The sequence below is a fragment of the Chenopodium album genome, chromosome 1, assembly GCF_948465745.1.
Source record: "Chenopodium album chromosome 1, dcCheAlbu1.1, whole genome shotgun sequence".
Lineage (NCBI taxonomy): Eukaryota > Viridiplantae > Streptophyta > Magnoliopsida > Caryophyllales > Amaranthaceae > Chenopodium > Chenopodium album.
The window spans coordinates 67,640,085-67,712,173 of NC_137834.1; the positions used below are offsets into that span (position 1 = coordinate 67,640,085).

The following is a 72,089-nucleotide window of genomic DNA, read 5'->3' on the forward strand; positions in this document are numbered from 1 at the left end:
GGAACCATGAAAATGGACCTTTTCTTTCTTGTTCGAGTGCGGCCGTCGCTCCTTCCCTGGCTCGGCGACCGGCTTGCTTATTAGTTTAGACTTTAGAGGATCGTTGTGTAATACAAGTATCGTATTCATTATCTATAATGTAAGGCAAGTCATTTTGTTTATCCAAGACTGTTTTCGATATAACGAAATTTCGTAGAATTTGACATTTCTGGCTTAATATCTGTTCTGTATCGACTTTTCCTAGCAGTCTTTCTGTTGTTTCGGAGGTATCTATCAGATTGACATCCCCAAATGAATGGGTTTTCCTGGCTTGGTGTGGCAAAGTTAGCTACATTTGTTTTTGCTTATCGTTCATCGTTGTTAAACTAATAGAGGAAAAGGAGGCTGGAAAGGATTAAAAGTATGTCCCGGAGAGTCTCAGGTTCTTTATATTGAGTCAAAGGTGATGCCGGCTACCAGTTAGGAGTTTGCATACCATTTGCATCCTCTTTGTCCAAAATTGCTCAAGGTTCTTGTACTTGTTTGTGTACCATTTGCATCATAACAACCTACTGAAGGGTATTAGTTGCCCTTCACAGGTGGTATCTAGAAGGAGAAAAATAGGATTTGGGAGAAAGTTTTGAATTAGGAATAATTTCACCACTTGACTTGGCTTACCTTTTGCATCTCATTTCTATTGGTGTTTCTGGACATTAGCGAGCTTTCTACCATTACATTCTTGGAAAGTAATTAACACCCAACCAAACACTCCTATTGTGAAGATAAATTAATTATGATCTACACACATAATGTATAAATTAATATTATTGGTTGTTGGTGCAGTGGTGATTAGGACTGGACTTGGTAGGGAGAACCCGTGTTTGATCCCCCGCAACAACAGTTGGGAGGGGATTGAAATTTAACCATTCAGATCCCTGAATCCGGATTAGCCCAAAAGGTGAACCGGCTGGAACACCAAAAAACACTCCCATCGTGCTTAGTCTGTTGCGTTTCTGCAACATTGAGATTTAAATTTAGTGAATGAACAGCTATTTCTCCTCAATAGGTTTGGTTTGTTGAGATGATGTTGGTGCTAAGAGTTGTTGTTAGTTAATTATTTTATTATCCTTCTCTGTAGGAAGTTCTAGAAATACTTTATCTTGAAGAAAGAGTCGCCGCTGAAATAAATATGAAAAGGCTTGCATTTTGAGTGAGCTCTGTGAAATTCACTTCATTTTTGGGTATCTCTGTAGAATTGTTTGAGAGTCCTGGCTTCAGCCTGTGAAGGTCTGTATTGACTGAATTGCACCCTCTCTTAATTGTAAATAAATCATGAAGTGCTTAGGTCAGCTGCAAGAGACAAAGAAAGAGAGATATTTAGTTCATGTGAGTCTAGTGCGAGAAAATTGAGTATAGGATAAGACAATTTCTCACCAATTCTTGTTTTATAAAAAAAATCCCAATATACTTCATATATAAATTTGGGAACAACCCCAACTCTTCGATAATATATCTTCCTCCTGTGAAACACACAATTTCTTTCCATCTCAAACTCTCCCTCACCCCCCCCCCCCCTTTGTTTTCTTCCATTGTGTTAAATATTGTATGCTATAGCAATGAGGCTCATTTAATAAATATGCAAGTTATTGAGCAATTGTTTCTTATACATAATCAGATTAAATCCTGTAGTATATAATTTCAATACTTTAGATTTTAGACTATTTACCTATTGGGTTTGTTAAATATTGAATTTGAGAAATGCAGTCAAATTTAAGAAGGTAGTAGATACCTTAGAAAAGTATTGCTTATTGTTGAGTTGGTTGATAAATATAGAAGACAAGTTTAAATCAAGATGCAAAAGTCACTAAAGGTGTGTTCTGCTTAACCTTATAAGGTGGGTTGATTGAGAATTAGAAATCATGGACACAAGACAAAGAAGGGATGTGGTACTGAAGGTGAAATCTGGAAGGGATAAATAATAAGAAGAATGGATATTCTTGGATTTGAAGACAGGGATGACGAGTTTAGTGGAGGTAAGGTGATCAGAAAGGGGAGTGGGTGTGAGGAAATGGAAGGGAAGCTAAGTTCTTTTTTGAGTTTAGAGAGTATAAAAAAGACAGAAACTACCATATAGCATGCCATGCAAGTCTGGTATACTATAATATATATCTTTAATAATTGGGATTATTATTGGACAAATGCTAAGTTCAGTATCTTTTCAAAAGACAGCTATTAGATGAGATTTTTCCTGTCAAGTTTCTTGGCCAAATTCAGAATATCCTAAATACTCTTAGCAGTCTTAGGTTTCCATACACAATTGATTTCTAGCTCTGCGCACAAGTGTGCATATGAATTATATTATATGCATACATCTCCAGATTCTCCACATGCTGGCATGTATACCTTCTTTTTCAGTTCTCTCGAATGCTTTTAGTAATGTAGTATTCTTAAGATGGCTGTTTCTGATTTCTGTATTTTCTTTGACCTCTTCCAGATTATAGGATCACTAGAATAAGCATATATGTTGAAACTTCTTTGAAAGAGTTGAAATTAGAAAGCTGAAAAAATTTTGGAATCATGGGAAGCTTGTATTTTGTATTTGGATGACTTAAAATCCGAGTACAATATCAATATCATCCAATTATGTCCGAGAAATGCTCTCTGCCTTTCAGGAGGTGTGGTAATTGTTATTTTGGCAATTAGGTTTGCCACCAGCTGGTGCTACATAATTAAAATAGTTTTCATTCTTGCTTGGTATCTTCCTTAGTTGTGTGTGATTTAGTGATCCTTAGTGTGTTCTGAACAGAAGTCCCTTCTGCAATGGTTCTGCTTGCTTATTTTCGTTCCTTGGGAGTGTTATTTGTAAAATGTGAAATTTATGCACGTTATTCCTTAACTTTTTACTGGCACACTAACTTTTATTTTTTCGAAATATTCTGTTTTAGGTAATTTCCCTTTATGGTTTATTTTTCAAACTTCTGCTTTAAGAATGAAATCAAGAGTCAGTAGTGAAGCTAGGACTCAGAGGCCTAAGAATGTTCAAGGAGAGGGACCGAATTGGGTGCTCGTTGTAGGTGGTGCCTTATTAAGTACATTATCTGTACGCCTTGGATTCAAACTGAAACAGGCACTTGATTCTAAACAGCAAGACAATTCTGTCTTGAAAGGTTTGGATTTATGGAAGGTTTTGTGCTTTTTTTTTTTTTTTTTTTTTGACTTCCTATTCTGTAGCTCACTTTGATGCTAAAATTTTAGGTAATGAAAGAACTGCTGGACGGAGGTTGGGAAATTGTCGCTCAAATTCAAGCTTGCATTCTTATGGATTGGATGAGAATAACTGCTATAATTGTGCTTCAGGTAGCGATTACCACAAGATTACTACCTTTGGTAGGTTCAAAAAATTTCTGATATAGGTATTGTTGTTTTCAATGTCTTAGTGGTAGATGGAAATTTTGAAGATGCTGCGGAGTAAATGTTTCCCTTTTTTCTTTTAACTTTCTAATGACAGTCAATTCTAAACATGTCTTGCATTTTTCACATTGATGGTCTGAAATTTTTTCAAAGGTTGCTAAAGTTTTAGAATACATAGTATAGAATATAATAAGTTATGTAACAGTCATTTATAGTTCTTTAACCAAAAGAAATTTTTACTTTGCATAGTGGTCATATACTAATGCTTCAATTACAAATTTGCAATACAAAGGATGGATGCAAGAGCTGGTTTGGTTTGCTAAATGAGGTCAACCTTGGCAATGATCTATTGAACCTCATATAACCAATGACTACATTAATAATCAATATTGACTTTTGTTTCACCTTGATGAGGTCTATGTAACCTTAAAAGAGATATAGGAAATCAACTTTAACTATCAAACTTAAAACATTTGTGTATAGCTCCATTCTGTTGGTTCAGATTAGAGAAGAGAGGCATTATAATTACAGTTATGGGTGTCAATGACAAATGATAAGTCGAGCATATGATGCATTACTTCATTACTTGTTGACCTGTCAATACTTGACTCAAAACTAGAGCCAGATATTAACTGACTTGAAAGTTTGGGAGTAGGGATGATTATTCTCTATTTGAACCCTAAACTGCCCATGTACAAATAGTAATTTTGCTGTTTTTGGATTGCTGTGAGTTGATATTACATGATAGTAAAAGATATAATACTTATAAGGCTATACAGATCTCTAAAAGCACCATATATATCTAACTGATTGTACATGGATATGGTTCAGTTCACTCCATTTTAATTTGCTTCCTTTGTGAACCCATTACCTTTTTTTGATTTTATTTTCTGTACCATCTATTTTCATAGTATTGCTACTTTTAGATCTTATTCATCTCTACGTAGATTATTAATAATTCTGTCCCAATTTAGCTGCCCTATTTTCCATGTCCCTCGCACCATTTCCTCTCTAAGAAATTTTAAGTCCCTGAATTCTTTCTTGAGTTAAGTCCCATGCTTAACCAACCTTTTTATTTCTCTCTATTTTTTCACTTGCATAAAATCTTGTGCTTAAGGATATGGGGCAAGTATGGGAGAAGGGGAGTAGAAGTATTTGATAAGTGGCAAAGCCATAGTCGTAGAGAAAAAGAATATAAAACAAAGGAGCATTATATATCACTGCATGTGATTAGATTAAATAAAGGAGCTGTATTTTATTATAAAAATTTCATTTGGGTTGTTGATGTAGGAGAACGTGTTACAGAGGTCAAGAGCTCTTCAAACGGCCCTATTATGACAGAACCTGAGGTGTCACTACCTTTAGTGACTGTTCCGGCATCTGAATACAGCATGGTTTGGGTATCATCTCCAGAGCGTGGTGACCCACCTCCAAAACCGTTTCAACATTCAAGTAATTCTGACTCACCATGTGTCTCTGAATCTGGCTCTGACATGTTTAGTAAGCGGGATGTAATACAGAAACTCAGGCAGCAGTTGAAGCGTAGAGATGATTTGATAGTGGAGATGCAGGATCAGATTGCCGAACTACAGAATGCCCTTAATGCGCAGATGTCTCATTCTGATAACTTACAGTCCCAACTTGATGCTACAAACAAGGAACTCTTTGATTCCGAGAGAGAGATCCAACGACTGAGGAAAGCTATTGCAGATCATTGCTTGGCACATGGGGACCCTAACGAAAAGCTTTCAACCACAACTTCACTGGCAGAGAAAAGAAATGGTCATGCCAATGGGTACCTTAATGGGGATGCCAATTTTGGGTTCCATGAGAAAAGCGGGGATGATGAAAGAATTCAAATGCTAAAAAAAGAAATCAGAGGGTTGAAAGAAATAATTGAAGGGAAAGACTATCTAATAGAAGGGTTCAAGGAGCAGAAGGATGAGCTCTCTTCCAAAATGAAGGAACTGCAACAGAGATTAGATTCTCAGCTTCCACATATATTGTAGACGAATCCTTTTTCTTAATACTGCCCCTGCATCCCCCTTTCTCATTTCTTTTTATTTAGCGAGGAATTTAGGATTATAGTGTTGGGGGAACTTTTGTTCTTCTTTCCCAAATTCGTTTGTGTGCTAAGGCTTTGAGCTGTATATATATCTTGCACGCGCTAGTGAAAGTTGTCAGGTAATTTTTTTATTTATTTTGAACCATGCTGTAATTTGGCAAGAGTGGTGTTCATAATTTTTCCAAGGAAATTCTATTTGACGAGTTGCCACAACAGAAAGAAACTCTGAATATAATCCTGTGGATTATATGTGGATCGCGATCTGTGTGTGAGTTTGGAAAATTGTGTAACTTTATTTAGTTAGAGAAACCCAAAATTCTGATTTGACATATGGGGTTTTAAGAGCAAATTTGTTAAATACAATAATTAAAAGTACTCACTTTAGTAATTGCAAATGATAACAGAAAATTTGTTGCCTAAAAAGTATATATATATTAACTACTGTAACTTGTTAATTGACATTCAATTCCATTTTCAACCAGCTTGAGAATGACGTCACAATTTATTTTGTCCCTCTTAGATTTTGTTGGGTCATTGGACTTCTTGCAGCTGAGTGATGGAAGGGCGCAAACTTTGACTTGGCACATATGCCCATGCACAATTTTACCAATAATATCTTTAATTATTAGTACTATAATTTAGAGTTAAGCATACAATAATGGATTCAATTTTAGCAAAATGTGGGGAAAGGGGACTATTTATTTTACAGAGGAAAAGGGACTGGGCTAGAATGGGTTCGGGTTTTCGGTGGGTTTTAATAATTAAATAAGGGACAGAATTGAGTCCCCCCCCCCCTTTTTTTGAATAGCAAAAATATTTCATTAAATAAAAGTCATACGACATCTACAATATAGATTCGACGTTAACAAATACATAAGATATTGAATTAAAAAAAAATTCCTTCATAAAAACTACGATCGTCGAGTAGATCTTGCACCGTGGAACATCTCCCGCTTATATCGCTAGAAAATACAGCATTGTTGGAGAGACAATGTAACGATCCTTTGTAGCCATGAGGATGTTTTTTTTTTATTCATCTGTCTGCATTCGAAAACTTGATAACTTTTTCACCAATGAAATAATTTCACGACAATCCATTAGATCTAATATCATGGATTCAAAACTAAGAAGTTTCTCCCCTGAAAAGAGGAGATAAACCTTGTCTTCGAAGGAGGTCGAAAAACCCTTGTCTTTCGAAGAAGGTCGGAAACCTTTTCTTTCGAGGGAGAAAAATTCCTCCCAAAAGGAGGAAGCATTATTAGAAAACCTAAAAAAGCTTTAAAAAAACCTAGGATTGGGGCTTTGCACCGGTTAAAACCGATGGAAGCCCCTTTAAAATTCAAACAATAGAGGCTAGGGTTTTGGAGAGAGGAAGGAAGAGAGACAGAATTGAGTCCCCTTGGTTAAGCAATTGAGTCCCTTTGGTCATTTATTTATTTATTTATTTATTTATATTTGTTTAAATTATTTAAAATTAAGACCAATCAAAAATAGAATCCCTTCCACTTTTTGAAACTAAAATAAGGCATAGAAATACAATACTTTGAATGTTTGTTTTCTTCACATCTTCATTACATCCTCGACCTTCCAACTCCATATTTCTCTTTAAAATCACAACCATCTCATAAGCTAACTCTGACTCACATGTAGGGCTGTGCGCGGTGCGGTTTGGATCTCAAACCGCACCAAACCGCAATTCTATACAAATCGCACCAAACCGCACCGCAAAATACGGTTTGGTGCGGTGCGGTTTGCGATTTTTCCATAATTTTTTTACCTCACAAATAATGATTATTTGCTAATCTTTTGTTATGAAATTTTTACTTGGAAATTGTACAACTATGCAAATAATTCAATAAAGAAGTAGTGCTTTACTTCAATGTTAATAGTGACCCAGTAACATGCCAAGGCAAACATGGAGCAAAATCATTAAGTAAACCACAACCACTCCATTACAACTCCAAAGCACAAGAAACGGAGAGTAATAAGAAAGAAAAACTTTGGTTTTCTTAATAATGACCCACACAATTCATTACATATAAATACAATATAAGAGTCTTCTTTCCATATAAGAGTCTTTGCATTAAATTGCGGTTTGTGGTGCGGTTTGGTTTGAAATTTTTTTGAAACCGCACCAAACCGCAAAACCGCGGTTTGGTCAAATTTGAAAACCGCACCGTAATTTCCAAACCGCAAACCGCACCAAACCGCAAAATTGCGGTTTGGTTTGCGGTTTGGTGCGGTCTAGACCGTACTCTGCACAACCCTACTCACATGGACTGTCAACCCACCTACCACCTTCAACATCAGTCTGGCCCACACCCGGATTGATCCGGCCCAAAAATAAGACACGTTTAGGCAAGCCTTAAAACATATTTTTGGTTACAAACCCGAACCTAGCTTGGAAAAACTCGACAAGCCCACTACTTTTTTTGTGGGTTTGGGCACGAGGAGTTTTGTCTAGACCCGGTCCGATTTGATCACCTCTACTACCAACTAATATAATCACATAATTAAACAAATGCAAGACAAATAAGCTACAATAAACCAGAGAGATGAAGAACATGCTTTGACTTTTTTTTTTTTTTTTTTAATTTTATTATTATTATTATTGTTGAAAGAATAATTTTTTTTTTTTTTTTTTTTGGACAACAAACATTAAAAAATTTTCAAGAACAAAACTTTGTACTGATGATGCACTTTCTTAATAATTTCGAACAGTTATATTTTTGAACTAATCAACAGGAATGATTAATGATTGAATTGAATTTGTCTGGTTTAATCAAGGCAATAATGAGGGGACTCAATTCTTTACAAGGGACTTAATTCTTCTTAGGGTAAAGGTGAGTTAAGTCACCTGAAAATACCCCCTAACACCGGAGATTTAACCTCAATCCCCATTTCCTCTGTAAAACAGTAAAATAAATAGAGTCCCTGTACCCCACATTTTGCAAGAATTAAGTCCCCTGTTTTATACTATAAATTATATAAATAAGAGCGGATTGAAAGAAGACATCCGATTCGATGGCATCTGTCCGCTTTCAACCCTTTGCTAATTCTTCTAATTGATATTTAAAAACTATAGATTGAAATAATTCTAACAAGTACCCATCTTAACTATAATTTTATAAAGGAAAATTTGACAATTACCACTTCTATTATGTCCATTTTAGCAATTACCACCTTCTATTATTTTTTTTTTGAAAATTACCACCTTCTATTTTCAAAAACATCAAAAGTTACCACCTTCTTACCTCCCAACTACCACATGACGTCATTTTGGGCCCAATCTTTCCCTCCCTTCCCTATTTGCCTCCCATTTCTCATTCCTAACCCGATTCTCATATCCCCTTTCACTTTTTCCCCCCCAAAAAATCAGAAACACTTCAATTCACTTCTCCAAATCAAAATTGACGAACAATTATTGGTGGTTTGGGGGTAAAAAAAGTGAAAGGGGAGATGAGAATCGAGATAGGAATGAGAAATAGGAGGGAAATGGGGAGGGAAGGTAAAGGGTGGGCCCAAGATGACGCCATGTAATAGTTGGGAGGTAAGAAGGTGGTAACTTTTGATGTTTTTTAAAATAGAAGGTGGAAATTTTCCAAAAAAAAAAAAATAGAAGGTGGTAATTGCTAAAATGGACATAATAGAAGGTGGTAATTGTCAAATTTTCCTTTTATAAATCACTAACATTGGTCTAGTGGATTATCTGAAAAGCAACGATAGTAAAAGTGTGACTCTTATTTCAAAACTGGTAGAGTAATTAAGGAAATGGAGTGACTTTAGTAATTCACTACTTAATTTGTATATTCTAGACTTTGCTCTGTTGTCCACTCATTATTCTTCTTCAATTAGGCGAACGACGACTCAAATGACAATTATTGCTATTTCAAGAACCATGGCCACTATTTAGGGTAATTTTACCCCGCCACGTGGTCTAATCAGAGGACGACACGGTCAGCCCCAGGATGGCCCAAGGTGGACCTATCCCTGCTTGACACGTGTCACTCCAGAAACCTGGGAGAAAAGACGGCCTTCAGGCCCAAATCCCGAGAAAGCCGCAATGCGGCGCAACCCACCAATGATTAGGGATCAGTGGCACAAATCCCGAAGACCCTATAAATAGGGAAATTCTCCTCTTTTGGAGGACACGTTTTGATCATTTATTACACACTGTCCCTGTGATAGAGACATCTGAGCTTGGAATCCGAGCAGATACCCACCTAAATTTCCGCACCTTTTTCTCCCCCTTCAAGTTACTAACTTGTTCGTCGGAGGCGGAGCACCATCCAACCGGTGTCTCCGTTGGTTTTGCAGGTACAGCTCACGCCGGATCAGTCTTCGTGTTGTAACTCTCCCGAGGGACAAAAACACCCAAAACATTTGGCGCCGTCTGTGGGGAGACTACCTCGAAGATGGTTCAAGAGTCTGTACCACCCCCTAACCGTTTGGGCGATGACCCGGAAGTCTTTACAGACCATGAGGATGAAGATCCTCAGGTCGAAACCTTTACAGCCGATGATGGCTCTCTCAGAATCAAGCGCATCCGGCCCAGAGATACTCTGGAGCGGGGTGCCACCCAGGCGGGAACAAGTCGACCCCCTGGGCAGCCGGAAGGGGAAACCCATACGGCCGCAGGATCAGCACCTGTCACCCGAGACGAACTCATGAGATTCATGACAAGTTTCAAGGGTGAAATTAAAGAGCTGATCACCCAGAGCCGGGCTGGCCCAAGTAGAGGTCAGTCGGCCAAGAAGACTCCTCTGGAAAAAGGGAAGTCAGTCAAAGATCGGCAGCCAACTCCCCATCCAAAGGAGAAGGCAGCCGGGACCATTGATTGGTCCAAGATTCTTCTTCCTAAGAGGAATACCAATAATACCCGCCGGACTCAACAGCCGGTGGGAAGTAAAAAATCATCTCTTGATACCCGGGAAATAATCAACCGGAAGAGAAATCAACAGCTGTCTGAGTCGGCTTTAACGTCGAACTTTCCTGACAGCTTCAACAATACTTCTGCAGGGAATGCTCTCTCCCTGCATGAGAGCCAGACAGGTGGTAATACCGTCCATTCTGGCCCTCAGATGATTGGAACTGTTCCGTATGTACCTACTCAGGTTTATGGTCAGTATCCCCCTCACTTCATGCACCCGGCTTTCTTCGGAGGTCAGGCGGCATATCAAAATGTCCAGCCACTAGACTGGCAGCTCCGTCTGCTACGCCTGGGTGAACAACCTTCTGCGTTCACCCGGGAGATAACCGAGGCGGCACAGCCGACCAAGGTTAAGAATGTATTGGTGGGTACCTATGATGGTACCACCAACCCGGAAGATCACCTTATGGCATACACCAACCTCATGTACTTACAGGGGTTGGATGATGCCACTTGGTGTCGATGCTTCCCGGCTACATTGAAGGGCATTGCCCAACAATGGTTTGGCAACTTGCCGGCTGGGTCCATTGACAGTTTCAGGAAGCTCGCCTTCCTGTTTGCTTCCAACTTCTCAATGAACATCCCTGCTAAGAAAACGAGTCTTGACTTGAGCACTGTTAAGCAAGGGGAGAGAGAAGGGCTGCGCTCATATGTCAGGTGGTTAAATCTGATCAGAATTCAAATTCAAGGACTGTCTGATGAGGTAGCTTTTACAGACTTTTTTAAGGGTCTGAGAGACGGGTCAAACTTTAAGTTTGACCTAGTAAGAAAAGGGGCTTTCACCTTACAGGCGGCCTCGAGGGAGGCGAAAAGCTACATTCAAGCTACCGACCTCTGCTCGCCTGGTAGCCAGTCGGACTCCAAGAAGTCCGACAAGCAGAAAGACAGCCGGCCTGCTCATCCGGCCAAAAATAAAGAAGAAAGCAAGAAAAGAAAAGAAATCTGGGCGGTTAATGACTCTGACCAGCCGTCCCAGAAGAAAAAGAAAGAGTTTAAACCGTACGTTCCTAAGTACGAGTTTAACAAGGACTGCAACTCCATCCTCATGGAAATTAAGGACCGGCTGTCCCTAGAGAAGCCGAATCCAATGAAAAGTTTTATTTAATCAAAGAACAAGAACAAATTCTTCCATTACCATGAGGAAGTTGGCCATGACACCAACGACTGCTTCAGCCTTCAACGGGCGTTGGACCGTCTGGCTTACAAGGGGATGTTGAAGTCCTACATTTCTAAGTCCATAGCCGGGGCAAATAAGAAGAATAAGGGTCAGTCCTCCAAGACTACCCCCCAGTCTGCTAGTAGCTCGGATACCGATAAGGAGCCGATCTACACAATAACAGGCGGGTTCTCATGTGGTGGCCCTACCATCCGGGGCACCAAGAGCCATCTTCGAAAGATGGACAAAGATGATGATGAATAGGCGTTTGCAAGCACCTCCTTCCCAGACGTCTTGATCACTGAGAAGGACAGGGGCAGCGTCCGCCGTCCGCATGATGACCCGGTCGTCATTGAATGTAAGGTTGCCAACCAGCTGGTTGGACGGATCCTTATCGACACCGGCAGCTCATCAGACATCATCAGCCTCCGGTGCCTGCAAAAACTGAAATACAATGTCAGCAACATGCATCTGGTCACCCACCCTTGGTTGGTTTTGGGGGTGGGATGGTCTACCCAGCCGGAAGAATTGACTTACCCATCCGGCTGGGGTAGAAAGGCCAAGGACGACATATTGTTGTCAGATTCTTGGTCGTTGAGGAGTTGACTGCCTACAACATTATCCTTGGCCGGCCAACTCTCAACGAAGCCAAGGCAGTAATCATCCCGTTTCTCATGCTCATCAAGTATGAGAGGGATGACAACTCTGTTGGTTCCCTGAACGGGGATCAGAAGACGGTCCGAGAGTGCTACCTCTCAGCCGTCAAAGATACTGTGGCCCCAGGCGGCCAGGAACCAATAGACCTTGACAATGTCAAGGATGCCGACCCAACACCTGCCCCACCAGCAGTCGGGAAGAAAAGAAAGGCACCTCTGCTGGTGGAGGTGAAGAAAGAGAAAAAATAGCAATCACTGACCGGTGAACGGTCAGACGAGCTTCGTCCCCAACCGGCTGGCGAAAATATTGACCTCGTTCTGGATGACAGCCGTCCAGAGCGTACTGTAAAGGTTAGGACGGTTGCTCATGCTACCTTGGGTGCAAGCTTGCACCTCCTGCTGAAGGAATTCAAAGACATTTTTGCCTTTGAAGTGGAAGAGATGCCAGGCGTCAGCCCGGATCTCGCTGTCCACAAACTCGCCGTGGACCCCAAAAAGAAGCCCATCTGGCAAAAGAAAAGAAACCACGGCGAGGAAAGAAGTCAGGCGGCAACTGCCGAAGTCAAAAAGCTGCTAGACGCCAGGTTCATTCGGCCTTGTAATTTTCCCGACTGGGTGGCCAATGTGGTCCTTGTTAAGAAGCTGAATGGGACCTGGCGCATGTGTATTGATTACACAGACCTCAACAAGGCGTGTCCAAAGGACAGTTACCCGCTTCCAAAGATCGACAGTCTGGTCGACTCTACAGCTGGTCACACCTTGATGAGCTTTATGGATGCCTACTCTGGCTTCCATCAGATACCCCTCTGGAAGAAAGATCAAGAGAATACGGCCTTCGTCACTGATTTGGGGTTATTCTGTTATACTGTGATGCCGTTTGGCTTGAAAAATGCGCCTGCCACTTTCCAACGGATGATTAGTACGGTCTTCATTAATCAAATTGGGAGGAATGTGGAGGCGTACATTGATGACATGATAGTCAAATCCAAGCAACAGACGGATCACCTTGCTGATCTCCGAGAAACATTCACCACCCTCAGGCGGCATAAGGTCATGTTAAACCCAAAGAAATGCGTCTTTGGTGTTGAGTCTGGGAAGTTTCTCGGATTCCTGATTGATCAAAGGGGGATAGAGGCTAACCCCGAAAAGATACAGGCGGTGATTGACATGAAGTCACCCCGTTTTGTCAAGGAAGTTCAGAGACTAACCGGTTTTCTGGCCGCCTTGGGGAGGTTCCTCAGCCGGTCAGGCGACAAATGCCTTTATTTCTTCCAAGCAATCAGGAAGAAGACCAGGTTTGAATGGGGGGACGATGCTGAGATGGCATTCTAGAAGTTAAAAGAACATTTACATTCTCTACCTAGGCTGGTCAGTCCTTTACCTAGGGAGACGTTGTACATGTATTTAGCCGTCTCATATCATGCTCTCAGTGTCGTTCTCCTTGCTGAGCGAGACGGCGTACAGCTCCCGGTTTACTTCATTAGCCTTACTTTTTGGCACATCCGGTGGTGATTTACACCGACCAGCCACTCAAGCGGCCAATGTCTACCTTGGAGTCATCCGGGAGAATGTTGAAATGGGCTATTGAAATGCAAAGTCTTGAAATCACTTACAAACCAAGAAAGGTAGTGAAAGGTCAGGCGTTTACCGATTTCATTGTTGAAATGACTCGTCCAGTGGCTCCGGATAATCTCGATCAGGTTTGGAAAGTGTACGTACACGGAAGCTCTACAAAGAACGGCTGTGGTGCAGGTGTAATCTACGAGTCTCCTGAAGGGGACATATTTGAGTATGCACTACGTTTCAAGTTTCAGGCCTCTAATAACGAGGCGGAATATGAAGCCCTGCTAGCCGGTATCCGTATGTGTAAGGCGGCAGGGGCCATAAAAATTGACGCCTACTCTGATTCATAGTTGGTCGTTAGCCAGTATGAGGGAAAATATGAGGCCACTCATCCGGCTATGATCAAATATCTTCAGGAAGTCAAAGAAGAGGCTGGGGCCCTTGAGGAATTCCATCTGAATCAAGTGCCTAGGTCGGAAAACAACCAGGCGAATGCATTTTCAAAACTGGCATCTTCCGCCTGCCATGATACGCCTCGGTCAGTCTTTTGGGAAGTTCTTGAAAAAAGAAGCATCTATGAAGATCCCATTGGAATTCTGGACCGAAGCTCTACCTGGATGGATGGCATCCGGGCCTATCTTTCAGACGGTACACTTCCTGATTTGCCACAGGAGGCAGCCGTACTGAAGAAGCGAGCTGCAAAATTCGAGTTGAGAAACGGAGAACTCTTCAAGGCGGGGTTTCTTAAGCCCCTGTTGAAGTGTGTCACCCCAGAAAAGGGGAAGGAGGTTCTCGAAGACTTGCACTCAGGATTCTGCGCCTCTCACATAGGCGGCAGGTCCCTAGCCGTCAGAGCCAGACGTCATTATTTTTGGCCCACTCTTGAGGCAGACGCCAAGGAGTTGGTGAAGAAATGTGACAAGTGCCAAAAATTTGGCAAACTTATTCACCGTCTGGCTACTGATCTGACGGCCATCCACAGCCCAATCCCGTTTGCAAAATGGGGCATGGACATTTTAGGTCCTTACACACCTGCTCCAGGCGGAAAGCGCTACATCTTGGTGGCTGTGGATTATTTCACCAAGTGGGTGGAGGCTGAGGCGGTTAAGAACATCAAGACCTCAGACGTAATTTCTTTCATCTGGAAGAATATTACCACCCGGTATGAGGTACCTATGTCTATGGTGTTCGATAATGGTTCTCAGTTTGAGACGCCTCAGCTGAAAACTTGGTTGGGAGATCAAGGGATCTCAAGCTGTTTTGCATCCGTTGGCCGGCCCCAAGCAAACGACCAAGTTGAAGCCTTCAACAAACTCATCTCAGACGGCATTAAGAAGAAAATAGAAAGAGCCGGTGGCTTGTGGGAAGAAGAGTTAATCCATGTCCTATAGGCCATCTGGACAACAGCAAAGGGGGCAACCGGTGAAACCCCATTTCTCATGGTTTACGGTGCTGAAGCCGTCTTGCCCATCGAACATTACGAGCCGACTCTCCGAGTCATGCTATATGATGTGGAGGAAAACTGGGAAGCAATGCGCCTGTCATTGGATTCACTCCCAGAACGCAGGGGCAATGCCGCCTTGCGTCATGAGATATACCGTCTGAGAATGACCAGAGCCTACAACAAGAAAGTACACAAGCGTCCCTTGAAAGTTGACAACTTAGTGTTATGAAAAATGGAGGCAACCGATAGGGCCAATGAGCTGGGAAAGCTAACCCCAAATTGGGAAGGCCCCTACCGGATCTATGAAGAAGTAAGAGACGGCACCTATCGCCTGGAAACTCCAGACGGCAGGCGCCTGCCTAGAACTTGGAATGTAGACAATTTGAAAAAGTACTACTTCTGAGAATGTCAGCTTTTTGTAAACAGTGAATCAATTAATGAGAATTCAGACTTTGTTTGCAAAATTGTTTTATTTATCCGCCTGGGTAATATTCAGACGGATTATTTATTTAACTAACTAAGTTTGACACTTAGTAAAGGTTATAACTGCTTAACCGCCTAGGTAGTACTCAGATGGATTCTTTATTTATTTTACTAAGTTTGATACTTGGTTTGACTTAATAATTGCCTGTTCGCCTGGGTAATGATCCAGACGGACTTTCTTTTTAACTAACTAAGTTCGATACTTATTGTAATTCAATAACGTTCGGCCAATGCTCCGATTAAAAACTAAGCACAAAAACTCTTAGTGGCTATACAACCGGTCTCAAACAAGACCAAAGGCTAAAATGGCCGGATGGTTGCTCATTTTATAAAATCGCCTGTCCCAACATGGACAAAGGCGTCTGGCGACACCCCTCCGGGTGCAATCGTCGCAGAGAAAAGACTATTTGTCGGTTCTACGTACCTATGCAGACGACAAAAATTGAATGACCGAATTGGTCAACTCATAGCCGTCTGACCAGAATGATCTGTGAAGAACGATCAGGTTATCGAATACCGGATGCCCTGGGGCATCAGTCGGTCACCGGCTAAAGTTCTCACTTAGGTTATTTATTCCAAAATTGCACTTTCTATCCCAATTGGGGCAAAAGAGTTGTGCAATGGCTATGCAATCTCAACTAAGACGGACAAACACCGTCTGGTTAGTAACTGGAACGCCTGTTGGTGTACGGCTGTGCACTTGGTTTGGGGCAATCACTACTGTGATTGATTGACTTACAAACGTATCATGCTCTTTGCAGCATCAGACGTTTCCAAGTCAATCAACCAACTCCATTTGAAACCAGCCACACAGCCGTCCAGGGGCAAGGACAGCCAGGCTTTTGATAAGTTAAGCAAAAAATCTCCGCATGCTTTTGATAAGTTAGGCAAAAATGCAAAAATTGAAATTCAAACGCAAACGCAAAATGATCAAAACCGACTCAGTCGATGCATTCATTAAAAGTCCACCCAACCAAACGGTTGTAGTAGATCAAATGTTAACCGGACCCCGTCCGGGAGAAAAGAGAAATTGTTAATTAACCCGGCTCCTCAGCCGGTAAATACAAAGATACTCGGCACGCAGGCCGGAAAAGCAAGTCTTGGCATACTGCCGCAGAATAAAAAAAATAAAAAAATAAAAAAAAATAAAAAGAGTTGGCATACTGCCGCTGAAAAATCACTTCTGGCCTGCAGACGATTCCTCCTGGTCCTCTTCCTCACCATCTGAGGGAATCTCTTGTGCTACACCCGGACCAGGTAGCTCAGGCGCGGGGGGCTCATTGTTGGCATTAACCCAGGTGTCGAAGGACTCAGGCTCAGGCTCACCTTGTTCTCTCAAGTACACCACGTACTCGGCGTAACTGTGAGCTAGTGCCCAGACGCTATAATCCTTGTCAGGGTACAAGGCAGCCCAGGCAATCTTCATGCGAGCGTCATTGTCAGCATCACTCTCAACAACCAGGCGGTTTTGCTCCGCCTCCAGAGTTGCTGCAAAGTTTTTCTGAGCTTGAGCAGCCTCCTTTTCTAGCCTCTCAACCTTGGTTTTCAGGTTGGTGTTTTCTTCAGAAACACCTTGGAGTTTGCCAAGGTCCGCCTGGGCCTTCTTGAGCGCCTTGTTAGCCTTCTTGAAGCTCTCATCCGCCTTTTTCTGGGCCTCCTCCACCTTCTTCTGAGCCGTCTCAGCGTCGCTCACCCGCTGGTTGGCCGTTTTCAGATCCGCCTCCAACTGCTGGATTTTTGACGCCTGTGTCATTATGATTGCTTTAGTTTCAAGATCATTTACGATAGTGGAGTATAAAGCAACATTATCAGCGTCTGTGGCGGACTTCTTGGCCCTTTTTACCTCTTCCCGTTTGCGGGAATAAGGACGCTTGAGCCCGTCTACCCGCAGCATAGCCTGCAAAAAAGAAAGCGGCATTAGTATTGCAGGTGGGGTAAAGCTTTTGGAAAAAATAAAATTGTTAAGTCTCTTACCTCAGCCAGAAGGGATAGAATGCGTTTCAGATTGAACGTCTCTATCCAAGGGATGTTGTCTTTGTCCCTCTTGCGGACGGCGTCAAGCATGGCCTTGGCATGCTTCTGGACGTCTGGCCAGCGGGGAGATTGATCTGTACCATAATCAATAGGTGATGAGTGCGAAATTACGGCAGCACCTACCTGTTGCCGACCGTCTGAGGATGACGTCTGTTGGGAGTGGGATTTCACTCGCAAAGGCCACCCCAGCTCAGGCGAGGATTCAAAAGGGTTCTTACCTTCAGAGCCGGCCAAGCGAGAGCCGCTTGCAGGCGTGGTGAACCCCCCGATTGCTGATAGGGGGTTGACGAGGTCGAGGCCCAGACTGCCGCCTACCCTCTCGTTTCGCCCCCCTATCCACATCTGTTGGTTCCCGGCTGAGGCGCCAGGAGTTGAGGTGGAGGTGGATTTTTTGGTTTTGTTGAGAATGGAGGTGGGTTCCTCCCTAGCCCGTTTGAGATTTTTCTCAAACGTCTTTCCTACCTCTCCCCCCTGTGAAAATAACCAAGTTAAAGTTAGCATCCGGAGAAAGTAAATTTTGAGGCCAAGCTAAGAAAGGGTCAAGCGGTTTTTACCTTGGCCTTGACTGCGGCCGCCTGTTTCTCCGCAAGCTCCTTGCGGATGGTTGCAGAGGATCGCCTGGGTGTTTTCTCCGTCTGCAACATGTTTAGAGCTTCTTCTGTAAAAAAAGAAAAAGATTGGTCAATGTCATAAATCAATTCTGACACAAAAGCACTACAGACGGGTGTAAACTCAAGCGCATACGTTTGGTAAACATGTGTCCTAGCCCGCAGGCGGCTAAGAAACACTCGTCCCTGAACCAGGCGCTCTTGGGGATCCAGTTCTTGGGGACTTTTATTGTTTCCCCGGTTGACAAGGTCGCGTCTGTGAGGCCGAAAAAGCCTGCCTAAATGATTTTGTCAAAATCCTCATCCGGGATCCGGGGAAGAGCGCATTTCCGGCCCATCAGGTCGGGCTTCTTATTGTACTGGCGGAATTCATAGTTTTCCCGCTTGCTGGGGGCTGATATCAGGTAGAACCTGTGCTTCCAGCCGTCGAACTTTGAGACCTTGTCCAAGGTCATCATGTACAAGGGATGCGTGGTTAAAGTGTACCACGCCCTCCAACCGCCTGGGCTTCGGCTAAGATAATGCATCCTAGCAAAAGCTTCCCAGCCGGGTAAGAGCCCCTAGAACTCGCAGGCGGCAACATACCCCAAAATGTTTGCCCAAGAATTGGGGGTAAGTTGCCAGACTCCGAGGCCGTAGCCTCTCAAGATTGCCTTCACCGCCTGGTGAAGGGGAAAGTGAAGACCGGCCTTGAACGCCGCCTCATAACAGCCGAAGTAGCTGTTGGCGTTCTGTTGATCGTCTTCCCAGGCGATGGTGCCGTCCTCAGGCGGCACTCTGATTCTGTACCCGTCTCCTAACGGGTGCATTTGCGTAAAGTTCTTCAAGTTCTCCTCCATTTGAATCCTGTCCTTGGAGGAGACGTGAATTTTGAAGGGGTCGTCCTTCTCATTCCACTTCTTCCTCTCCTCCTCCTCGCTATCCTCAAGCGGGGGCAAGTCGCCGCTGCTCTCAGAGGTGGAGGCGGAGCTGTCGCTCTCCGTCTCCTCCTCATTTTGGGTCAAAGGAGCTGAGACGGCTTCATCGCCGCCTTGGTCGCACTCTTCCAAAAAGGAATCGGCGGGAGTTGAAGGGGCACGCGGAGGGGATCTCTCCAGAGCCGTCTGGTTTCTCTGACCAGGCGTTTCTCCCTCAGGCGTTTGGCCGCCTGATCCCTCGCTTCTGTAGTTCGGATCGGTGACCGTCTACATAGTCCGAGCCATTGTGCGCTGCACAGACACATAAATGGTCGGAATCCAAGGCAAAGGGTGGTCCCAACATCCCGAGACAACACTCCCAGTCCTAGACTCAGCCGTCCTTGGTGACCGGCTGGACTCTAACCTAGGCTGTGCCGTGTGTGTTGGTGATGCATCCATTTATTGCATGAAATATGTACAAGCGGTGAAACAAGAAAAAGAGCTGAGAGAGGCAGAGACGGTACCTTTAGATGTGATATCTGAAGATAGACGGGTCCGGCTGGGTTGACGAAGAACGAGCTTTCTTGCTTGCGCCTGACTCAAACGGATGACTTCTGCTCTCTCAAAGTGTTTCTCTAGAAAATTTTTTGTAAACGTACAAAATTATGAGGGTAAACGGCTATATATAGAGGGTAAATGCGGGGGCATTTCCGTAATTTACTTGGAAGGAGAACGGTTACTCTTTGGTGGTAAAATTACCACCAACCGGAGCGTGACGCGTGTCACAGATGCCACGCGGCGTGCCACGTCACATCTGTGAGGGGCAAATGTTTAGGGTAATTTTACCCCGCCACGTGGTCTAATCAGAGGACGACACATGTCAGCCCCAAGATGGCCCAAGGTGGACCTATCCCTGCTTGACACGTGTCACTCCAAAAACCTGGGAGAAAAGGCGGCCTTCAGGCCCAAATCTCGAGAAAGCCGCAATGCGGCGCAGCCCACCAATGATTAGGGATCAGTGAGCTAATCAGGGGCACAAATCCCGAAGACCCTATAAATAGGGAAATTCCCCTCTTTTGGAGGACACGTTTTGATCATTTATTACACACTGTCCTTGTGATAGAGACATCTGAGCTTGGAATCCGAGCAGATAACCACCTAAATTTCCGCACCTTTTTCTCTCCCTTCAAGTTACTAACTTGTTCGTCGGAGGCGGAGCACCATCCAACCGGTGTCTCCGTTGGTTTTGCAGGTACAGCTCACGCCGGATCAGTCTTCGTATTGTAACTCTCCCGAGGGACAAAAACACCCAAAACGGCCACCATCTCATTCTTTATTTTTTCAAACTTTGGTAACCTTTCTTAATAGGCATCAACCATTGCATTGTTGATGAAGGTGTTTGGATTGTGTTGCTCTGATACCACTTGTAATGACTCAAAAATTCCCTTCAGTTCAAGTTATGACACAAAAGCATACTTCTTCTGTTCTTTTTTACTTGATCTGTTTTTTTATCACGCTTGCCAATATAGAACTTTAATGATCAATAACTTTAATTCTCCGTAAGTAAAAAATATGAAAGTTATATATTATTATAGTACTTATTGAGACGAATCCAAAAACATTCAACATGAATATGTTTTTCCTTCACAAAAGACGGTTAAAGAAAGGGTGGTGAATAGTGTAAAAGTCAAAGCGGGTCAAGTAAAAAAAACGTATGAAGTAATATAGAAAAGGCAAAACATTTTGAAAAAATTGGAAAAGTGGTTCAAATAGAGGTGTCAAAAGCACACCTGACCCAACTTGATCCGAAACCGATCCGAAAAATATCCGATTCAAATTTGGACTCGCGTGGACATAACAATTTAGTATGACTTAACTTTAAAAATTTACCCGAACCGACTATATCAAACTCGATCCGATTATCCGAATTGAAACCCCTAGGTGCAAAGACCATGTTACACTTCTCAATGCCTTTCCCATTCTTCTATTTTCCTCCCTAAATTAGTATACAAATCCCTAATAAGCTAGACATACCCTCGCATTCTTACATCCCCTATCAACTCAACTAGATGAAGCCCGTGCAATGCACGATTTGTTTGAATTTTTTTAAATGATTATATATATATATATATATATATATATATATATATATATATATATATATATATATATATATATATATATATATATATAATGTGTTATATATTTAGATAAAATTCCTAATATCAAAAGATAATATTTTATATTTAATTAATTCAAACTGGGAAATAATCTCATTCGCCAATTTTACTTACTTGTTATTTAAATTATTTAATTCTAAAAGAATTTAATATTCTTGTATTTAGGGCTTGTTCAAATTTACTGAACTAAGCTGAATTGAAATGAACTGAACTGAACTGATTGGAGCTGAATTGAACTTTACTGAACTGAGCTGAAATGAATATTTTATGAGAGAGGGAAATTAAGAGCAAAACTGAATTGAACTGAACTGATTGGAGCTGAATTGAACTTTACTGAACTGAGCTAAAATGAATATTTTATGAGAGAGGGAAATTAAGAGCAAAACTGAATTGAACTGAACTGATTGGAGCTGAACTGAACTGAAATTAAGTAAATGTGAACAGACTCTTAATTGGCTACCACTAAAATTTATTATACTACATGGCGCGTTGAAAAAAAATTAATCCTACCTGACTCTCTAAAAACTCGGGAAAAAGCTCTCCTTATATATATGTGAGAACCCACACCTTATGTGATCCGGTGAGAACCACCCTTTATGTGAGAACCCACACCTTATGTGAGGACAAATCTCCGCCGCTAGATTAGATGAAATCCAACCGCTAAGATTATAAGCCTGCCTAACAAACTAACCTTCAGCCTCTACTTTATCTCTCTCCTCTATTCTGTCTGCAAATCAAAGCTCATCAATGGCGATATACTTATCAATGGCGATTCACTGAGTATGCTCTTCTTTCGGCAAATTTCTTTCTTTCTGCAAATTTCAACGGTCGCAATTTCATCCATCATTGAGGTTTGTTCGTACTTTTAATTTTGAATTGCATGTTAATCTGAATGTTCAAAATATTTTGATTTTACATCTCTGAAAATTTTGGAATTGCATGTTACTTTTCGAATTGAATTACATGTTAATTTTCGAATTACATTAATTGAATTGAATGTTTAATTGCATCAATTATTATTTGATTGAATTGAATCAATTATTTAGGTTTGATTGATTTGATAGAGATTTTAATAATATCAGATTAAACTTGATAGTGATTGCAATGACGTCATATTAAACTTATGATAAAAAATGTTCTGAAATTTCCAATTGAATGCTCATATTATGTTGTTAGTAGGTTTTTATTTTCAATTGAATGTTGTTATTATGTTCTTATTTTCAATCAAATTTAAAATGAGCAAATAAATTAAAATGAGCAAATAAATTAAAATGAGCAAACCTAAATATGTATAATAGAACATTTAAAATGAGGTAACTAAAATTAAAATGAGAAAATATTAATTACATTCATAAGTAATTCAAGGATCTATAAGTACTCAGTGTTTCGGGTAAAAACACTCAGTATACAGAATTGTGTATGTATGTGTGTGTGTCTGTGTGAGTGTGAGTGAGTGCAACAGTGTGTCTGTGTGTGAGTGTGAGTGTGAGTGTGAGTGTGAGTGAGTGTAAGAGTTTATGTATGTGGGCATTGAATTGCATATTCATTTGACAAATGAGCAAACCTATCCCCCTTGCCCCCTCCTCTTTCTGCTTGCAATTCTGATTTCAGAAACTGATTTCAGTTCTAATTATAGACTCTGAAATTATTGTGTGTGTGTGTGTGTGTGTATGTGTGTGTGTGTAAGTGTGTATCTATATCTATGTGTGTGTAAGTTTGTTTAAGAATCTTATTTCAGTTCTAATTATTGAGAGTATGTGTTTAAGTGTGTTTAAGTAGGTGCATATTCACAAATGATGAGCAACAACGAACAAGTTGAGAGTCAATCAAGTACCATCACAAATGTGCCAACTACTCCTACAATAGTAGTTTCTCTTAAAGTAGCACCTTTGATCACTCTTGGAGGAACAAAAGAATGGCATCCAATATGCTCCAATGAGTTGAAACCAGCTATAGGGATGAAGTTTAATAACTTGAAGAGGGCCTTGAATTTTATAAAGGCTATGCATTTGCTTCTGGTTTCAATACAAGGAAGTCTACAACTAAAAGACAAAGAAGAAGCAAAGAATTGAAATATCAGTATATCTTGTGCAATAAGGAAGGATACAAAGAGAAAAGAAAGACTACTGTAGAAAAAGATTTAAATAACAAGGAAGGGGAAAACAATGAAGAAAAAGCTTCAATCAAAATGAAGAGACTCGTTACTCGTGTTGGGTGCAAGGCACATATTGTCCTAAAGCATTGTGATGATAACACATTCATAGTGACACAATTTCCTGAGGGACATACTCATGCACTTTATACACCTAGCTGCAATCTATTCCAAAAAGAAGGAAGGAAAATGAACATTTTACACAAAAAAAATAATTGTGAATAATTCTAAGGTAACACTTTCAAATTCTCTTATGTTTCATGAATTCTATGTATGTTCTAATAAAAGTTGTTTGTTCATTTGACAAATGAGCAAATAATTTTTTGCTCATTTGCCAAATGAGCAAATAATTTTTTGCTCATTTGCCAAATGAGCATTGAATTGTTTCATAAATTCTCTTATGTTTCAAATTCTCTTATATTTCATGAATTCTCTGTATGTTCTAATAAAAGCTGTTTGCTCATTTGACAAATGGGTAAATAATTTTTTTTTTCTCATTTGAGAAATGAGCATTGAATTGTTTGCTCATTTTAAAAATGAGCATTGAATTATTTGCTCATGTGATAAACTGTTTTGTTCTTTAAATAGGTGAATATTGGTCCCGTTACAACTTTTCAAATGATGAAGGAAATTGTTGGAGGATATGAAAACATTGGTGCATCTAAGGAAGATTTCAAAAAATTTCATAGAGATTTAAAAGCATACATTCAAGGAAGCGATGATCAAATGTTCGTGGATAACTTTACCAACAAAAAGCTAATGTGGAGCGCTTTTTTCTTTGATTTTGAGAGGGATGAAGATTATCGCCTTTGTAGAGCATTGTGGGCAGACCCCCTTTGTAAAAAGAGTTATGCTCTATTTGGTGATAAGGTATCCTTTGATACCACATACCAAACCAATAGGTAATTCATTTATGTGTTATTACTAGCTATGGCTTAAACTAATGACTTTGTTTTAAATAAAATTAGTTTAATTGCTCATTACTTCTATGTGTGAAAATTGAATATCCCCATAAGTCTAATATTCTTTGATAAGAGTATGTATGTGGGCATTGAATTGCATGTTCATTTGACAAATGAGCATTGAATTATTTGCTCATTTGACAAATGAGCATTGAATTGTTTGCTCATTTCACAAATGAGCATTGAGTTATTTGCTCATATGACAAATGAGCATTCAATTATTTGCACATTTGACAAAAGAGCAAAGAATTGTTTGCTTATTTCACAAATAAGCATTGAGTTATTTGCTCATTTGACAAATGAGCAATCGATTATTTGATAATTTTTCAAATGAGTATTAAATTATTTGCTCATTTAAACTTTATTTTGTATGTGTAAACAGGTACAACATGGTGTTTACTCCATTTACAAGGATTGTCCATCATAAGAATTGCATTAATTTTGCTGCTAGTTTCATAGCAAAGGAAGATATCGTGTCATTTGAATGGCTGTTCAGATCATTCCTCAAGGCAATGGGTGGGAATGAACCTAATTGTATGATCACAGATCAGGATCCAGCAATGAAAATTGTTGTTAGAAGTGTGTTTAAGAAGACTGAACATCGGTTCTGTATGTGGCACATAATGAAAAGGTTACCAGATAAGGTGGAGAATTCAATCATGCAAGAAGAAACTAGTTTCCTAAAAAAATTATGTGCTTGCGTTTGGCACCTTGAAATTGAACCCGCTGAGTTTGAAGAAAGGTGGAACAAGGTGATGATTGAATACCACTTGGAACAACATGAGTGGTTAGGTTATATGTACAAGATAAGAGACTAGTGCATTCCGGCCTATTTCAGAGTTGTGTTCCTTGGAGGAATAATGCGTACAACATCAAGATCCGAAAGTGAAAACAACTTTTTCTGCTCCTTTATCAATCCTCATGTGTCACTTGTTGAGTTTTACTTGAGATATGAAGCTGCAATTGATACCCAGAGACACACTCAAGGTCAGAATGATAATGATTCAAAGCACAAATATCCTGAGTGCAAAACACCACTAGGGATAGAAAAGCATGCCTCACATTTATATACTAACCCTGTTTTTTATGAATTTCAATACGAGGTTGAAATTGCTTGTTTTTCTTGTGGTGTTGATGAATTGAAGAAAGAAAATGAATTGGAAGTTGCAACAGTAAGTGAAGGAAATCGGACTAGAACATTTGATGTTGTGTTTAATCCAACTAACTATGACACCACATGTTCTTGCAAGCTATTTTATAGGCAAGGAATTCCATGTAGACATATGATTTGGGTTTGGAAAGAAAAAAGGTTTGAAACCATTCCTGACCAGTATATGCTACACAGGTGGACTACTATGGCATTAAAGAAACCAATTTTTGACTTGGGAGGAAACCTGTTGGAGCAATGTGCTAATATAATAGACAAGAAAAAATTGTTAAATGATTTATGGTCAGAGATACACACTTGTGTAAGTTTGGCAGAAGGCAAAGATGAAGATATTCAACACCTTGTGATAAATCTTCAAGGAATAAGAAAGGATTTGGAAGCAAAGAGGATTGCAAGAAATAATGAAACAACAGCTGGAAGTGCAAAAAACAAAGAGCAAGACATTGAGCTATTGATTGGAGCTAGTGTGCCAACTGAAATAATTGTCAAACCTCCAAAAGTTTCAAATAATAAAGGGACTGGAGTTCATGTATCAAATGAAGATACTTCAAAAAAGAAAGCGACTGAGATTGATGTATCAAATGTTGAAACAAGAGGTAGAAGTGCAAAAAGGCTTAAGGGAGAAAAAGAAAAGGCTGTAGAACAAAACCAAAAATAAGAAGAGATTATGTAGAGGTTGTGGTGAATTGAGTCATCATGATATTAGAAATTGTCCAAAAAAAGTGTAATGGTACTTTTATATACATATAAGATTTTGTTGAATTTTTATATTTAATAATATATTATTAATTTTGTACTAATCATAGTTTAATGCTTTACAAATATTGTTGAATTGAAAATAGAACATATTCAAATGAGTGACTAAATATTTGTTCATTTCTCAAATGAGCAATAATTCCTTTCTCATTTATCAAATGAGCAAATAGTAACTACTCATTTTGTCAAATGAGCAAATAATTATTTGCTCATTTTGTCAAATGAGCAAATAATTATTTGCTCATTTGGCAAGTGAGAAAATTAGCTATTATATGAACTTGGAACAATTGCACTCTTGTTTCATCTCCCAGTCCAAAATCAGCTCTCCTCAGGTCAAATGAGCAAACATATCTTTTCTCAATCATCAAATGAGCAAGTAATTCCTTGCTCACTTAGCAAATAATCAAAAAGGTAAATGCTCATTTCTTTAATGAGCAAAAATAGTTGCTCATTTGTGAAATGAGCAAACATTTCTTTACTCATTTATCAAATGAGCAAGAAATTCTTTGAACATTTATCAAATGAGCAAGAATTCATTGATCTATCATTTAATGAGCAAGCATCTTTTTGCTCATTTAACAAATGAACGAATATTTCAAATGAACACTGGCTGTATATAACAAGGTATGTGAAGTAAAAACAAACAAAAGATTGAATTTTAATTCAAATATAATCATCACTATAATAAAAAAGGGTAGGCTTCTGTTGGTAAAATTTGTTTATAAATCAGTTTTACATCATTCAAGACTACTTAAAAGTAGATAAAATCTTAATTTACCCAATTCCCTAAACCAAAAAAGACAAATCATCACTACTAACTATTTAATTCCCTAACATTCAGCTTTCTTCAGTCTTTTGCTCTTTCTTTTCTTGAACTTTTTCTTCTTCAGGCTCTTCTTTTTCAGCATTTTCTTCTTTGTCAGCAACAGAAACTTTACTTTGCTTTTTCTTCTTCTGAGCAATTTCTTTAACATATTGAATAGTGTTCACTTCACTTGTAATTATTCCCAGGGTGTACTTTTCACGAAGTTTAGCCAAGATTATCAGCTACAAAACAAATAACATAATCAAACCCTATACAATTAAGGAGATTTCAATAACATGAGCAAACATTTATTTCAATTAACATTTATAAGACAGTAACTGAAAGGATTAAGGGCTCAAACTAATTTCAATTAACCCACAACAATGAGCAATAGTGTATTTTTTTTGGCTTGCATTTTGAAAGTTCAGCAATGAAAAGGATGATTTCCTGTTTGCTTTGTATCGTTTATCATGCTTTATTGCAGGCCAAGCTAACCATTGGTAATATCCAGGAATTCTCATGTTTTCTCTACACAACAAATGGGCTCAGAGCAATTTGGTTTATGATCTAAGATGGAATAAATGCTCACTGCAAATGCTTTCTCTTGACCTTGCAGGTCCAACAGAAACTTAATGAGTCGGAGTACAAAGATTTTGTCGGTTATTTGAAGGCACTGAAGTAAAAAACTATGAAAATAGGTTCTGTTTTGCATGTTTTTTTGGGCAAGAAAAACTTCTCCAGAAACTACAGTGCAAAGGAGGTCAAGTTTTTCTACAAAAGTGCATGCCCAAACCATTAATGTCACTAACAAACAACACCCTCGAGCAATAAAGCATCAAGTTTTCCATAATTCAGATGTAAATCATCATTCTCTGATGAGCCAAACCATATACAGTATCAGAAATATGAACCCGTTAAGTATTTAAAATCAATCAAGTTGCGTAACTGCGTAAGGTCCAACAACCTAATCACAAGTTTCCTCAGTGACCAGTAAAAGTAACACCACAAGTTGCAGTTGTAACTTGTAAGGCAATGGCCTAAGGTATTGCTAGATTAATGAACCGTAGACCTCAAAATTAAAGTAAACATTTGATAGGAATCCTTGCTCATTTATGAAATGAACAAGTAAATCCTTGCTAATTTGTCAAATGAGCAAACATTTCTTTGCTCATTTGTCAAATGAGCAAACATTTCTTTGCTCATTTGTCAAATGAGCAAACATTTCTTTGCTCATTTGATAAATGAGCAAGTAATTTCTTGCTCATTTAGCAAATAATCAAAAAGTTAATTGCTCATTTCTTAAATGAGCAAAGAATTAGATGCTTATTTGTGAAATGAGCAAACATTTCTTTGTTCATTTATGAAATGAACAAGTAAGCAAATAGACCAAAACATCTTATTATTAATGAGACAAATCTGAAAGACTTACATTATTTTTCTTCAAACCAGGATCCCACTTTGCACAACCCATGTATGTTTCCATGAGTCTCATCACTGCAACTCCACAATGCAAATGATTTTTATCCAAAGACTTCCATGAACCATTAATCACAAAAATATAACTCATCAACTAATCTACAAGAACTCCCATACAAGTAATACAATTCATCAACTAATCTACAACAACAACAAAAATAATAATAACTCAAATAATAAAAATAAAATGAGCAGAAACACATACATTGTATTTTCTTGAGGAACATTTGCATTTGCAGAATCCATAGCAATTACTTCTAGGTTTCCAAAAAAAACAAAGAAAATGTAAGATAATTACTCAAATGAAGCAAAATTAAAACTAAAATCAACTAATAATTACTCAAATAAAGCTATAATCAAACAAAAAAAAAAGATAAAACCAGAAAATAAAACATAATTGAGAACTAAAGTAAACCGAAAATCAAATTAAAATACACAAAATAAATAAAATACCTAAAATCAAACTAATAGCACAAATTATCAGTGATTTCTAGGTATCCAAAAAAACGAAAAAACTGGACAATAACGAAAATAAGGAAAAATCAACTTAATAACTACTCAAAAAACGAAAATAAAACTAAAATCAATGAAAAAAACAAAGTAAAACATTATCGACACAAATTGATAAACAATGTGAGCTGAAATCAGCGAAAATCAAAACGAAAATCAACGATGAATGTAACTGAATGTGATCTAAAATTAATTGAAAAACACGAAAATATAAACACTAAATTCACCTTGACAAAGAATTGATGAAGATTGAAGAAGTAGTGATGAAAAATCAGAGAGAATAGCAGAGAGAAAGAGAGTAGAAAACAAAGAAATTGAGTGAGGAGAGAGAAAATAGCGTGTGAAAGAGGAAGGAGGAGAGAGAAAAAACGCAGGAGTTTTGTTTGACCGGGATTTAATTGTGGCCGTAGGATGTAATTGATCCAACGGTTATAATGAGTCCTCACATATAATAGGGTTCTCACATAAGGGATGTGGTCTCATATGATCCCATCTCTCTCTCTCTCTCTCTCTCTCTCTCTCTCTCTCTCTCTCTCTCTCTCTCTCTCTCTCTCTCTCTCTCTCTCTCTCTCTCTCTATATATATATATATATATATATATATATATATATATATATATATATATATATATATACACACACACACACACACACACACACGAAGTATTAGATTGTCTTTCTTATTCACAATTTCCTTCCCATCAACTTGTATGTTTTGATACCGAGAGCTAATACACATACAATCATTGTATGTTGTCCCTACATACAACATCATTAGGAATTAGACACATCAACAGAAAATGGGAGATAATTAGGAGTCAAATATAAATTGAATTTAATGGAACTTGTGTATTATTTTAGCCAATAGAAACATGACAAATGAGAGTTATATGTAGGGACCACATACAACAATTGTATGTGTAGCCTTTACCATTGATACCTCGTATACTCCAACATTTTTGGCACTTGGCAGCAATATATTGTCTCTAGACCTGGCAAACGAGTTGTTCGGGTCGGGTCACTTTCAAGTCAGCAAATATTCGGGTCGGGTCGGCAAATATTCGAATCGGCAAATATTTGGATCGGGTTGGGTCACCAAAATAAATTCTTTACAAGATAGTAGGAAAAATAAAGTAAAATCGTGAGTACCTATTGCTTAGGAAAGAAGAGAATCCCTAATATAAGTATTTCACCCTATTCACTTCAGGAATTGGGTCATTTTGGGTCATGTGAATTCGGGTAGGTCGATTCGGGTCAATCAATACGAGGTTAAATCGGGTCAGGTCACTTCGGGTTTCAAGTCACTTTAGATCAGGTCAAGTTCGGGTTTCGGTTCATTTTCAGGTCAACTCCATTATGAGTATTTCATCGAACAATTACACGTTTATGGTTGATGTGAAAGTTTCTGGACATTTTATTTGGAACTGCTAACAGCTACCTTTGGTCTCTACACATTATGCTCAAATCGTAAGAGTTTCTTACAACTTTACATTGTACCAGGGATGAGAAAAACACGACAACCACAGGCCGGCAGTACCGCAGTACCCTTGTAAGTTGTAACTTTCCCTAACAAGGGACTTAACATGCATAAATGTATCTATTGGTTATAGCAGTTCAATTGTTTGCTTCATCCAAATATCAAATAATGCAACAGTAATTCTGCAATGAACAAACGCTTCACGCATACTGCTCATAATGTATACAAGCATATTGCTAGAACCAAATTGTCAGGTAAATCAAATAATGAAGATTTTATACTTACAACAAAAAATTCACTCATTTTAAAAATATCTACAACAGACCATAAAATATCAATCTCTTCCTTGATAAATAACAAACACATACAAAATACATTTTAAAAAGAACTCGACTTATCGAACAAATATCCTTCTACCTTTTTGTATGTTCCCCTCTCCGTTCTTCTAGGGCTGAAAGCATAGGTGAAATAATCAGATTATCGGAATCATTGGGGGGCAAAAATTAAGCTATGGATACAAGGTGATCACTGAAAGGGAAGTACAAGCAATTGCCTAAATCCCATCAGAAAATCAAAAGTGAATTGGTTTATGCATCTCCGCTCAAAGCAATCACCCAAGCTTCTTATCAGACCCCTTGAGATTGAGATTGAACCACCTCTTCCGAGATGATTTGTCTTTTCCATCAGAGCCTCCATCTTCCACTGGGCTTTCACCCCTGGCTTCATCAGCAGAAGTCTTACTTGTACTTCCATTTGACAAATTGCTAGCATTTCCAGTACTGAGTGTTCTGACCACAGTGAAGGCAGAGTGAATACTGTCTCGTTGCTTTAGTAGCTCATCAACCTATAGCAAGGACATAAGAATAAAATAATGATATGGTTAGTTTTGACATAGTGTAATGCAGGCATCATGGTGTTAACCAGGAATCAATTCAGTTTTTTTGCACTTAAGATGCCATGATAGGCCTCATTTTTGCAGACCAGGGCCTAACTCACAAGAAATAAATAGTTCAATGGGTGATTTTAATCTTTTTGTATACAAATGAATCTTGAGAGAAGACGGGCCTAAATGTATTTGTTTATTTTCTATTAGTAAAAATAAATACGGAAATAAATAAAAAAATGGGAATAATAAAGAGGTACGGAGGCACTCAAGTAATGCTATACAGTCTGCACCAGTCAATAGGCAGCCTTCCAAGACAAAGGGTTCCAATGATACATCTAAGATGAATGAGATTCTGGTACAAAAAATGAGTAATTTGACACTTCTCAAAACAAGATATATCAACCACAATAACATCGGGTCTATAACAATTATGTACCCCAACAGTCAAATTTAGGGTGCTAGGTTTTTGTTTTTTTTTTTTTTTTTGGACAAAATCCCATGTTCTACCCCAACTGAATTTTTACTAAGTGTTAATCTAAGACCACACTGATAAATCTACATTTGATAACTATATCACTGTTTTGGGTTACATTTGGAAATTAAAATTCAACAGACTCATTTGGATAACCAAAACTTATGCACAAGTTTAGATATCGGTCATTTTATGGTTTATATTTGGACCTGGTTGATGGTTGAAGGGCTCATCTTGGTGTAAGTGTGAATAAGGGTTAGTTATATATATGGACCTTACACAAATTGATTTTAGACTCACAGCTCAAATACCCATTATACGGATTAAAATCCAACTCAGGGAGCCAACTAAATACCCAAGTCAAAATAAACTGATATTCCGTACCTCTTAACTAAAACTATGAAACAAAATGATCATACTTACAGATTGTTTTTCTTGGTTGTATCTGTTTGTCACTTCTTGAAAACGAGCTAACGCCTGCCATTAACACAAGTCACAAAAAAATATTGCACAATAAAGCACCAAATACACAGATTTTACAGAAACGAAGGGCATAAAATTATTATCTCCTCCGTTCCCCTAATATTGCAACAAGGGGGATGACATGTTTAAGATGAGGAAAGAGATAGAGAGAAACAAATATAGGGACCCATGTGATGGGGAGAGAGGGAGAGAAAACATGTGCATATATGGTAATATTGCTGTGAAACTTCCTAAAATGGTAATTGTTGCAATTTAGGGGGAATGGAGGAAGTATTTGTTAAGAATACAAGCAGTTGTACCTTCCTGTACTCTGATTCAAATTGACGGAGTTCATTTCTTTTTCTCAAAATCTGTGCCTCAATGTCCATCAATTTTTCTGTCGTTTCTTCATAAGATTTTACACAAAGTGCCTCTATTGTGTAAGATGCAGGTTTGAAAAAGTTATCACCTACAATATAAATATTGGTTAACTACATCATAAATCAATGCAACCATATAAAAGTTGAACATCAGTGAAACGTGACAGCTTGATGGAGTTATTCTGACCGTAGACAGCAAATATGTGAGTGCCTGGCTTCAATTCTGAGACTTCACAAGGTTGTAGACCCTCCAACCTTTTAAAGAAAGCAGCTTCAGGATCCTTGGCCATTGCTAACTGAAGAACCACAGATTAAATAATTAGGATCACGTACAGCCATGAACAACAATAGCTCGATTTCAGAAATGACATTGCATTCCCAATTCTTACCGCATTTACAGTTGAATCCAACCTATAAACTTGAAAATGCAGGAAGTACATGCCAGCAGATGTCACCTTGCCTGTCTTTTCACTATCTTCCTGCAAAAAAATGTATTTATTGGAGTCTGTGTTAATTAATTAGAAGAAACAATTCCATTCAGCTAAGTGATTTTTCTCAGAGCATAGCATGGATACTGGAAACTATATGCAACAAAGCAACCTAATAAGAAACCATAGAGCTGCATCCCTAAAGAGAAACATCAAACCCATAGTCTAAACTAGATGCAGCATTCTCTTCTGAAAGAACGAAAAAGAACTTCAATCACTTGGACCACATGGTCAATAGCCCGTACTATTCAGACACCTCATTTTATATCGTGTTAGACCGTTAGGTACTTGACACTTAAATAAGGGTATGGACAATTTATTATCACATTTTGGACAAAAATCATCCAAAATCTTTCATAAAGCAGCTAAGTCTGACACTTAGACAAGATCTCCTATCCAATACTAATAGCCAAGTCTGCGTAACATAGCTTCTTATCATCCATCTGTTTCCCTCTATTCTTCTCAGAGACAGTGTATCAGGACTGCCAGTTCATAAATCTAAAGGTGTGGCCAAAGCCAATTAAGGTCAGAGCCCATACGCTACAAGTAACAGTTAAAAGTGGTACGAAAATCCAAGATAGAAAAACAGATAAGGTCAAAGTGAGGGTTGAATATATTTCAAAGGAAAAGGAATACTTGGATGAGAGAGAATATGTGGTCCAAAAAATCTAAATTACATACGATTTACCGAGAAAGAAAAGATGCCAAGTGAGTAAGAAATTCATGAAATGTATCAAAACAGAAAGTGGATAGCAATTCATGGAACGAAGGTAGTAGTTAATAATAAAATGGCACTCTGTATCATGATAGCAATAGAAAATGAAATGTTTGTGAAATAAGACAAAGGAAAATATCCATATAATAGAAGAAAAGACTGCTTCATCATCAAAAACACCACATACAATCCTAATAAGACAAAGGAAGATATCCATATAATAGAAGAAAAGACTGCTTTATTATGAAAAACATCAAATACAATCCCCGAAAATAAAATTGTATGATATTTCATGAGTCGGAAAGGAATTTGTTCGACAAAAATTTGTTTGCTAGTTAGCAAGACATACACTGAATCAACTCATTGCATGTTTATTAAAAGAAATAACCCAAGCTACCGAACTGAAGGAAATGCTTAGAAGTCTTAGACCTCAACTCGCTTGGGAAACCCCCCTTCCCCCCCCCCCCCCCCCCCCCCCACTCCCCAACACACACACACACAGTAGGATTTAAAAAGATTTATTTTGATGCTTCAAGATATGTAAATGGGAAAGCTGCAATTAAATTCAATAAGGTTTCTACTAAGATATTGGAGTGCTTAATTGATTGGGGAGACTAGTATTATATTTGCGGAAGCAATGACGTTTGATAATTTGCTATTGTCAAGAATTAAGTGATATGTTGTTGAAGGAGACAATAAATGTGTGACTAAAGCAGTTCAAAAATAAATGGAAAGATTATTAATAAATAAATACATGGAAAGCATGTTGGGTTGTTGGGCATTTCACGCTTGTCAATGCATATCTTATATCATCAATATCTTTAAATATAATTTAGTTAACATTAATGAAAGCTACTCCCTCTATTGTTTATTATTAGTTACATTTCGAATCTCTTTGTGAGAGAAAAACAGCCAAATCGTAACATATTATAACAAAGGAAGTAATATTTTGACATTATAAATCAAGAAAAATCTAACAAGATCCCTCATACTATATTTTTCCTAATGTGTAAATCACTAAAAATGGTAAAAGGAGTGTGTGTGAGTCAAATGTTGCGATCAAAAGAGAACGGAGGAAATATCATTTACGATTGTCTACAAGACCTTTCTAAAGGTAAATAACTTTTCAATAACTCATTGTTTTAGAGAAACTGATAACTAATTATTTTAAGGCCATATATGGGCACAAATGTCTGTCCTTTTGTGAGATTTGACCGTTTGAGTTTAATTATACAATATTTTGTATGGTTAAACGTAAGGATACATTACGTGGTCCTCTACAACAAAGATCTAGGAATCCTCCTTTAAAAAAAAAAAAAATAAATAAAATAATTGTACATGATATAAAGTTTTAAAAGAACGGTGCAATAGTCATTAGACTATGGGGAGGGTTGCAATAAAATTCTGTTATGAGTTAGTTTGGAAAAGGTCGAGAAGCAATTAGTGTACACACTACATGTAAGAGAGCTACGTGAGTAAATAACCATTGATTTAAGACATTTGATTTGCTTTGTTTTTAGCTTGTAGTTTGGCAGTGTCTGGCCATTCAAAGGTAGGATTGTATTTTCCTTGGTGTATGATTATTTGCATCACTAATGAAAGCAGTTTTTTCACCAAAATCTCCTCTTCATAATCTTCATCTTCCTAATGTTACATTTAATTTCCAGTTAATTACCAATAATAACCATCTTCTAGCCTTAGCATCAGATTCACAAACCTTGTGTCAACCTCATAATTTTCATTTAATTGAATCTTGCTACACCTAGCCCTAATTTCTCCAAGAGGTATTTTAGTGATGTGCTACATAGGGACTGATCAATTTTATTTGATTAAATACATAACAATGATCTCCTGTGTCCTTTACGATACACCAAATTTTTATTCATAATTATTTTTTGTAACACTTTCACTAGTTACTTTCATCAAAATACTACCTACACAAAAGATGCCTAATAAAAAAACCTTCTCTTTTCCCCTTCAGTCTACGCCTGTGCTCTTTAATTTCCAATTTCTTTTTTTTTTTTAATAATCATTTTTGTCAGATTTGTGTTCAGATGAAAAGACAATAGTGATAATGAAAAATAAAGGTCACATCCCTATACAGATTTTTTTTTGTTGAAACTCCATTGATATGTGTCAAGGCTCCAAACAGTTGACAGCTTTTTTTGCTATTTTTTAATATTGTCAATACTGCCAAATTCAAATTAATAGTAGCAGTTGTTCTTGTTATTAAATCTTGCAATCATAAACAACGTAATAGAAAGAAAAACAAAATACCTGTAATGCTAGTCCATATCCTCCATTTGCATCTTGTTCAAAGTAAAGAAGCTGAAAAATACACCAGAGTGGAGATACAAGATATGAAACCAAATTTGATTCTCTGCAACTGCAATCATACACCATATGATAGATATCAACTATACCTTAAATTTGCTTTGTGCAGCGGAAGTAACACGGACTACAATACCCGCCTGCGCTTGCTCCTCACTTATTGTCACGCCAAAAAAGTGGGCACACTGCTTCTCTACCTGCAAGAAAATGTAACCAAATCAGGAATTTACACCTACACAAGTATATTTTTACCAAATTGGATTAGTTTGTATTGAATCTATTATGGATAAATCAAATGAGATCAAAGATCTAAGTTGACTTCTACATCTAATTTATAGGAGTTAGTAGCATGCTAGTCTATGACTTTTCAATCAATAATCCAACAGCAATAACCATATATGATCACAAGGATAAGCTGTGTAAGTTTGGACTACTTGAAACCTCTAGCATAGCTTAAAATACAGCATAGAGTATTTCAAGTTGGAATAAACAGATTTAAGCATTCATCAAGCAATCACCTTTCCATGAACTGATGATCCAACAGGAAGGGGTCGGACAGTCACAGTTCCATTTAATGCTTCTTCAAGAACATTAGCGGAGATGGTTGTCTTGATAGGAACTCCCAGCTTACTGAGAAAAACAAAGTATGAAAATTGCTAGGTGACATAGGAAAAATTAACTAGACCAGAAAACCAAAACTCAAAGTATATTTTACCTGAATAAGGCAGCAAACACTGTGTTGACAGTCCCAAGGTTTGATAAGTCAATTTCCATATCCATGCCTTCAGCATCCAGAGCCTGATAAATAATTACAGCAAATATCTATAACCCCGCCAATGTAGAATTTAAAAGCATAATATAAATTAAAAGTAGAATCTTCAGGAACATGCTATACCTGGTTTTATGCACAGATATTTACAATTAAAATAGAAATTTTGTAGCTAATTATTAATAGCTCTTTATAGATGCTGTAACAATAATTATCAGCCTTTGATTGTAAAAGAAGGGCAATATCCCCAAGCCTCTATAATCAATCCACCAGTCAACATTATACACAAAATTAGCACTCATCAAACCTTGACTCACCAGTCGCCACTTAACATACTAACCATAAGCTACCTCCTTTGATATAAACTTCCTTTGTGGGAAGAGTGTATTATATATATTAACCAAACCTTTGGCAATAACAGATAATCCATGGTGCACACAATATGATATGGAGAGTACAAAAATTGAGACCTTAACTAAGAACAGTGTATTTCAGGAGTTTATATTTAGGAGAGTAATCCCCAAGAGGAGTCATACGGGTCTATTATTTGCCCGATATGTTGGGAACTTGTTTTTCTTTACTCTGTTGAAACAAAAGTGAATGGGATGTATCAAGACTTTCCATTTTTCCAACATCCTGAGATTATCGCTTCTGTGTGGGCAGTTGGTTGGCGTTGGTTGATATATATATATATATATATATATATATATATATATATATATATATATATATATATATATATATATATATATATATATATATATATATATATATATCTATTACAATCGGATTGCATCAAGGGTCTGCATTAAGCCCTTTTCTTTTTGCAACGGTTCTAGATGAATTAACTAGACCAATTCAAGATGAGGTTCCATGGTGTATGCTGTTCGCAGATGATATCGTTTTGGTGGATGAGACTAAGGATGGGGTTAATGTCAAGTTGGAGCAATGGAGGCAAAGGTTGGAATCTAGAGGGTTTAAGCTAAGTCGGAGTAAGACTGAATATTTGGTATGTCGTTTTGGCACTCAGAGGGGGACAAGCAATGAAGTGGTGAGTTTGGATGGAAAGGATTTGACCATGAGTGAATGTTTTAAGTACCTAGGGTCGATCATCCAGAAGAATGGTGACATTGATCAAGACGTGACCCACAGGATTAAGTCAGGGTGGCTTAAATGGAGAGCGGCCACGGGAGTGTTATGCGACCGCAGCATTCCCTTAAAGTTGAAGGGAAAATTCTACAGGACTGCCATAAGACCAGTGTTGCTCTATGGTACAGAATGTTGGGCTTCTAAGAAAGAGCATATTAAAAAGATGGAGGTTACGGAAATGCGCATGTTAAGGTGGATGTGTGGAAACACTTTAAGAGATAGAATCAGAAATGAGGTTATTCGCAAGAAAGTAGGTGTGGCGGGCATTGTAGATAAATTAAGGGAAAATCGTCTGCGTTGGTTTGGACATGTAAGACGGAGACCCGAGGGTGCACCGGTGCGAAGAGTGGAAGAGTGGGACCATGGAGGGATTAAACGAGGAAGAGGGAGACCAAAGATGACTTGGTTGGAAGGAGTGAGGAAGGATATGAAGTGCATGGATTTACGTGAGGATGAAGTTTTGGATCGTAAGGGATGGAGGAGAAAGATTTATGTTGATGACTACACGGAATAATCAAATTTGGTTCATGTTAGCCGACCCCACTTTTGGGATTAAGGCTTTGATTGATTGATTGATTGATTGATATATATATATATATATATATATATATATATATATATATATATATATATATATATATATATATACACTGGTAACATATAATTTCCATCTTGCTTGTGTTTCAGTTATTTTGATTATTTTGCTTGATTACACCCTGAAATCTTTTCCTCAAAATGTGTGCCAAAAGTGGTATGAAGCAAGTAAAATGGAACGGAGGAAGTACTATTTTAGACATACCCTTTTAACCATTTTTCCCTTATCCCACAATAATTACACATTTCCTCACAACATGAGGCTGCGACATATCATATCAGCCGAGTTGTATTGGTTTTCAAATCTACGATATCGATATTTCCCACATTGTAACGATCTTTTAAATAGACAAAGTTTAAGGCCGAGTCAACCGATAATCTATGGTCTCAGTTGAGCTGGCACTCCAGTACCTACTTTTTAAGACTATTATTCAACTTTTCTCTACTCATTACTCGAACAATGGCTATATATCTATAACATATTCAAAATTATACTAGATTTTTGTCACTATTCTACTACTATTGGTTCTTGAATGATGATTATTATGCAAAATAAATTCCAAAAACTACTTTTAAACCACATTCATGTTGCAACAATCAAGATCCGGTTCGCAATAACCGCATAATCTTCAATGCTGAGATACCGCGATCACGTCCATTACCTTAATTTGAACCACACTATTACTTTATTCAACTTTTCTTAAACTCAACCACCTTTTCACATTCTTTGTTTTTTCTTACTTTATCCTAATTTCTCCAACAAATGTAAGCAATGCATTTAGACAATCCAAAATTGTAAGTATAAATTAAAGTTTTGGTTAAATGAACCATACATAAATTCCATCGATAAAAATATTCTGAAGCGTGTGCTGTCTTATAGATAATGTGGGTATCTGGGTACTAAATTATAGGAGTACGTGACAAAAAATATTAATGAAGTTCTTGAGAGAGAAAGAGAGAGATCGTGACTGAAACTAACATTTATTGGATAACAAACTACATTTTACGAAGTAGATAAACAAATGATTATAAAGTCCTTATAAAGGAGAGCTACAAACCTCAAATCCTGCGGCATCATATTGCCTTCTCTTTTCAGGGTCAGACAATATTGTATAAGAGTACGCAACCTCCTTAAAAAGCTCCGCAGCTTCAGGATTATTAGCATTTTTGTCAGGGTGATACCTATATTTAACCAAATTAAGTACATTACTCTCAAGGTAGGAACTTGAATTAATCACTATACAATAAAGGAATGGTATCTCCCAAAGCACTATACAATAAATTTCTCCAACAACATTAACAAGAACAACTCAGCCCATTCAAGAGAAGCCGAAAGATTTACTTTTCTTATGCTTTATTATCAACTAAATGGGAATGCCACGTCAACTAAACAATATTAGCCAATGACCATTTGTTTTAATTCATGAGTACATTGAAAGCAATCTCTCCACTTAACCAGAACACAAAGGTCCTCCCACAACTGCATTAGACATAGGGGAGGGCAGCACAGATCGAAAACCCACATATCTTGCCTTAGCAGGGAGCATTCTTCAAAGCACCAAGGTAATGTATATAGATTTATTGCCAAAAAATTTTGGATCATGAAATGAAATATTACCTGGTGTAAATATAATTAGAATAAATTAGTGATTATTCAATGCTTCTACTTTGGACAGCGTATGTGCTATAAAGAAAGAAATTTGCGGTTCCTATGCCCCTTCTTGCTTTTGCATTGAATCAAATGCTCATGCATGATGAAAGTAGCAAAAAGTCGCCAATTTTCAACGGAAGCATTAGTACATACATGACAGTAGCTTCCATCTCATAAAATAAGGTAGACCTACAATGGCCTTTCATTGAGTTCAAAATTCGACAAACATCAAAAATCTCGAACCAGCTAATAATTTTAAATTTGATCCAAAACAAGCTAAACAGTAACCACCATCAGCATTGTTTCTTGTTAATAACTACTGACTATTTAAATTCTTCTTGATCAAATGGCAACAAAAAGCCGGAATCATTTCCAACATTAAATAAATTCATATCACAAACAGCTCCGAAATCACAATTTACAGCTCAAATTACACCAATTAAAGCAAAGATACACAACAATAAGCTCAATAACCAAAACTTACTTGAGGGCAAGTTTCCGGTACGCCGTCTTAATTTCCTGATCAGTAGAATCCTTAGTAACACTCAAAACCTCATACGGATCTCTCCGAAGGAGAACCGGGGCCGACGGTCCACCGTTCTTGGAACTCATTCTACCCTAATACACTCCTCAACACCAACACCACTCTTTCTCTCTCCTCCTCACTTTCCCCTCTTTCTTCAGATGTATCTTCACTTAGTACCTCAAATTCCCTTCATTAGCCCCCCAAAAAGGCCACAAATCTTGCACCAAGAAAATGTCTGTCGGCAAAATACACAGCTAAATCATTGAACAAAACATACGAATTCGAGAAAATTCAAAGCATAATTGCAATTAACAAAAAAACACACAAATTTCTGCAATTGTGAAGCGAAATTCGAAACATTGGATCGCACCCAATTCACATAAATAATTGCAACAATCAATTAAATACATAAAATTAAAAAAAAAAATTAAAAAATTATATGAAATTAATCAACGCGAGAAGCTGGAAAGTCAAATTCTAATTATGGGAAGTATAGAAAAAAGTTGAGATCTAAAATGAGAAGAAGAATACCTGCGAAAAAGACGTGAGAATTGAAATTTTGTTTGGTAGAAAAAATTGTTGGCTGTGAAAAATAATTTGTTTGTTTGATTGTTTTTCTCTCTCTTTGTTTCTCTGTTGTTGAGCTTTGGGGCGTTTGGCTGGCAGAGAGAGAAAGAAGAGAAAACTTGTAGAATTGAAAATTTTCAAATGACTGGGCCTTGGGCTGTACTAGGAATTTGGGAAATGGGAATTGAAGAGGTTTTTGTTCAAACTAGTATTTGACTTGGGTTGTGGGTCCTTCATGCATATCTTAATTATAAGATGTATTGAGTCTGGTTTGAGTTGAGTCATATTTGGATTTGATTTTAGTTGAGGTTTCGTTCGAGTTTGATCATATTATTTTAGATCATCACTATAGTGAGTGAAACTATTTTTCACTTTAATTGGGATGGGTCAAATTTGATGTTCGTGGTATTTTGGATTAGAATGGGTCATATACTCGTGTCTTTTGGGTTAAATTCTGTTTCAGCTTGATATGTTTTTTATATTTTTTAGTATGGTTTTGGTTGTTGAATTAGGTTGGATTTGAAATGGTTTTGCGGTGAATTGATTCAAGACATAATCAAGTTTGCTAGGATCAATTTGGCTTGTTAATTATTAGGTTCCAGTGAAGCTCTAATCAAATAATCTTCAAGCCAAATTAGCAAAAATCAGTTAAATCAAGTTTGGGTGTAATAAATTTTATTTTTAGTTAAGTTTCTATTCAAAACATGTCATCAAAAGATTTGTTCTACTTATTTATAATTCTAGTTTTACACAAAACAAACCAACTCTAGCCTCATCATGTTATGCTTAATTTGGGTTAGATTTGTTCTAGTTCAAGTTAATATTAATTTAATAAGGTACAAATGTGATTACTTAAGATTAATAAATAAAAAAAAATAAAAAAGGTTACTTTTAGGATAAATGTGATTATTTAAAATAATCAAAAGCATACCTGAAATGAATGTGAATTCAAACATAAGTGATTATCCTTTTAAGATACATCTTTTCTTAGATTTTAAGCAACATTTCTCTTCGAATTTATCAGGCTAGAATTTGGTTAGATTTTAAATACTCCCAATCATGGGACTCTAGCTTAATGAATAATAAGATGTTATAACTATACTATGTACTTCTTATTAGTGGTTTGGATAGCGATAAGTAAAATTTACGATTATAGTCCTAGACCGAATCTCGAGTCTCTGGTTTTTAAAATATGATCCTGAATTCTGGTCAAATCAATTACATAATACTAAAAGCGAATCTGTAGGAACACTTGGCAACATATTATTAAAAAAATTCCCGCCAAAATTACTTTCTAAATAAAATCGTTATTATATAAAAATAAAGATTGCATTTAGATTATGACCTTTTTTTATTTTTTATATATATAAAAACTAAAATAAACTTCCTAAAATATCAACTTGCACATTATAACTATAAATATTTTCTCTCACATGTTTTAATTGTTTTAATATATTTCATGCACTTTAATACCCGATGAATCGATTCATTAATTTTTATATAATTATATTATTATCATAATTATTCAACAACCGTGCATTTACATGAGGGTTTAACCTAGTATAGGTAAAAAAGTGGAATTTTTTAGTCCGAACATTTTTTTCATTTTCAGAACAGTCTGGACATTTTCAGAACAACCTGGACATTTTCAAATTCACCATATACCCTTCATTTTCCATATATATATGTTCCTAAGTTATCACTTAATTCACCATATTCCCCCCAACGTTTTTAAATTAACCATACACCCTTCAGTTTCCGTACAATACATTAAAATATCCGTCTTTTTTTTTTATAACAAACGTCTACCTGTCATTAGTGTGAAACTTAATTCTAAAATATCATCCTCTTCCTATGAATCTGCCTACATGAGAGTCCAAAATAAACCATGTTCATATGGTAGGAAATTTGTGATAAAGAGCACTGATATGGCTAAAAAAACCTCAAAGGTTGTACTAAAAGTGTGATGCCCGTAAATATTAAATATCTCAATGGTGTAATGCCTGTGAAAATTATGAAGCTTGATTATAACTTTTCTTGTCTTTTCTCTTTTGAGGGGCATGCTCAAAAATACTTGAATTATTAGTTGATGCATTTCTTTTCCTTCCCCTATCTTGAGTTTATTCAGTTGATTTGGTGCTAGCTTGCCGTTTCTTTTTTGCAACATCCTTTCTTGCTTTGCATCCCAACTCCTTGCATATATTGCACTTGTTATTTTGTCATCTTTCATTTATAGCTTCATTAGGGCCTCTTCGTTATTATATGTTTCGCAGGTCTACCTGCACTTCTTTTAAAAGTTAGGGATTAATGTCAGACATATTTAATCTATTGTGTAGGGTTAGCCATGGGGTTAATATGGTCAACATATATATGTTTTTAATCAGACCTTTTAAAGTATGGAGACACAATATCAACACGCTCCAAGCTGTAAATCACTCATAGGCCATGCTTACAAGGTATCCCACACCAACCATTTTTTCCCATCCAGAAGTCACATTCCCAAGTGTGATGAAAAACTTCACATAGTCATCCTTAACTTCAAACTCCTCACCTCCACAAGAAGTGACATGACAAAAACTAGACTCATCACTCCTACTCTCCAAAATATTCTTTACAAATTGAGTGACTTGAGTAGGGTCCATGCCAATTGCTTTATCAAATCTTGCTCTTACCCTCTTCATACACTTGTGTGTAACAGCTAATAACATGAAAGAAAGTTGTTGTTACCTCATATGTCAATTATAGTGCAAATAAGAATTGAATAATAATACATGGTAATTACACATTACCTTGTAATAGTGTTAGTACAGGCATATCTTTATGTGACTTTGTGGATATATTGAATGATTTAGCAAAGTTGGTTGTGTTATGATCACAACAAACTTTGTATCAAATTCATGTCATAACCATTATTCATCCACAACCCTCATATACTGTTGTGCTGCTGCATCATGTATACACTTTTATTTTAAACATTGTTTTCCCAAAGACATAATATTGTATATATATGTGCAATAGCAGCAATCCAAAACAACTTGTGAAAGATTGTTCCACTCCAACTTACAATCTTGCAATTGGCTGGGGTACAGATGTTGGCAGTATACTCTTCTTATTGCTTTGGGGAAACACTACTATAAAAAAAATGGCAAAGAGAGCCATTAAAATATGCCTGAGAGACAGCCTCACAACGGGTCTTTATCTCAGGGGTCTGTTTGATAAAGAGACTCGTTCCTTAGAAGGGGTCTGTTTGTGAGGACAAAGAGACCCGTCGTTAGTTATATTGGGTCTATTACATAAGTTAGGAAATTCATAATTTAGAAGGAAAAAAGACAAGTTATTTGAGATAAGGGGTATGTTTGGTGGTATCAAATAGACATGTCATGTCAATTAACGGGTCTCTTTGTTCTTTGTTTTTGTGTGTGTGTGTATATATATATATATATATATATATATATTTTCTTAATTCAAACAAAATAAAAAAAAATATATTTAAAGTCACTAAAATTTACAACTATAATTACATCAATAAGGCTTGAGTACTACTCCATCTTTTATAATATTGATGAGATATAGTACTCTTGGTCTCTCTGAATTTTCTGGGTTAGGAATTTCTGCAAGGGTAATCTCATTGCTTATTAGACAATGAAGCGAAACGAAATAAATCATAAGACTTAAAAACTAAATTGATTTGAGAAATAATTACATTATCAAACAATCATATCAGAAAAATAAGAATTCTTCAAATGAACACTTACCAAATCAATTGAAACTCTATGTTAAAATTGGGTATTTCGAAATTCCCACTAAATATTGTCAATTTAGTCAATTTTAATATTTCCTAGATGTGAAATTCAAATTTAAGGGTAACTAAAGTAAATAAAAAAAAAAAAAAGGGATTAGTAAAGAAAATTATTAGGCAATTCAAAAGAAGGTTAGAGGATGAAATTAAGAATAGGGTATTAAATAGAAATTCAAAAACTTGAAACATGAAAACGTGGAGAAAAATAGGCCAAAACATTTTGAGAATTTACCTTGAATGCTTAAATCTAGATCTTATTACACTGAAGCACTTCACAACTGTCGTCGGTGGCTAAGCAAAGAGGGATCTCGAAGGCAGAGACTTCTTAAAATACAAGGAGCATGCATATATATGTTCGAAAAAGTCGTTGATGAAGGTGGAAAAAGAAGGAGAAGAAGCCATTGATGAGAGAGAAAAAACTAGAGGTGAATGAGGAATGAGTTTTTGAGGAAAAAGTTTGCAAAGGAATGTCGGTGAGAAACAAAGAGATGCAAAGGAGAGAGTGTAACACCCCCAATTTACTAACAAATTATAAACAAGAATTAAAGGAAAAATAAACAACCTTTGAATAAAATTGCGGAAGCATACACCTAAATCGGAGGTATCACCGCCACACTTGACAACTTGTCAAGTGCCAAGGCTTACAAAATCCCAATAATTACAACCAAATAAATCTAGGTGAGCTATTTATACAACTTTACAAACTCGTCATAGCAATCTAATCGAAACACTTGAGCTCCTTTAGTTACGATCATCACTTGATTAACCTGTCACAACCTTGACTGCTCACCATTAAGGACAAATTCCAAAATAGATCGTCGCAGGGCCACCATAAGAAAAAGACATGGACGCAAACACAAAAGGCACAACAAAACAACACACACACACGTTAGCAAAAAGCTGAGTAATCATCACATATTAGAGTACAGAGTATAATAGGATAATTAACATTACTAGCTCAATTAAATAATGTAGTTTAAAACTGCAAGACACATTTTACTCTAGAAGTAACCTTTGTCAACTCAACCTCGAATGATAATACAATCCTTTACTCAATTAACTCATAACCAATAAGTGTGCCATGGTCTTTGTTTTATACCTAGCCTTGGACATGGGTAATTCGAATAAATAAACCAACATGTATAAAAACTTGAATAACCTCAATAACCAGAAAAACACCTTGAACTAGACCACATATGGGTCAATTCCCACTGTAGGGGACCATAGAAAAATAAATAATAAAGATTGTACCTTATTCTTAACTCATGATTATCATCCTCTTACCAACATGCCAAGGACTGAGGTATATAATGCCGAGCCTCAAACCAAGAACAAAATAATAATTCTCAACCTTTTGATCTCATACATCGATCAAATAATCATTCATAAACAATCTCAACAATGGCACATGTTCCCAAATAATACTTCCTCCATTCTGTTAATATTGCAACAAGGAGGAAATTACGCATCCCAAAACACATTTTATATGCTAAATATCTATTATTGTGTAAGAGTAAAAATTATAAAAACTTGATATTGTGAAAGTATTTTATAAGACGAATCCAACAATATTCCACTTGACTATATTTTGCTTAAGTATAACTCATATTTTATGGTCAAACAAGAGTGATGAATAGTGCAAAAAGTCCATTGCTGCAATATTAATAAAACGGAGGAAGTATAACACAACATACTCAATTCATAAAATGTATGTCTCAACTCTTACAAGCAATAAAACTAATACCCAAAAATAATCAATTCTCAACCTAAAAATAACACTCTGCATTAACAACCCTAAAACCTCGATAAAACAATACTCCCTATAGAAACAACATTAGAAACCCTAAAAAAACACAATCAATCAATACAACAATAACAACAAGACAATTAAATCAGATCATATCATAAAAATATATACATCAATCACATATATAAACTCAAACATACAAATATCAAATCATACAATAATAATATAAAGCAATAATTGTACAAACAATCCCAAAGTAAATCCGTGTGATTACACATAATAAATAATACAATCAAACATCTCCAAATTGATAAAGTGTGATTACCGTCGGCTAAAAAAAATAAAACAAAGGGCTTCTGATCTTCTTGTGTATAGTGACCCAAGACTTCACGCATAGTGCTCCAAATTAATCAGCAAAGATCCAAAATTGTGATATCATATATATAGTGATAATTACCCATAATTAAAGGGGTGGAGGTATTTGGTGAATTGATTATCATGCACCAACAAAATAAACAATATCAGTAAAAACCCAATAGGCAAAGTCACGGGCAAAATAAACAATATCATATATATATATAGGGTTTAAGATAATTTATATAGGATAACAAAAAAAAGAGTATAAAATATAATTCATAAAATAATTTAAAATATCTTATTTTAGCCATAAAATATTTCTGATAAAATCTTAAAATATTCGGGTATTAAAATCTACCCTCTTTAAAACAAGTTGCGTCCCCGAAACTTAAAATAGAAAAATTTAGGGTATTACAGAGAGATTGAGCCAAAAGGATGGCACTACACGCGTAAAAAATGGGCAGTGAAAAAGAAGATAAGAGACCCGTTGCTCTTACAATGGGTTTCTTATCTCACTCTTCTCAATAAAGTTGTGGGCGCAAGGGTTTATAACTATTATAAGAGACTCGTTATCTCAATTAAAGGATCTCTTTCATCAAGCATACCCGCTGATTAAGATAATGGGTCTCTAATTAGGGGTCCTTTTTCCAATTTTTGTAGTAGTGAAAATCTCATATAATGTTGATTCAACATCGTACCTTGCAAATAAAGTAGAAAAACATTTAGTTATTTTTAAGTAAAGGAGATGATAAAATATTAAGCAATAAATTCATTCCCTTAATCAACTATACACTACCCAAGCAATTAATTCGAAGCTAATTTATTAAAGTAACAAATCGCAATTCATCACATTAAACTACCACATTCAAATGATCATTTCTAAAAACCCTAAACCTAGATCACTTTCGCAAATAAAAAAAATAATTAAAAAAAAAATCCTAACTCAGATTTAAGATCAATTGAGATTATATTACCTTATGTAATTGTATAATAGCCCAAGTCCAACGTTTGTTCTAATTTCGCTCACCTACAACAACTCCTTGCGCCAAATATATAGCTGCTTATGTTTTTATCAATTCAAAATGCTTAAGTACTTCACTACTTCAAAGCTTAAATTGTGCACTAGATCATCAAAAAGACTGAAGATTCAAGATGGATCTGTTGGGTTAAACTTTCATGGTGGAACCACAAAGAGCAGAGGAGATGAATGAGAGAGATGGTTGAATTTTGGGCAATCTATTGTTCTTCCGAGGGAGTCTAAAAGGGGTAAATGGTACCATTTAATGTACCAAAGGCAAAATGGTAAATATATAAAATGGTAAGAATCTGGTGACTCTGATGATGTTCAAGAAGATGAATCCCGCAACATTGCCATCCAACCTTGTGTAGCACCAAGTGACTCAAAAAAGTGTAAATGCATTGACAGCCAGCCCTCTAGGATATCTAGTAAAAGGTCTAGAGAAGAGGATATTGATGCGTGTCTTGATGTATTGAGGCGATCCTCTGTGAGTTAATCTTTTAATTTGATTTGGAATATAAAAAGGGAATTTTATTATGGTTCATATAATTCTTATTAATGTCATAAGCATGAGAAATGAGCTAGGTAAGTGTCTATGTACACGAGGAATAAATTGTATGTTGGTGCCTTAGTGCACTTAAGGTGTTTTTAACACCGTGAGATAGGATTTTTGGCGCATTAAGCGTTTAAGGTATCTTTGACACCGGGGTAGATTTAAAAAGGATTCAATATTAAATATTATGTGGTCACTAATTATTCAAGAAATAAATCAAAGTGTTTAATTGTTTGAATAATCATGATGTTTGATGTTGTTATAATCTGAGAGTCATCACCAAGTTTAATAAATTGTAAAGAACGTTAAGTGAAAGAGATTACTTACCAAAACTATTGGAACGTATATACCTTGAGTATGAACATATGGGGGGAGTTATGCGACTTCATATTTAGGACGCTGTATTTTCCTTTTATTATTATGCGCAGGAATTCCGCCACTTACGAGTGGTTCTTTTATACTGGCACGGTTAGCTCCCGTGTTAGTACCCCTTTATTGGGGCAGGTTAGGGGAAAACCCGTTCGATGCGTAATCAAAACTAAATAAATTATTTAGTCACTTAGTTGAGAAGTTTTGTTGTATGTTGTGTGCTTGAAAATAGGTGCAACAAGGTAAAATCTATGTTGATAGGTACAAGCATGTTTGTGTGTTCAAATACGCTTATGTACTCAGCTTGCCGATTGTGTGTTTTTGTGTTTGTTGGCCTTGTCTTTACCTTGGCCCAATGATGACCCATTTTTTATAGAGAGTAGTGGAAATAAGTAGAGAGAAGCTTTTCAGGTGATGAAGCATATTCATGATGGGCATGAGTGAAGAGCGAATCATGCTAGTTTCCATAAGTTTATGATGTGTTATTGCTTTATTTATGTTATGATATTTCTATTGCGAGACTGATATAAAAGTTTTTAAATTGAATTGGTTTTGGTTAAGGGCCTATAATGGTTCCAAGTTGTAGGTTTGACTTTATTTTTACTTTGGTTTGACTTTACTTTTGTGAGTTGACTTTTTAAGTTGAGTCGTTTTAAAATATTTTAAAGAGAGTCTTCCGCTATGTTTCTTTGATAGTCTCCATAGCCGTTTCCACGGTGGCGGTAATATCTTGGATTTTCCTATTTAACGTTTTAAACAGGGCAAAACAGGTATTATAAAAGAAAGGAATTTCTAGGGTGTTACACACACCTTATGGAAGTCGGTGTAATCCATTCACATTGTCCGTGTTCCATTCGTCTTTTTCACCAAGACTACATTTGTTACTCAATCAGGGTTATAACATTGCCGAATGAAATCGGCGTCCAACAACTTCTTCACTTTTGCTGCGGCTGCCAGATTCCTTTCTTCACCGTGATTCCTTTTTTCTGTCGGAAATGCTTCATTGTCGGGTTCACTGCCAACTTGTGGACAACCAGATTTGGATCTATGCTCGGTATCTCGTGTACCTCAAACGCAAAAACATCCTTGAATTCTCTCAGCAGCTTTACCAAGTCATCCCCAAGCAAGCCCATAGCCATAGTACCCACCTTGATTGTCCGATCAGGCTAGTCCCAGTCAAGCACTATGTCCGTATGATCGCCAGCCGACTACGACCTTAACTCTTCTAGCCGGCCAATGACCATTAGCTGCTATGCCTGCTCTTTTTTTATCGACCTGCGCTTCTGGCCGACCTGGTATGTTTGGAGCGATCCTTCATCTGATTTTGGCTCGAACGATCGTGTAGGACTTTAGATACTATAAGCGGAATTGCATGAACCATATTCATAAGCATCTAAACACCAAGATCAATGCATAACACATAAAGAACAATTAATAATACCTTTGAAGCGTGAATCCACTAGCAATCGAGCAAGAATAAATGGGAGACAAAGTACCCAAAACGTGATTCCTCTACTTGGTCCACGGGCACAGATTAAATCTCCACTAATGCTAGTTAGTTGTAATTGAACCCTTTCAATTAATCTTATACGGAGAGAAGAGGAATAAACTAAATAGATTAACCACTACGAAACACCACACACCACCTTAGGGTGGTCGGCCGTACGGAGGGGTGAGAGAGAGGGGAGGGCTGTGAGAGAGTGAGAGTGAGAGAGAGAGAGAGAGAGCTTAGGGTTTTGGGATTAGGTTACTTGGTTCACAATTTACTGACTTGTAAATTATGACTTAATCAACTTGTTGTCATGGACTTTATTTATAGATCATATCTAAAATTAGAGTCCTTATCAAGCCCAAAATCCTAACTCTAGCCCAACTCCAACCATGATCTGTTATATCCTCATAAAACCCATTAATGGGCCTCTAACTTGTTTAACCCAATACCCTTGTTGCGTGACCTCATAGGATCCATTGTATTGGGCTTTGGATTATTTGACTTGCCCAAAGATAATTTATCATATCTAGCAACAGACAATGACGACCAAAAAAGAATGAACTTATTATCTCCATAATAGTGATCCTTAATTGTAGACACCCATTTGTGTCTCCCCAAAAAAAACCCGGTGATGAGTACCTTTCACGTCGAATCGTAATCGAATGAAGTGAAAGTGTGGAAAGTCTAGTGTTGCGGATAGTTTTAATTTCTTTTCTCTTTGTTTTTGAAAACCTATTTTAAGAAAACAGCCAATCCAGTTTGGTTGGTCCATGATATGGGTCCAATAATAGTGTAATTGGATAGGGCTTTAAAAGAGATTTCCAATGATATATTATAAGCCCAATTCAAATGAATATTGAGGAAGTTATGGCCAAATTACTAAACTGGGCTTGGTTTGAGCCTTATATGCGGCCCAATGATCTAGGGGAGGGCCTAATATAGATTTATCATTCCTAATGCAATTAGGAATGGTTTTAGTCTTCTAGATTCTTCTAGAAGGTTCTTTTCATTCCTAATTCAATTAGCATGGATAAATTGTCTTTTGTTGACTTTTTAGAGTTTTAATCAGAATAAAAGAATGTTTTAAAGGAAAATACGATTTTATTTTCCTGTACGGTTAATTTATATCTGATTTTAGAAAACGCGTCAATAATTTAATTAGCGCCAAACGCCAGCATTAGCGCCTGACGCTAAGCTTGACGCCTGACGCTAATGTCAGCGTCTGGCGCTAACCTCGTTTTTGCGCGTCAGAACTCTGTTTCGATTTTTTATCTTTTTTGCTGATTTTCTCTATAAATAACCTTCTAAAAACTCTGTTTTCATTCACCAACTCTCATCAAGAAATTCTTGATATTCTCTATCTCTTTTCTAAACTAGCCTTTTCTCAAATACAAAATTCCGCACTCACAAGACTTAGATACTCCTAGCCAAGTTCGAAGTTGCCTTCGCCCTAGACGTGAAAGGTTTAATATTTCTGAGGGTTTGGTCCCAAATCTCTATTTCAATTATTTAATTTAATTGTTTGATTATTATTTTCCTTGAAGTTACTAACGTGAGTATTTTGTTATTAGAAAGAGATACGAGGCATCCAAGTAAGTGCTTTAATTTATTCATTGATATTTTGATATAGAAATCATGTCTAGATTGTTATTTTGATTCCTAGCGTCATGTTAGGGTGTTTTGATCTTCCTAGTATCATGTTTAGGGTAATTTATAATATCAAATATGACAATTTTGTTTCCTGCGATGCTTCCTATTATTTTCCTAATATTCATGTTAGTATCATGTTAGGGCTAAAACTTTGATTTTTATTGTTTAGTGACATGCTAGGGTTTGTTATTAATCTTGTTAGTATCATGCCTAGGATCTTGCTATTATTATGCTTTAGCGTTGATATGATTATGATTATTTTCATAATTATTATGATGATTATAATTTTGACTATTATTTATGATGATTATGTTGCTTGATGTATTTTTATTGTTATTGCTTGATCACACCTTTTATGCATGTTTAAAGGGAATTTTTGTACTTGTAATCACGCTTAATAAGATAATTAATAATCTTGTTTAAGGTTAATTTGATTATAATTCAAGTGATCGCCAATAATAGCTTTATTTGTGCATTAATATTCAACCAAAATAGATTAAACAGGTTTAGGGTTAAACCTATTGATTGCATGTTAGTCAGAAAGCGCACATGAATACGATCAGAATAAAGTAGAGGCCTATTATTAGGGCAGGTTCAATCTCTTTTAGGTTGGATTTGTACCTTCAACCCCGAACTACCAGTCATGGTTCCAAACCTATTGGAGTTAACGATCTCCTGGATCATTAAGGGGTGTAACCTTCACCTCGTGAACGGTTACAAGTTCCTAAAACTTGTTGGCGACTCTTTTGCTCTATCTTATTTCCCTTTGGACGCCACCGTACTTTAGTGTATGATCACAGCGGGGTTCAAGTCTGGGGTAATGCATGCTTGAAATATTCCCTACATTAATATATCTAGTAATTGCACTTATCAAAGAAATAATTCCTTCAGATCATGGTCGTCCTTGAGCTGTTGGCTTTACAGCCAGCTGGTTACATTCCTTACATTTTTTGGTTACCTGAATGGTACCAATCTTTCCGTCCGTCCGCTCAAACTTCATCAGCATCAAAGGAGGGACGATACTGCCTTTGGCTGCTATTAAAGTCGGGCAGCCGAGTATAACGCTGTAGCCTGTAAGCTCCTTGACTACTAGGAAGCGGACGACCATGTCCCTTCCCTCTTCCTTCTTCCCGAATCGGATAGGCAAGTCAATTCATTCGACCGGGTGAGTGATACTCCCACCAAATCCAACAAGCTTATGGGAAATATCCTGGAGGGCATCTTTTGGAAACTTCAAGTTTTTCAAACATCCTAGACTAATTATGTCGGACGAGTTGCCAATATCTACTAACACTCGGCTGACCTTTAGGTTGGAAACCTTCATGATGAATACCATAGGGTCATTTTGAGGGGCTTTAATCTCGCCTCGGTCCGATTTACAAATTGTCACTTCAAGGAAAGGTTCGTCTTTCATCCCTTCAGCGTGCATCACTTTTCCTAACTTCCAAGCATCTTTATTAATTCCGTTCATGGTCGGGCCGTGACAGGGTAAAGTCGTATCCCCTAATCAAAAGTAATTCCTAAATCCTCTAACTAATGTAGATAGGGAAGTAGGGTCGAATCCACAGAGAAACGAGTCTTTCTATTCCTAATTAACTAATATAATCTAGATTATGAAGTAACCAATGTATTATAATCAAAATGAACTAAACTACGAAGATTAAGAATAAGGAGAAAACAATGAATAAAAGGATCTAGGGCATAGGTTCACCAATAAATAATATTCCAGGGTAAAATATAATAATCATTCATCAATGCATACATTAATCAGATCATAAAGAGCTTTCGCTACGTATTACAACCACACAATTAATTTACCGGTATTAAATCTCATCTTTCGAATCTCGACTTAACCATTTATAAATTAACCTGCCTATTGAAACTAGACCTAAACATCAATTCTCATCTGTCGAATCTCGAATCAATATTGTTAAACTCATGCATAAAAGATCTGCGCAAATCTAGTCACAGAGTATTAAATCAATCAATAGGAAATTAATCTTAGCATTGACAATCAACAACAATAAATTACCCCTTCATATTATTTATGGATCCCCACAAACCCTAGAAATAGAACTACTCACACATAATAGAAACTAAACTAATCAAAGCAATAAAACAAGACATGATCAAAGGAACAAAATAACAACTAAGATTAAGAGAAGAGAAATAGTTACCAAAGGAAATCTGTATTAATGAAAATAATTAAGAACAAAAGTTGAGAGAGCAATTAAGAGAGAGAAAAAATCCTAAGTAGAGAGAGAAAATCTAAGAAAGAAGGTCCACCAAAATTACGTACATAATTCGTACTTAAACATTCCTCAAAACAAAATTTAAACTAAACTAATCAGGTCTGGTAAAAACACGCGCCCGATCAAGCTAGAGGCCGCCCGATCGGGCGCCTTTTTCCTTGCGCTCCTTCTCAGCAGCGTCGCCCGATCGAGCTAGATGCTTGCACGATCGGGCGCGCTATAGGCCACGCACCAGCACCATACATGCCGCGCCCGATCGTGCTAGCTTGCCCGATCGGGCCCTTGCTTCTCTCCGAGGCTTGGACTTCGATTGGGCTTGATTTCTCAGCCTAACCCAGATTTCCTCTTCGGGTCTTGAATACTCGGTCCAAGTACCTCGGTATCCCGATTACCGAGCCCTTAATCACCGTCTCGATGACTCTAACAGGCCTTGGGCTTCAAAGATGGTCGTGCACTTCTAATTCCCATAGTCGCTCCATGAAAAAACCCGAGAAAATGCTCCAAAGGTGCAATTCCCTACAAAACTCAACAAAGACTACGAAAACACTAGAAAACACCAATTAGTAATAAAAGTGGCTCGAAAGAGCCAAAAACACTACTAATTATGACCAAGGGACGGGGGTAAATTACTATATAAAATGGACATAGCAAACTCCCCCAAGCCAAACCTTTGCTTGTCCCTAAGAAAAGAGCTCATCAATGAAATATAAAGCATGCCTCACACCAATAATCAAATCAAGCATAAACGATTCAAGGCAAATCTAATGAACATGCTTTAACATCAATCAATCTTATTCATCCAATCACCCTTCCTCCCCAACAATTGTCAAATAGAGCAAACCACAAGAGCATATAGAATTCAAGACTAGTGCTCACACACTCAACTCTCATTTAATGTGGCGAGTAAAAAATGTACTCGATCGCTCTCCAACCAACCCCTTTACTTGTGAACAATGCCCACCCATCTCACACTCTCGTGTGTTTAAAACAATGAACGCTCAACCTACTAGTCGACTCGAAATATGTCAAGTCATAACTTGCATTGATAAACAACACTTTCACATTTACACAACTCTATGCACAAGGTCGGAAGGTCTTTAAAGCTTGTAATGTAAGGCTAGGGTAAAGGGTAGGATAAATTTGGGAGTATGTGAGAGAAAAGCTATGCATTAAGGGAGCCAAATCCTAACAAACCCATGATCAAAAATAAATGATGATCATACATCTCCAACAACATAACTAACTCCAACAAAAACCACCAAATACAACTCCAATCAACATAAACAAACCCATTACTTACAAAATTCACTCATAAGAATATGATAATGTAGAACTTGAGTGAAATACAAACTTTGAACTCATTCCTCTTTTTTTTTAAAACTTGAATTTTTTTTTTTTTTTTTCTTCTTGAACAACCTTCAAATAGAACATTTGAGCATTAAAAATTTTTCTTTTTCCCTTTGTTTTTTAACTCATATTGGAAATTTCAACTTTGAAACACAAAACATCAATATTTTCCAATCATAATATCAAAGAACAATCACTCTTCTTTTATTCCCACATTGTGCAAATAATGTGCATACCACAACTCCCTCACCTCACCAACTAATAGCTCCCCCAATCCAAGCTTGGTACTAGTAACCAATGGGGCTCATATAGGTTTGTAATGTGGCTAAATAAACAATAAAAGGGCACAAGCAACAACATGGGTAACAAGAAGGGAACAAATGTATCTAAATACTCTGAAGGCTACCTAAAAGAATGAACGCCTTCGTCCTCCTCATGTGCATAATAATAAGTCATGAAACACTACTCATAGTTGCAAACCAATACTCAAATTCATTGACATACCAGGAAATATGGAACTATCACACATTCCTAACCAAATCAACTAGTCAAGCACTATATTCACAAATAGTTGGCAAGATTGACGCATGTTTAGGAATCCAAACAATTAAACTTCAAATCATGACCAACAAATCCACAATGCTCATTATCAATAACCAAGAATCAAAACAAATTTTCTCAAGTAAGGGGCACAGGGAAGCATGATTTACAATTCATTGGAACGTATTTTTGGATTTTTTATTTTTCAATTTTTTTGTATTTTTCATATATAAGAAAGCAATAAAAACTACACTAGGAAAGCAATAAATAGAGAAGAGAGAAAAAAAGTTACCATATATACAAGAAATCTCCCCCCAAGCCAAATCAAGCAATGCCCTCATTGACTTGGGAGGGTAGCTAGGAGGAGCTACTCCTCATCGTCATCCATCCTCTCAAATCCTCCTCCATGGCTCGAGCCGGCACCACCCTGGCTCGGTCCAGCACCACCATAACCCGAACCACCTGCAAAGTAGTTAGGGTTCACATTCCCCCCATACCCCCAAAAGGAGCGTCACCCCCATATCCATGGACTAAAGAGTAGTCCACATATGCACCATACGCACCGGGGTGAGAATACCCTCCTTGGGGGTATTGGAACCAATCGGGAACTAATGCCTCGGGGGGAATAGCCCCTCGGCGTGCATAATCATCGTAAATGGGGTATAGACCCCTCCCGAGGTTCCTCTTTATGTGTCCTACCCGCCCATCCAAGGTGCTTAACCTAGAATCTAGGTTTTGCATCATACCCTCAACTCTCTCTTGCCCCATCTCGATACGGTCTAGTTGGCTCCTAAAAGCCGAAAAGTCATAAGGGGCATTGGGGTCGACGTTATAGTCGACCGAGGAAGTGGGTATGCCATAGGTGAAGGGTGTAGGTGGTGGGTAGTGTGATGAATGGTGAGTGGGGGAGTTGTCTAGGGGAGATTGGTGGGGTTGTGGTGAAGGGTAAGGTGGTTGAACCTCACCTTGACCGTTAATCTCGAAAGTATAAGAAGGCTTCCCCTTCTCAAATTTGGTCAAGGCGGGGTTGGGTAAGGTGAAGGCTTGGTCCCTCCTACCCGATTGTCGGTGGACTATCCACCAAGTGTCACCCCCCACAGGTTGCACCCAGTTCAGACTCCCTAAATAGGCTAGGTCCATGAGGTTTGATCCTACAACTTTCCTATGTCCATCCGGGTTCCAACCTAGGTGTTTTTTGGCAATGTGGGTCACTAACCCCCCAAAATAAATAGGTGACCTAGACCTACTAGCCTCGGCCGCATTGGCCGCCCTTTGGAAGTGATTGGCTATCCTATGAGGTATGTTCAATTTTTCAGCGTTAGGAATTACATAGGATGCCAAAAGTTCCAATTCATCTCTCCTCACATTTGCCAGTTCATGCCTCCCAAAAATAGTGAGGCCGGCAAATCTTTGCCAAAATTTTGGGACGGGATGTTGAATCCACGTCCCTTTGGCATGTTGGAGGTTAACCAAATCCTCCCCAGTTAGCCTCTTGTAGACCACGGTGGTGTGGTCTTGAGAGGGTTCAATCGGTTTATCCGATTTCAAATCAAACAACTTTCCGAATTCTTTAAGATTTAGTCTCACATCGTTGTTTAATAATCGGAATTGTACATGAGTGATTAGTGCATTCATTTTAATAACATTAAAACTTGAAATAAATTCTAATGTTAAATAGTCATACGTATCATAGCACATTTGAAAGAAACCACTCATGCCTATACCTTTGAACAATTTTTCCACATATCTATCTAAACCTAATCTAGCTAGTGTGGGATGATGAATAAAACGGGTTGAGATTACCTGTCGATCAATGAGGTTTAACATCCTAGCCCGTTGCTCCTCCGAGGTGATGACAACCTCCTCCCATCCCGGTATTTGAAGGTTCGGGTTGACCATTGGTTGTGGTGCCCTCGAACTTTCACCCCTTTGTGTCCTTGAACGTTTTGAAGCCATTATATGTGGAAAATTTGGTGTTTGGAGCTTTCTCTCTCTAAGGGTTTGAAGGAAGTATGAGAGAAAGTGGGAGAAAATAAGTGGAAAATGTAGAGGAAGGTGTGAGCATTAAGAATATGTAAGAAATTTGAGGTTTTGATGGGTGAATTTGAGGAGATCTTGGATTGAAGGTGTAGTTGAAGGTGTGAAAATGGAGGTTTTAGAGGGAGAAAGTGTGAAGGAGAAGGAAGAAGTAAGAAAGAAAAAGAAAAGAGAAAGGGAGAAAGGGGTTTAAAACCCCGGATTAAAAAGGCGCGCCCGATCGGGCGAAGGTGGTTTATGCCAATTTGCAAAGTGCGCGCCCGATCGGACGCGAACTCGAACCTGGAAATCGCCCTTTGCTCGCCCGATATTTCTTTCTGTGGCACTCGATTTCTCCAAAATTCCGCCCGATCGGGCAAAATTTCCCTCGATTTCTTCCCTGACTTGCGCGCCCGATCGGGCAAAATTAAGCTCCGATAAAATCAATATTGCGCGCCCGATCGGGCGTCTTTGCCCGATCGGGCGAAATGAACTTGATCTTTGAACCTTAGGTGCGCGCCCAATCGGGCGAGCCTTGCCCGATCGGGCCCGTACCCAGACCTGGAGCTTCTCTTTCTTCGCCTAATTTTTTTCTCTTGAAAACTCTCCTCACCTCTCTAAGAAAAAGTAAAAATAAAAATAAAATAAAGTATTAGTCTAGAAAGCAAGAAATACGGGTTGCCTCCCGCAAAGCACTGGTTTATCTAGGTCCCGCACTACCCTCTTACCACAGTATAATAACTAGGACCCTTGGCCTAACGTTTGATCGGGTGGTTTCTCACCCGGTCTAGCGGTGTTTAGGCTACGACGCGGCTTCCTGACATACCCTGTGGGACGCCAATTCACCTTATCGGGTGGATCCTCCTTGACTTGGGTAAGGGGTTCTTCAATGCTACGCACCAAAGATCCTTCTTTGATCGAGGGTTGCTTCAAATTGTCATTGCATTCAACACTTGCAACTCGATCTGGCGGAACACTTACCGTAGGCTCAAATCGCACAACTTGCTTGATCGGTTCCACCTTTTCATCCTCGAAACCAAGACCAACAGTGTAAAGTGTTCTTTCTATTGCATCGACTTCCCTCTGCCATTTGTCTATCTCATCTAAAAGGGATGTAACACAAGATACCGCCTCCAAGGGATCAAGAGCTTGGGGCTTGTTAGAATAATTCTCAACCACATTAACACTGAAACATTTCTCCTTAGTCATGGAGCTTTTAGGGGCATTATTAAGATTAAAAATAACTTTATCATCCCTTACTAATAGTGTTAACTTACCACTTCTCACATCTATGATTGCTCCTGCAGTGTTAAGGAACGGTCTACCCAAAATAATTGGGGTTTGCACATCCTCAGCCATATCAAGAACAACAAAATCAACAGGTATATAAAATTTACCTACTCTAACGGGGACATCCTCTAAAACACCTAAGGGGTATTTGAAAGAACAATCAGCCATTTGTAGAGTTATATTGGTAGCTTTTAATTTACCCATATTTAACTTGGAACACACAGATAATGGCATGATGCTAACACTAACACCCAGATCACACAATGCATTATCAATCATTAGATTGCCTATATGACAAGGGATAGAAAAACTGCCCGGATCTTTTAATTTAGGTGGAGACTTATTTTGAAGTATGACACTACACTCTGCAGTGAAAGTTACTGTCTCTACCTCACTAATAGACCTTTTCGGTGTCGCCCTTTGATTGGGCCACGTGTCACTATTGGATTTGTCCACGTTTTGTGGTAATTTTTACCTTAAACAACCATAATCTTATTTACTCAATTTTCTGTTGTCAGTTTATAAAATTATCATGATTTTAATAAGTTTTAACAATTTTTCATTCATAATATGTCATATATTATATGATTTTTAAAAAACAAAAAACAGAAAAATACAACGATGCCGAACGGATCCTAAAGTTACAAAAATAAGAATAATTATGTGTACAATATGCACTTATTCTAGCAAGAAAAAATGTTTCATTGACGTCACTCGCTAACTTATATATTAATATGTCGTCACTTGCTAACTTTTATATCAATATGTCACCACTTGCTAACTTAAATACTAACTTGTCATCACTTACTTTTACACCAATTTATTGTCAAGGATAACTTTAATACCAATGTCACATGGATGCTATGAAGTAACTTTTATACTAATATGGTTGTTGTTCGAGATTTCACGTTAGCAATTTTATCTTTGTTCAACTATAGTTTGCAAATATGAATATATAATGGTCTCGAATCACCAGTATGAATTAGTTGTAAATCTTTAAGGTTGATGTAACTTAGCTAATGCTGGGAAAGTAAATAGACAAATTTAACAAGGAATGTTATTTATTTACGGAAAATTTGACTTTTGCTAACACTAAAATACACCACTTTGACTTTTCCTACTTATCTAAAATTTTAATTTATTTTACTACCACCTAAAAGCCAAAAACACAAAACTTTTGCTACCACTTATCATAATTGGTTATTATTTCTGTTAGTGGGGCCTAGCCACCCTCACTGCCACCTTCCAGCCACCCTCACTGTCAGCCACTCCTCCCCGTGCTGGGTGCCGAGAACGATCTCGGGCACCGGTGACCCACCCCTTTCCCTTTCTCCCACCCACCCCCTTCCCCCTTTCCCCCCAACCGGAAACGGCCCCCCTCCCTTTCCCCCACCCAAGAACCAACACCCCTAACCCTAAACCTAATCCTTAAAACCACCTTAAAAGCCATGAATGAACAACAACCCCAGCATCATCACCCTCTTCTCCATAACTTTAGCTTCCCTCAAAACCCCATTAAACCCTTTATCCTCAATTCCTCAGACAAAATCCTCTAGTTTTTACAACCCAATTCACCCTTGACCTCAAAATCCACCCCTTCTCAATCCAATTCTCTCTCTTCTGCCGTGAAGATTGTTAGGGGCGGCATCACTTGTTTTGATTGAGGCCAATGAGAGGATTGCTAGGGATGTAGGGATTGTAAAGAGTTTGGTGGGCAGTGTGGGTTGGAGAAAGGGAGGAGGTGGGGTCGGCAGCCGGGGGATCGTTTGGGCATCAGTAGCTGGCACGAGGAGAGGGGAAGGATGGCTAACGGGGATAGGGGTGGCTGACGGGCTAGTAGGGTTATGCGAATCAAGCATCAAAAATTTACGAGTCTAAATTTATTTCGAAAAGTTAGTACTCATATTTTATAATTTGTTACTATTCCTATGATTACTTGAGGAAAATTTATCTTTTTATAAGATATTATTATAGCTTATTAGGATTTTATTTTTATATTTTAGGTTTTTTTTTGTTGGATTATATGCCTATATATATTTGTTTTGTATATTAGAATAGAGAGATTGATTGAGTTTATGAAAACATGAAAATTGCAAGTTATTTCAAGTGAACCGGATTAATTTCAAAATGTTTGCCTTTTCTTTTGAAAAGATCAAAATTAATGTTGTTTTTCTTCTTGTTTGAGTCGAAAAGATCAAAACTTATTGAATTAGTGAGATAAGCCACATTTAATAGAACCTAGCAGATTCTGTTAAGCGGTAGCAAAAGCTATATTTTGCAACTTTAGGTAGCAAAACAAAATAAAATTTTAAATAGGTAGTAAAAAAATCAAACAGGGTATTTTGATGATAGTAAAACTCAAAATTTCTTTTATTTAATGTGCGTTTGATCAAGAAAATGGAACGGCGAAGCTGCGAATGGAAGGCATATTAATGTAGCTTAGTACTCCGTATTTGTTATAAGATTTTTTTTTAAAAAAATCTCAATACATACCAAACAAATAAGGAAAATGCTACAATCATCCATTTTAATTGCGCATACCATTTTCGTACAGCAAGGTTACGAGAATCCACAAAAAAGGAATATACATATGTATGTGCAAAATGCCAATTGCCATGGGCTAATAAGCTCGTGGATGTTGGGTTTTGTTCTTCTGAACATTGTATTTGAGGCAGTTGTTTAAATTCCTCAAGATATGCTGTCAAAACAAGTTCTTCCTAATCTCAAAAAAATAGGGGTTGAATGAAGCTGTTCTGTACCTGAAGAATATTCATCCCGCCCAATAACCCTAGCACATTAATCCACATTCCAAACACCCTTGTTTTAAAAGAACATCCCAAACGCTCTCTTAATGTTACTCTTATGCATTTGTGAGTTGCAACTGCCCCAAACCCCATCAAAGTAAAACAATCAGTTAACACACGGTATCAAAGTAATATTTTCCTCATTGGACGTGTGTACTATGTACTCGTTTCTGCAAATTTCCTGAAAAGCAATCATCGTGGAACTGCAAGACGGTCTGAATCTTGCCTACTTTGGCCAAAAATTTTGAAATCATAGAATTTAGCCTTCCCGCACCACCCCTTTTTAAACTACAACATTATAGAGTAGAGGGAGGAAAAAGAATAAAGTTTTATATGTACCGCCGCCAAGATATATACAGTATAGCAACCCACAAGGACACCTATATTGCTGTTATTTCAATGTTGAACTGCCGGCGTCAACCAGACCAGTTTTGATGACACGAGTATTGTATGATCCACATGATCCGCACTTGTGATAAAGCCAATGAAACCGTGCAGTTCCCTTTCTACCACAATCGTTGCAAAGTATGTCCTGAATCACCAATTTTTTTATGAACCCAACTGGCAAAGTACCTTCAATTATTATAATATTAAAAATTATTGCGTGCCCTCACCTGGTGACGATCCCTATATTCTTCAGGCAACTGTTCAGAAGCCAGCAGAGCATCAAGCATTCCAAAATAGACCTACATGAGAGGAACCCCGTAAGAGCAAGAAAACATAATTTTTCTAGTTAGTGCCAAAAACAATAGAGCAAGAAAAAAAACCGCCAGTTTCCTATAATGAAGTGATCTTAATGACACAGCACATTCTAATCTATCAACGTCATTTTACTACTGAAAGAAAAAGGACTAAGAATTTAAAAACAAAGTAGCTGCCAAATCTCAATTCCTTTAACATGCACGTTTCGGAAATAGAAAAAACTGCTGTACCTTAAGCAGATTGTTGCTAGCATCTGTGAGTGATTCTCCAAGAGTAAGAGGAGGCGGAGTGGGGGAAGGTGGGAGAAAAAGCCTTCAATATTTAAACATATACGAATAGAAGAGCCCACTGTATGTAAATTAGATTAGGTGGGGAGAACAGGCAGCAAAGTGGTTATTCAACCAGACTAGGGCTTTGTTCTCCAATATGAACTTACTAGGGTTGTCTAGTCTAAAAATTTCTGGTTTGGTGAATCGGTGGTCTGGTCTAGTTGGGTCTCTCTAACTTTTGACTGCATATATAATCTAAATATATATGGAAAAATATTATCATGTGGGATCTTGTTTTAACGGTTTGCCAATATCGAATTTTCATAGTTTTATCAATGCACGATTATAGATTTTTGGTGATAAAAACCAAAATAAGAAAATAATGGTCCAATACTGAAATTTTAAAATTTATGAACAAAGTGAATAGATGTTGATTTCAGTCCTGATTCCAAGCCATACCAATTTGTGAACCAAGCGCCCCATCTAAGAGAATATAGCCTAGCTCTACTTGTGCAATCCACCCTTCTACTTTGAATTGTAGCAAATTAACCTAGAGTTTGTTACAATAAATAACTCTAACTCCAACTTTACTTTCCTCTAGAAACCCTCCAAATGTTGATTTGAAGAATATACATAGGTTTTTCCAAATTGAATTCAATAGATTGTGCTTGTATAAATTTAAACATCTCAAACTGACTTCATTTTCTACTTAATCTTGGCACAAATGTCTGCCATCAGAATTGCAGCAAGTCGCATATGCTTCTTTCTTTTTATCACAGTAAACAAACTAAAAGTAGTCATGGAGTGAGAAAAGAAATGACCAATAACGAAAATGCTAAAACTCAGAATGAAGAGAGAATAACATTTTTGCACACCTTTAGGAACGAAATAAAATCTAAAAAGGGGAGGAAGAGAGAAACAGAGTATGAAATCCCCATCCAAGATTGTTTAAAATTCAATTTTAAAGAATAAGTAATAGCATTATAAATTTAAAGCCAGTTCAAAAGTAGAATATTTGATTTGCATTTCAGCTATTGCATAAAGCAGGTATCTATAAAGTTTTACCAAGATTGTTTAATATGGAGTGCTCAATTTTAAAATCTCTTTAAAATGTACACATAAAACACCAACAATAGTGAGCTTTGAAAGACAGCTTGTTTAAAGTAATCGTATTTCTGATGAGAACTTGCTTTTGAAAATACGAGGAATTAGTCAATTACTGTAAGCGAAGGTGTCTATGTTAGTCTTTTTTAAAAATAAAAAAATATAAACCCTCAGAATTCTGATGTAGCTGAAAGGCTTTATCTGATTTTCAATATTCCATAAGTTCAATAATTATCTCTCATCAGCTTTCAAAAAAAAAAAAAAAAAATAATTATCTCTCATCATTCTCTTCAGGCCTTATAGCTGTATAACAGAGACTGTTGTTTATGTTGATTTTTCAACACTATAACAGCTTATGTAAAAAGTTACTCCCTCCGTCCAATAATACTCTTTACAATTTCCTTTTTTCTGTTCCTGAATACTCTTTATACTTGTATTTTAAGAATGACCCTCAGAGCACCCACAACGGTATAAAATAAGTCCTAGCTTGCAAATATTCAATAGTTGTAGCTACTAGCTTGCCAATGTGGAGCTATATTAGAAGTTGCTGGGTGAAACTACATAGCTCCACAAAGTTATGTAGTTTCACAATGCCCAAAAGCATGTGTTGTCCAATATAAAAGAATAAATTATATGTGATTATTTTTTTGGCATTGATTTTTAAATTTTTTTTTTTTTAACATGTAAATACTAAAATTTACAAAATGTTAGCTTGCCATTGTGGAGGTTGTAGCTTGAATTGATGTAGTTTGGGAATAATGATGTAGCAAGCCAAAGGTACAAGGGATGTAGCTGTTAAAATATTAATGAGAGAATCCACAATGGATAGCTACAAGGGATGTAGCTTTGGCTTGCTACAACATTATTCCCAAACTACATCAAATTAAGTTACAACCTCCACAATTGCAAGCTACTACATTAATTTTTTTAAAAAAGGAGAAATTACTCACATACAATTTATTTGTTTTATTTGACAGCACATGCTTTGGGCTTTGTGAAACTACATAGTTTTGTAGACCTATGTAGTTTGACCCAACCAACATCTAATGTAGCTCTACATTGGTAAGCTTCTAGATACAACTATTAATAAGTTGCAAGCAAGGACCTCTTTTACACCATTGATTTATTTGCAACGAAGGACCTAGAGTTCTTACAACTAAGAAGTTTGGTCCCCACTAGAGATGGTAAAAGGGTTATTCCATTTGGGTTAACTACAATGGGTGTGAGTCATTTGAGAGGAATTTTTGGCACCGGTTGAGTCCATTTGAGTTGGGTCAATTTTAAGTTAATAAAAAATTAGCTTATAGAGAAAGCAAATAAAGTTTGATTTCGGTGGGTTAACTTTGTACTGGATAGCTGTGACAAGTCACTTTGGGTTTGAATAGGAGAAATAGGTCATCATTTTTGCTAGATATAGTCTCCATACTCACCAATTCAAGTTGTTCACACATAGAAAAGGTAAAACCACATCCTACCGCATCTATTATTTCAATAAATAACAATGGATAACCAAACCATGTAACACCTAAAACTTCGTGCAAAGGTGAGTGTATCCTTTTTGGGACAAAGGTAGTAATAAAAAAAATGCCACAATTGTAATCAACTGGTCAAAGCTAAAAAGGCACATAAATTTCAAAAAAATAGTCGACCACGAGGAAAAATCATTAACATAGGACACCGCATTTTCATACTATAGTCTTAGGAGTTGTTATAAAAGGCTTTCCAACAATATATTAGTAATGTGCTAATAGACATGTTATGCCCTGATCACCTTCATGTTCATTCCTCTACATAGCATTTGTATTATAATTATTATGTTTCAGAACTATTTTACATGATTATTATGGTTAAGCAATAAAATATTATCCATCTAATACAGCTTTAAACATAGTTAATATTTTATACTGCATAAATAAACTAATAGACTCCGTTTCCATTATTATATTCACTTGGAAGAGAGTTTTGGTAGTAATGCAGTACAGGAAATAATTTCGGGAAATATAAGTGGCAGATACTTCTATAGCAATTCATGAAGCATGTTTCATGATTCAACAAACGAATAAATAAAGATTGCATATTATAAAATGCACGACAGCATAAATAACATTCTCACCGCCATATCTCCCAATGACTTGCTACAAATCGGACAAACATAACTGCTGCAAGTATAAGCCTGACATCACAGCAAAGAGGAGAGAACTCAAGCACTATTCATCAAATTTTATTACATAAGTTGAACATGAAACCAAGTAACAAAAAAATTCTGCCATCTACCAACCTGAAAGCAAGCTGAATGCATATAATGGCCACAAGGAAGAGCTCTGACAGATGCACTTGATGTGAAGAGGAAGTCACAGCAGATAGGACAATTTGTTTCTAAACTTTTCTCAAGGCATTTATGATCGACTAGCTTCACACTCAGGCAGCAATTGCATGTCATACAATGGAAGAAGTCAGAGCCAAGCCCTTTCCCCACTCGACACAAGTTGCAGAAGGGGCAATGATAGACGCTCCTGAAGAAAAGATTGTAGAAAAAAGAAGACTATCAGTAAAAATAGCTGCAATACTCCAAGCCACTGAAACACATTCTGCCATTCAAACAATGCCAATCCTGCACAACCAGCTTTGAAGTAGAATAGAGCTACTGAAACAAATAAAACTCTATAACCCCATAATCTACAAATTTACATCATCTTAGGCATAGGTTGCTCTGTATCGACTGTATGGCTAAAGTCTAGTCTCTAGAGAAGGAATGCACCGCTGGAACATAACATAAAGGGAAAAAAAATCTCCAACGCAGAAAAGTAAACTCAAGTCAGTCAATGAAATATATGCTCCTGCTGATTTATTATCTAATTGCATACTTTTCCGGCAAAGCATCATATTCATACCTCATAAGTTAGCAGTACTTAAAAACTACAAAGACAGACCAATAAAGTAATACACAGACAGGATCACAAGAAGCACAATACACCTCTAGTTGAAAAAAAGTATGGCAATAATGTTATATAGATGGGTACAAAATTAGAAAATTTACTACTTAATCTTGTCCACAAGTATACTATTGTTGCTGAGAGAACTAGAGAATAGGTAGCACTGGCCCCTTCTATGAAACCATAATCCACCAATCATCTCTTAAAATATAGAATAGGATACAAGTGCAAAACCAAGGTCCTCTTCACTAAAAAATACTAGTCACTATACATATATATTATACATTTTAAGCAACAAACTTTTAAATCCTGGTTCACAAACAACTTAAAAAGACCTCCCAAATCCAGCACAAAATTTTGTTTTCATCACCTTTTTAGGCATTCTGAATTTTCCTCTATGGGCAGAATACTCATATAGTCACATGAATTGGTCATCTGCCTTAGACTCACTTGCACACATTGCAGTTTCACATCTCTCATACTCCTTGGTGGTTTTACACCTCTTATACACCTGGGTAGTCTCCCAAATTGGATTTTACAATCATCCAACAATAAGTCAAGCATTTCACTTACAAGTGAGTCTCATCACCTAGCATTGCCTGCTCATTCATTGTATTGTCACAAATTACATTACCCACAAAAGATGCATTCACTTTTCTGCGATTAGTTGCTTTCTTAATTGTCCAAACATTATAAGCCTAAAACATTATAAGCCTAATAATATCATGATGAAGCATTGTCCTTTACACTTTCAAGACAACTCAATTTCCCATTCAATCACTTTTGAAGACACTAAGGATACGACTTCACAGACATTTAAGACAATATGATTAGTTAAATTGCTAGCTCTCTAGAAATTGCCTCTTTTCTGCAAATACCAGCTGACTTAAGCTGTTGATCACAGACATTCATGAGAATATACTATACTGCATTAGGAAGCACTAATATTGACTACGCCTAAGTCACCCAAGGTACAGTAATTTAAAAACCTATCAAAGTATTTGACTTGCTTACAATACATTCTGGCCAGTGAATTATGATCCTGGATAACTTCCATCCAGAATGATAGTAATAGCTTAATAAATCCGACATGCCCAGAGGCCAGAGGTGAATCCGATACGAAAATATAATAAAATAAAATAAAAAATAGCAGCTTGAATTCAAACTTCACAAATATGCCAAAAAGTAGGCAAAGGTAAGTCCAGTACATGCATTTTTACCTCTCATCATCAAAAAATTTGCAGATGTTACAATAATATTGGGCCATTGAAAGTCCATTGCAAGAAGGCGTTGAGCAAACGGGTCCAACAGGCTGGATCTTACAGCACCGCATACACATCATTTCAGAGGTAGCTTTCCTGATCGGGAGTAAAGTAGCATATTGGTAAGCACCCAAAAAAATTAAAAAAATATATTGGTGGAGCAAGAGCTAGGATAATAAGATAAAATACCTATCCATGGAGTGGTCACTAACTTTGTCATGACAGAACCTACATGCAAACAATTTTCCACAGCAGGCAGCTCGAAGCTTGCAATTTCTTCGGTAGTGTTCACATCCAAAGATTTTTTTTTCAGGATCCCGATATGATGGAGAGCATCCTAGCTGGTCATCGCCATTAGAAGATTCACCTATACCTCCATGAGAAAACTTCTGCTGAGCGGCGATCCAGCGACTAATAATACAAACCAAAAAACCAAAAATAAATTAGCATCAGAAAAAGCTCCACAATAGAAATTGATACAGCAATGAAAACGAAATGAACCTGGTCATCAAATTTTGAATCAAGTAGTCTTTTCTTCTTGGATCAAGGCTTGAATCACGAGAGACCTTTCTTATCTCCGATTCCAATTCATTCTGATTCATTCTGAAAATATCTTTCCATCCAGGCTTGAAAGTTTGATCACTGGAGTCTAAAGCATCGCACACATCATGGCCTGATGAAATTATAGAAATTTTTTTTAAAACCAAAATTTTTCAAGACACAGGTTTATCAAATTATATACATAAAAGGATCTGGTCAGCAGCTTTATACATGCATTGTAGGTAAGACACAAACCTTGCGCAGAACTTATCTCTGATGCTGAGCATTGTTGAGAGGGATTAGCTCTTTCCCACCACTCATTAAGCCATTCACTAAACATAGTGTTCTTGGTTGCGTTCTTCCACGTGTCCATCATCTTATTCTGTTCCTCTTGAGTTAGTGCAGAAGTTACCCATGGTAGCATAGATTGAAGCACCTCTGCTCCAGTGGTACCAATTATGCGGCCAACAATTATATCCTGGTCCTCCACGGAAAAATGTTTATCAAACAGAGGCCATAGCTCAAGCTCTTCACGGAAAACATGCTGATCAAGAGTTACTCTTATAGACTTGCACATTCCTTGAAGCTTGGTGGCAAGGTCATGGTACTTCTTCAAATCATCATTCGAGACACCAGTGTCGGAATCATATCCAAGATGAGCTTCAGCAGCACTAGATCTACTCAATGCTCCGCAAAGTTGTGAAAGCTCAGATAATGCAGATGATATGTCCTCAAAAAGCATCTCTTCTTGCTTGTGATCTAAAGTGTAAGAGTGGCTGACATTGTGAAGAGCTTCTTTGGACTCAAGCGCTGGAAACACTATGTCATCTTCCGCATTACTATGTGCTTTATATAGTCCCCACAACAGTCGAAATCGCCCACTGAACTGCCTAAGAAATGCCTCGTCACATTCACTTAATTTTCCAGATTCAGCATCTAAGTACTCCAAGTCTTTACGAATTGCTTTATGAAATTTGAATATATTATCAATAGGCCTTGTAGTAGACCCACTATTTGAAATGCTTATCTCAGTCTCCCAATTGAAAAGACTTGAGTTCAAAGAGGGTGCAGTGGGACTGAGAGACAAGGAACGGAGAGATTTTGCAGCAGCTAGTGAACCCACTACCAGGTGACCATTATCAACTCCCAAACCAGGAACACAACAGGATAGAGTACCACAGGATAACCTCTGGAAGCCACCTGCTTTTCTGTCTTCAAGATAATCAATCTCTTCTTTTGATGCCATGTTACTCCGCTTGGATGGCCGATTTTCATCATCATGTTGCGTCATAGCAGCTCTATCCCCATTAGATAAGCACGGGGTACATTTGCTAACAATAGGGTGTTCATCATCTTCCCCACTCAACAGGCTAGCTGGACAACAACCAATTGCAGTTGAGGACAAGCAGACATTCATCTTACTACCTTTGCACGCCCAACCAGAAAAAAGTGTAACTAGTGCAGCGTCTGCAGCTGGGGCTGCATTAGACAGAAGAGGTATAAGAAATGGGAAGTGAGCATATTGCACACAACTTCTACAGGAATATGAATATGAAGTAGCCACAATATTATGATATACTGTAAACACAGAATGTCAAAAATGTAATATCACCTGCCATATGCATATTTTTAAGAAAGCACTTTGCTTCTTCTTCACTAAGAGATCTGACTAGCCATGGCAATACACGTTCAATTAATTTCAATGGCATCACACACAAGCTCTGGTACATAAGTTCTCTTTGTCTCTGCAGGCTAAATAGCTTTCGGGCTAGTGGAAGTACCTGGCGTTTCAAAATGTAACCCATGAAAAATCAAGAAGAGTGCGTGTAGTGACTAGAATGAAAATATAAACAACTAAAATTTTGACCAACACCTTGCTAACAAACCATTCAATCTGCAATGCAATAATATTTTCCACAAAACAATAATTACAGTATTGAGCTACTTTATTAGCTTTTGGACATTATCTTTATTCTTTATCACCTATCTGATTAGTCTAGTCTCTTCCATAAATCTTCTTTTACACTTGAAAACCCAACATCTACACACTGTAAGCTTACACTTTATTTACAACAAACAAACCTGAATTTCCTCATTATGAAAATGCTTAAGTATGGTGCCGGTTATTTGATCAGCATAAGTACATAGTCTTGTGTAGAAATCGCCTAAAGACGAGTCTGCATTCGCAAGCTGTATGTTCTCAATTAAGCATCTGATTTTCTCAAATTTACTTTCTTCTTCAGCATGCTCTTGCACAAATGACAGTTCTGCATCTACCGCAGGGAATATAACTTTATCCTCAGCAATACTGTAAGAAAACAATTAAAGCACATGTCACACCTTAG

The 72,089-nt window shown here is 37.4% G+C and overlaps 3 protein-coding genes and 1 long non-coding RNA gene across 9 annotated transcripts in view; 1 reads left to right on the top strand and 3 right to left on the bottom strand.

The window, feature by feature from the left end:
- The window catches only part of LOC145557413 (uncharacterized), a 6,182-nt gene extending 469 nt beyond the window's left edge, over positions 1–5,713 (top strand). Inside the window, exons 2-6 of one of the 6 annotated variants that reach the window (XM_081618604.1) lie at positions 1–144; positions 2,474–2,654; positions 2,925–3,146; positions 3,235–3,366; positions 4,681–5,713. The exon at positions 1–144 is cut by the window's left edge and continues 30 nt beyond it. In XM_081618604.1, coding sequence (XP_081474730.1) covers positions 2,969–3,146; positions 3,235–3,366; positions 4,681–5,399 — 1,029 coding nt within the window. In that variant the 5' untranslated portion in view covers positions 1–144; positions 2,474–2,654; positions 2,925–2,968 and the 3' untranslated portion in view covers positions 5,400–5,713. The remainder of the gene's footprint in view (positions 145–2,473; positions 2,655–2,924; positions 3,147–3,234; positions 3,367–4,680) is intronic. The other 5 variants (XM_081618608.1, XM_081618613.1, XM_081618599.1 and 2 more) reach the window with 5 other exon arrangements.
- Positions 5,714–30,920: 25,207 nt separating this feature from the next.
- LOC145557442 (chaperone protein dnaJ 15-like) lies at positions 30,921–41,869 on the bottom strand. The gene is made up of 12 exons (XM_081618628.1): positions 41,665–41,869; positions 41,092–41,368; positions 40,015–40,138; positions 37,160–37,242; positions 36,963–37,074; positions 36,537–36,641; positions 36,391–36,441; positions 33,300–33,389; positions 33,098–33,206; positions 32,851–32,999; positions 32,492–32,545; positions 30,921–31,554 (listed from the first exon to the last, which is right to left on the bottom strand). The coding sequence occupies exons 2-12, from the start codon at positions 41,217–41,219 to the stop codon at positions 31,321–31,323; spliced, it is 1,239 nt and encodes a 412-aa protein (XP_081474754.1). The 5' UTR covers positions 41,220–41,368; positions 41,665–41,869; the 3' UTR covers positions 30,921–31,320.
- Positions 41,870–43,475: 1,606 nt separating this feature from the next.
- On the bottom strand, positions 43,476–45,979 carry LOC145598889 (uncharacterized). Its single transcript, XR_014103655.1, has 4 exons — positions 45,732–45,979; positions 44,490–44,943; positions 44,087–44,398; positions 43,476–43,979 (listed from the first exon to the last, which is right to left on the bottom strand). It is a non-coding gene; the product is annotated as an uncharacterized LOC145598889 (long non-coding RNA).
- Positions 45,980–62,631: 16,652 nt separating this feature from the next.
- The window catches only part of LOC145557451 (zinc finger protein BRUTUS-like), a 14,049-nt gene continuing 4,591 nt past the window's right edge, over positions 62,632–72,089 (bottom strand). Inside the window, exons 5-14 of the mRNA XM_081618637.1 lie at positions 71,827–72,052; positions 71,357–71,525; positions 70,000–71,223; positions 69,706–69,877; positions 69,394–69,615; positions 69,163–69,300; positions 67,288–67,522; positions 67,123–67,182; positions 63,549–63,620; positions 62,632–63,466 (exon numbers count right to left, since the gene is read on the bottom strand). Coding sequence (XP_081474763.1) covers positions 63,326–63,466; positions 63,549–63,620; positions 67,123–67,182; positions 67,288–67,522; positions 69,163–69,300; positions 69,394–69,615; positions 69,706–69,877; positions 70,000–71,223; positions 71,357–71,525; positions 71,827–72,052 — 2,659 coding nt within the window. The 3' untranslated portion in view covers positions 62,632–63,325. The remainder of the gene's footprint in view (positions 63,467–63,548; positions 63,621–67,122; positions 67,183–67,287; positions 67,523–69,162; positions 69,301–69,393; positions 69,616–69,705; positions 69,878–69,999; positions 71,224–71,356; positions 71,526–71,826; positions 72,053–72,089) is intronic.

What these genes read in the sequence shown, in the direction of transcription:
- LOC145557442 (XM_081618628.1), bottom strand. Translation starts at nt 41,219, where the DNA reads ATGAGTTCCAAGAACGGTGGACCGTCGGCCCCGGTTCTCCTTCGGAGA. An exon ending in GTGTTTGCTGCCTTATTCAG is followed by an intron (nt 37,075 to 37,159) that starts GTAAAATATACT and finishes TGTTTTTCTCAG; the next exon opens with TAAGCTGGGAGTTCCTATCA. An exon ending in TCACATATTTGCTGTCTACG is followed by an intron (nt 33,000 to 33,097) that starts GTCAGAATAACT and finishes TTTATATTGTAG; the next exon opens with GTGATAACTTTTTCAAACCT.